Source organism: Quercus robur, chromosome 5, assembly GCF_932294415.1.
Source record: "Quercus robur chromosome 5, dhQueRobu3.1, whole genome shotgun sequence".
NCBI classification, from domain to species: domain Eukaryota; kingdom Viridiplantae; phylum Streptophyta; class Magnoliopsida; order Fagales; family Fagaceae; genus Quercus; species Quercus robur.
The window spans coordinates 48,290,977-48,363,065 of NC_065538.1; the positions used below are offsets into that span (position 1 = coordinate 48,290,977).

The 72,089-nt window shown below is 33.8% G+C and overlaps 4 protein-coding genes across 7 annotated transcripts; 1 reads left to right on the forward strand and 3 right to left on the reverse strand.

The window, feature by feature from the left end:
* Positions 1 to 15,787: 15,787 nt before the first annotated feature.
* LOC126728286 (uncharacterized mitochondrial protein AtMg00810-like) lies at positions 15,788 to 19,643 on the forward strand. Its single transcript, XM_050434137.1, has 2 exons — positions 15,788 to 16,214; positions 19,546 to 19,643. The coding sequence occupies exons 1-2, from the start codon at positions 15,788 to 15,790 to the stop codon at positions 19,641 to 19,643; spliced, it is 525 nt and encodes a 174-aa protein (XP_050290094.1).
* A 478-nt stretch (positions 19,644 to 20,121) lies between these two features.
* Positions 20,122 to 21,777, reverse strand: LOC126726172 (senescence-specific cysteine protease SAG39-like). Its single transcript, XM_050431303.1, has 2 exons — positions 21,241 to 21,777; positions 20,122 to 20,887 (listed from the first exon to the last, which is right to left on the reverse strand). Exons 1-2 carry the CDS (start codon positions 21,674 to 21,676, stop codon positions 20,295 to 20,297), a joined length of 1,029 nt encoding a protein of 342 aa, XP_050287260.1. The 5' UTR covers positions 21,677 to 21,777; the 3' UTR covers positions 20,122 to 20,294.
* Positions 21,778 to 27,636: 5,859 nt separating this feature from the next.
* On the reverse strand, positions 27,637 to 45,524 carry LOC126726173 (uncharacterized protein YNL011C). The gene is made up of 14 exons (XM_050431305.1): positions 45,254 to 45,524; positions 45,053 to 45,169; positions 44,837 to 44,969; positions 43,765 to 43,861; positions 43,217 to 43,260; positions 36,535 to 36,691; positions 35,115 to 35,186; positions 34,283 to 34,366; positions 30,991 to 31,092; positions 30,619 to 30,666; positions 30,213 to 30,338; positions 28,807 to 28,899; positions 28,059 to 28,266; positions 27,637 to 27,926 (listed from the first exon to the last, which is right to left on the reverse strand). Exons 1-13 carry the CDS (start codon positions 45,468 to 45,470, stop codon positions 28,144 to 28,146), a joined length of 1,413 nt encoding a protein of 470 aa, XP_050287262.1. The 5' UTR covers positions 45,471 to 45,524; the 3' UTR covers positions 27,637 to 27,926; positions 28,059 to 28,143.
* An 18,561-nt stretch (positions 45,525 to 64,085) lies between these two features.
* Positions 64,086 to 68,943, reverse strand: LOC126726177 (uncharacterized). Of its 4 annotated transcripts, none has more exons than XM_050431311.1 (5): positions 68,744 to 68,943; positions 67,148 to 68,169; positions 66,309 to 66,942; positions 65,652 to 65,827; positions 64,086 to 64,548 (listed from the first exon to the last, which is right to left on the reverse strand). In XM_050431311.1, exons 2-5 carry the CDS (start codon positions 67,262 to 67,264, stop codon positions 64,345 to 64,347), a joined length of 1,131 nt encoding a protein of 376 aa, XP_050287268.1. In that variant the 5' UTR covers positions 67,265 to 68,169; positions 68,744 to 68,943; the 3' UTR covers positions 64,086 to 64,344. The 4 variants fall into 4 exon arrangements, with proteins under 4 accessions (XP_050287268.1, XP_050287270.1, XP_050287269.1 ...); XM_050431313.1 differs by having other exon boundaries at positions 67,148 to 67,350; positions 68,744 to 68,942; XM_050431312.1 differs by having other exon boundaries at positions 67,148 to 67,356; positions 68,744 to 68,942.
* Between the last annotated feature and the right edge of the window lie 3,146 nt (positions 68,944 to 72,089).

Genomic DNA, 72,089 nt, shown 5'->3' on the forward strand with positions numbered 1-72,089 from the left:
TTCATTAAACTGCGATAGATGCTAGTATTGAGACTAGTGTCGAGGCTTGCTAAAACTATTTTTCTTCACTTGTTTTCTGGATCAATCTTCATGTCTTTAATGATAACACTTAAAATGGAGACTTTACATACTTCTTGATACATTAAACCCAACTTAGAATTACCTAATTACAAGTAAAGTGCAATTGGTCAAAGGATAAGCCAATACATAAAAAAATATGACCCTAACAAATATGGTAGAAGAATATTACATTGCTTTGATCCTAAATACAATCTAAGTAAAAAGATACAAAGCTATAGTCCTAATACAATCTACCAAAAAAAAACGATGAAACACTACTCTACAAACCAAAACCGATGGTTCAAGGACTAGGTTATAGAATGGGAAGGTGTTAGGCACCCATTAGGCCCGAACAAAGTACAGTTTTCTAGACTCTAAATGATCATTAAGCACCCATATGCAAAATGTTAGTGAGATGCAAAAATGTCATGTCAATTTCTAGATCTAGGGTTAAAATGCTATTTGAGAATCCTAGATCTTCAATCTTATTTTGTATAAAAAAGGTTTGATGAAATTTTTTATTAAAAATTTAGATCTGACTTTTCCAGATGAGAAAGAACGAATTCTGAATAGAAAAAATAAATTTTGAATATAAATTCAGATCTACATTTTATATATATATATATATATATATATGAAAGAATAGATTTCTTATGAAAATGCAGATCTGGTTTTTGTATGTAGAATACATATTAGGTTTTTGTATGAAAATGCAAATGAGATTTTTGTTATGAAAATACAAATCAGATTTTTTATGAAAATACAGATTTGGTTTTTGTATGAAAAATACAGATCAGATTTTTGTATGAAAATACAAATAAGATTTTTTGTATGAAAATACAGATAAGATTTTTATGAAAAATGCAGAACTAGTTTTTGTATGAAAAATATAGGTCATTTTTTTTTTTTATGAAAAATACATATTTGGTTTTTGTATGAAAAATGCAGGTCAAATATATATAAATATATATATATATATATATATATATATATATATATTTATGAAAATACATATTAGATTTTTATGAAAAATACAGATTTGGTTTTTGTATGAAAAATATAGGTCAAAATTTTTTGAAAAATACAGCTCATATTTTTATGAAAAACACAGATCGGGTTTTTGTACGAAAATTATAGATCTGGTTTTTGTTTTAAAAATGAAGGAACACTTATACACATAAAATTTCAGATCCATTTTTATTAAAAACAATGAAAAGATCATTTTCATAATGAAACTTCTTGCCTAAGATCTTAAACAAAGGTTTAACCCTAGATCTATGCATGTTAATTGATCAACAAATTAAAACCTAAACTAATCATGTGAACATAAGAAAAGCATGCAATAAACACATCATGAACATGGTTATATAAACGAACAGAAGAAAGAAAGACAGATTTTTGAGAAAGACAGAAGAAATAAATGCATGTTTATGAAAAAAAAAAAAAAAAAAAAAAAAAAAAAATACTTGCATGAACGAATTCTACAAGAAGGGATTACTTTAGAGGTCAGAGAGAATGGATCTCTCTGAGATCTAAAGTATGGTCGCTTAACAGAAAAGAAAATCCTAAAACAAAGCTTCTAGAATTTCTTTAACATTAAGGGAAAGAGGGGTGCTGAATGGTAGGAGGTCTCCTCTATAAAGGTTGTTCGAAAAATAAGAGCCCATTTGGATAGGCGGTTCACAAATCCTTAATGCGCGTTTTAGACAAAATGTGATTTTATAAACCGTTTGGCTTCACAAAAATCAGCACGTTTGCATTTTCAAAATCCAGATTTTTCATGTTTTCAAAACATTGCAAAGCTCTGCTTTTTTAGAAATGCAGATTGGGTTACCTCTATTTTTTTCTTCAAAAAATCAAAATAGCGCCAAAACATTAAATGGTTTTATCGAAATACCAGCTTTATCCCTTCCCCATGTATATCTCTTCCTCTATTTTTTTTTAGTCAAGCTATACTCCTCCATTTGTATTTGCTACCCTGTTCTCTCAGTCTCCACAGGTTCTCTTCTGCTTTGTTTATGGTCTTCGTTCTTCATCTAGCTTGCTAGGTAACAATTCTCCGTTCCTCTTTTGCTGAATTTATGTTATAGATTTGGGCTTTTTGCATGGTGGGTTACACATTGTTAGAAATCTAAATGTTAGAACTTATTTTGACTGAAGGATTTGTTGCTACTATTGTTTTTGTTTCTGGGTTGTGGATTTATTTGGGTTTTTAGTTGCTTTTGATACATGCCCATTTTTGTTTTGGTTAAAACTGCTTTATATTTGTAGACACAGATGTCATTGAAATCAGAATTTCATTTTTTTTTTTTTTTTTGTGTGATTGAGAATAAATGGATAAAGGAGTTTTCTTTATTCTGTTTCTCATTCAAGAATCAAGATTGTGTTTATGGGCATTTAATAAAAATTCAATATTTAACTTTCTTTTGTGATAAAAAGCTTAATGGGTATTCCTTGCTATGTGTGTTGTTGGATGGCCATATAGGAATAAGAAAAAGGTGAAATAAGAGGATATTCACCATAGTTAGTATGTGAAATTTCCCAATAAAGCATGGCTTATGTTGATTCAAGGAGATATAAAAGCCTATATGGAGGTAAGTATGATACCAAATCCATATCCTAGTTGGTGGTTAAGGCAATTATTGATGGTATTAGGAACACGGTGACCAAGTGCAAAGCACCCTCCTTTAGTTGGGTTCCTAGAGAGATGAATAGAGCTGCCCATGAACTAACTAGGTGGGCAATATGCTCAAAACTTGATATATATATATATATATGTAAGGACTGAAATCAGATCGGACCCAAAATAGGATTGGATTCTAGCCCAAGCGGCCCAAACAATAAATTTGTAAAGCGTGGATGAAAGAACTAGATCTATTCCAGAAGAAAAACGATAAAATTTGGTAATTTAAGAAGTACGATGAGAAAATCTGTCCTCGAAGTAACTCGAGGAGTTTATATTATATTGTCTTGTTCAACAATAAAATTATACAAGAGTTTGCCGTTTTGTTCAAAATTACTTGATTTTTCCTGATCCCCTTTTTTAGTACATCTTCCCATGTTATATACTACAATCTTGGTATCATCCCTACTACACACGTGTAGGTTAGATTCGGGGAACTCCTTCCTGTCCCATCCGGCACCTTCCAGAACCATCAACCAGTAGTTGTAAGACTGCTTGATCACTGTTCAGGCATCATTTCCACATTAATGCAGCCAGAGAGTTGGTTGAGAGGCATTTAATACAGAGGTAGCAGCTTTTGGAGATATTTGTTTGCCCTTTTCTTTTCTTACCCCTTGTCCAATGTCCAACCCTTAGTTGTGATATAACTTTGAAGAAAGTCCATGATGATATGGCACTCTTACTGACCTCAGACACTTGTTACCAAGATGGCTTTTCTCCTCGGACATTCATTGGACTTATCTCTTATTATCTCTACTCTTTTCTTTATTCTGTTCCCCTTATAATTTCATCAGAACATCCTCGGATGGTCCAATGTCCTCGGATTGGGTCATAGGCCCAATTAGTATAGCCTTAACAGTACCTCCTAATTAAATGGCCCCCACAATATATATATGTATATATGCTTTTTTTTTTTTAGTTTGTAGGGAATTTGTTTATGCTAAAATTATATTACCACTAAAAAGAGAATAGTTTTGATTCACTCCAGACTATAACAAATTTGCAGTTCCTATCATGTCTAGAATTCCTTAGCAAGACAGAATTTGAGTAATGTTGATAATACCAACCGGTCCTGAATTAGGAATTATAATTGTAACTAAGGCCATAGAAATAAAAGCTCCATCATGTTAGGAAAACTCTCTGCATAACTTATTAACAAAGAGTCAAAATTTTAAATGAACATGTACATGAATAAATATATAGGTACGTATTGATTCTTTTAGTTTTGATTCACTACATTACCAAGTTCATTCACTCACTATTTAAAATTTTGACTTTTTGTTAACATTACCAAGTTCATGTAATGTCCATGTCCACTCCGAAATGTCCACTGGTGTTTTAGTTTTGATTCTTTTGATGGCAAAAGTCAGCAAGTTTAATAGTGAGTGAATCATTAGTCATAAAGTAGTTGAGAAGCTTGGGAAATCTAAAACAAATGCTTACTACTTGGTAATAAGATATTAATTGAGAATGCAATTATAATAATTTAAGATTTGAGAACTAAAGGGATTTGTGTACAATTAGGCAGCCACTCCAAAAATCAGGGAGAGCTTGACATTGCATCATGAAAGTTGTCCTAAGGATTGAGGTTACTCAAATACATGTGTCCAATAAAAACTGACAGTAATTGTCAAAATGCAAGTATAAATAGAGATTATATGAGCAGGAGGGACAAAATTCATGTTAAGGTCTTAGATGGATTGGTTTGATTAATGGTGGAAATTGTTGTGATTGTTTAAATGGGATGAGCATAACTTGGACAAACCAGAAAGCAATAGTAGTGAAAAAGGTAGTAGTAGTCAGGCAAACATTGAGAATATGAATGATAAGGAGATGAAGGTTATTTGTGACAAGATTGCTAGGTCCATTTGTGGGTTGTAACCGATGTATTTTCATTATTTCTATTTTGGACAAATTTTTATGTTTCGGTCAGTATCATGCATTAATTGATCAGTATCATGCTCTGTATAATGAAAGCTTGCTTATTTTGTTGACTCATGATTGAGTTTTGTTATCTTATTTGATACCTTATGTAATCATCATGATTAATTTAAGTTAACTGATGGTACTAAAATAAAATTTTGGTTGGATATTTGGTGTGGCTGCTGTTTCTTTACTGGTTGTGAAGTTTTTTAAAAACAATTCAGCATTTTGTAAGCCTGCTCTGTTTTGTTTTTAGCATTTTGTGAGCCTGTTCCGTTTTGTTTTTCTTACTTGCAGATTATCTTACTCAGATTTAGATATATATGAGATATGACTAGGTGCTCTACGGATGTAGCTTTGTGCAGCCTTCCAAGGCTTTAAATTCACTGGCAATAGCTCTGTAGCCATACAAGCCAATAAGCTTTGGATCCATATGTCATAATTTAACTTTGATGATAATTATGCTTGAATTTTACTTTGATAATTGTGGTAGCGTTTATTGATCATTAAGAAAAAGATTGCGATGACACTTTGTGGGGCATGCAAAATTTAGACGCTTTACTTCTCTTGCCTGTGCTTGTAGCCCCCCATCTTCTAAAGCAAAGTTCGGTTACTTATTAACAGGTTCCAGAAAATTTTCTCAGTTTAAAATTACAAATTTGCACATAGGTTTTAAAAGTATTACAAATCAAAAATAATTATAGTATTTAGAACTGAGTTTCAGATTAGTAGGACTAGGAACCAAAGTTAATTCTTCTGGAGTCCAAGTAGTTCATAAGCTTCTAATACATTTTTTTTGAAATGATTGAATGATGATGAAATGGATGTGATCTGATTGCTATTGAACTATGATCTCATTAATCTAAAGATATATTGCTGAAGTGGGGTTGGATTGCTGATAGGCAAGCTGCACTTCCACAGTGGATCCAATCCTGTCTCACGAGAGGACAAAACACAGAGAGATTGATTGACATGTTGTGTGAGATAAAATAATTAGATTGCTGCACATCAAGACCAAGTCACAGATAGGGGATAAGTTAACCAAGAAAAGCCTAGGTAACATTCATTCCCCTGCTCATCTTAAGGGGGAGCATCTGAGAATAGAAGACAACAAGTTTAAAAGAAAGCTCAATCCTGGTCTAGAAGAGAGAAAAGAGGAAGAAAGAAAGCAAGTCAAGCTAGTTTGAATTTCTTGTAGAACAACAGTAGTTTGCTTGTATAAATCAAAGCTAAAGGTCGTTTAGTATTAGAGAGTTAGTTCAATTATATATACTTTCCATGTACACATTGTTAAATATAGCAATATATATACAGTTTTCATACCCTTAGGAGTATAATAGTTACTGGGCATCCGACCAGCTGAGATGTTGTCCAGGACTACGATGGGTAGTGGAATCTTAGCTGCTGCTCTTTTTTATTTTTCCCAGGAATTAATTTTCAAAGATGAAGGCAATCCCAATTCCCCTCTCTACCACCTTTGTTGATACACTGCACCGCTGAGCATCATCCTCATATCTGAGTGTGTAAATTCAGATATGCAGAGAGAGTTTGGGCAGGAGGTCTTTATAATGAGGTGTGTTGAACTATGTTATTTGCCAAAATTTTGACCTGGGATATATGTTCTTCATATCTTGTTTGTTGAGGTTGTGTAACTAGGCTTAACGTAATTGTTTGTGGGCATTAGAGTTATTTATGAAGACTTAATTCTGTGGAAAAACATGCAACACAATAAAGGAAACATAGCAGTGATTGGCAATGAACTAAAGTTTTGTTTTCATTATATTTTGTCACTCTTGATCAACGTCAAAATTCAAAAATTAAAAACAAAAATCATATATTTCAACCATGGTATAGAATAGTCTAGTTAAGAGGTGGGTGAGTTTTGAGTTCAACTACAGTGCTCATTCTGTTTTTGCACATGCACTTTTACTAATATTGGGTTAGCTTCATTTTTTGGGAAAACTATAGGAAATTTTGTGATGTTTTAATAGCAGAAGCAATGGCTCTGACTGCTGCTAGCATGGTCTATCGAGTTTGTATAACAACATGTTTCCCGTTCTCAGTTGGATTGCTATATGAGCTCAACAAGCTTTCTGGGGTGATACAATTGAAAAGTGATTCTAAAACGAAGAGGCTCTGAGTGGGGCAATAAACTTATTATGAGCTGCCATTTGAGCTTCGTTGTTACTCTTCGTTTTTAAGTATCATATAGACATTGCCCAAAATGACAAAATGAGTATTATTTAGAGTTGTATCAGATATTTGTCAACAATGATCGTTATTGGCTCATTGCTACTAAGAGATTTTGGGACAAAACTTTACCATTGGTGGTAGAAGTATAGATCCTTTGATGAGGTTGATAAAAAAAATGACAACCTTGAATACTCACTTTTTTGAAACTATATGGATGGCTTAATAACAACCCCAAGGCAGCAGCATAATCGATTGGGGGGCCTTTGACTCATGAAGTGGAGGTCACTATTGTTCCTCTTCCTTGGGGCCAAAACTTGTTTATCTTAAAAAAAAAATGAATGACTTAATGACAACATTATCTATCTCCACTTTCAAGTTTCAACTCTTTGTCAATGACTTTGATGAGCTCTACTTATTTCATGATCTTAAATTTACTTTAATACTTGTTTTATTCCCTTGAGTTATACCAATTAGCCCTGCTTATTTTTTTTTAGTAATTATTTTAATATAATTATTTTCCTAATCATTTTAATATCTTCCTCTTGACGGGGTTTTTTTTTCTTTTCTTTTTCAATTTTAAATTATATAAATTTCTCTCCATGAATTCCAACAACAACAATATCATTATTTTTATTATTATTAATGTAATTGTCAGGCTTAATTAAATATTTTCAATAATAATTTAAAAAAAAAAAAAAAAAAAAACATTGATTAAAGGAAAAATGACAAAATAACTTTAACAAAATAGTTAACTCTTTTTTTGGAATTTACACTCAAAACAACCATTTTTAAAACAACTTATCCAAACGTTTAATGTAGCTTTAAAAATAAAAAATGCATATTTTTACATTTTAACCAAACGCTTATCAGTGGTTTTTAAAATGATGTTTTCAAAACGCACATTTTAAAAATGCTCGTGTTTAAAACGCACTTTTGTGAAAAGCCTATCCAAATAGGCCCTAAGTCATATTAGCTTAAAAAATAAGCAAAAAATGTAGGGAAAAAAATCCTAAATGAAAGAGTTTTGAATAAGAGTTAAGCTAAATTTTCAAATTTGAACAAGTGTGTAGGTTCTTTTTTTTTTTTTTTTTTTTTTTTTAAAATAGCACACAGGCCCAAGTTAAAGAACAAGGATCCTGGGCCTGATGCTTTATGCTTTAAGGGACTGAGCTTAGTTCACCGCAACTAAATTGGGCTAATTTTGAACCAAGTGGTGCACAAAGTGTGGATCCTACAACACATACATATAAGCAAATACGTATTGAACAACAAGGAACAGTAAAGAATGATATATGAGCAAGCAAAGTAAAATAAAATGTTAGGGATCCTTAGGATGATATGGAATGTCTCATTATTTTCTTAAGTTTTGTGATACATCATGCTCACTAGGACGTGTTACAAGGTCCAAATAAGTTCAAAAATCACAGACTTAGATTGTTGCTCTTTAGGCCTCTAAGACTTGCGAAATTTGAATCCCTTTGAATCCAAGTGTGTTCTCTAGTGGCTGTTTGAGGATCCCAGACGCTGTTTTCCCTCTCTTTTCTCCCCTTTTGAATTCTGACAAAGTTTTCTCAAGCATTTTTACTTCAATTGACTATGTCTGAATGTCTTTCACTGTTGTCTGCTTACCATTTTATAGTGTCATCCTAGGGTTTCTAGGGTACCATTGATTCCCTCCATTTGCTCCTTTGGGTACCAGAACCAATGTTGTGTCAGCAACATTGGTGGCTAGTCCCTTCCTCATTCTTCATTATTTTCTTCTTTTGAGGTTCCTTCTTCAAAAGCCTCTAGCTGACTTTCCTGTTCTGGAGGGGTCCTAGAAGGCTGACCTTTGTTCTTTCCTTCTTCAAGGCTTCTAGATTCCACTTTTTCATACCCACCTTTTGGCTACTTTCCCTTTTATCATTTTTCCCAAGTGAGCTGATTCCTTTCTGCATCATTGGGTGGCTGATAGGGACATATCTGTTCTGGTTCCTTGTGTTTCTTGGCATGCTCCCTTAAACTGTCTTAATCCCAACTTGGCTTTGTTGTATGTCTCGGGGATCCCAAGCTCCTGGGAATCCCCAGGTATCCTGGTTCAGTTCTTTTCCTAGGCTCCCCAACGATTTTTCTGACCTTTGAGGGTTGGGCTAAGCTTTTTCTTTCCTTTGTTTCATGAGGTCCAAAACTGCCCATTCATGGATTTAGGTCCCCTCTTATGGACTCTTAATGGGTTTGGACCTCTCTTCCTTTTTTCTTTATTGGAAGCCCAAATGCTTTACTTTCCTGGACTTCAATCCTTTGCGTTGTTTTGGGCCTTGGTTCAACATTGTGATTTTTTTGGATCTCAACAACAAGTTTCAGTATTTTGACCGTATCTCTCTGGTCCAAATTCGGATTAGGGCTATCCACGAGTCAGTCCGGGTCAGGTTTGTGCCCAACCCAGAACCGACCCGACCAAATTGGGTGGGCAAACTTTCAACCCACCACCGACCGTCGGAGAAGTCAGTTCGGACAGGTTGGAACATCAACGAGTGGCGGTCGGGTTCGGTCGGAGTCGAGATCTGGAAAATAAAGAAAATCCGACTAGAAAATGATGAAAATCGGCCAAATCCTTTGAGTTTTCGCTGAAAATAGCCAAGATCTCGACCAGATCCGACGAAATCTCGCCGGATCTAACCAAGAACTCAACTAGATCTAGCGAAATCTCGTCGGATCTAGTCAAGATCTAGCCAAAATACATCTCAAAACTCACCGAAATTTTCAAATAACACCGAAATCTGGGTTTTGCTCGCGCGGAATCTAGGTTTTGCTTGCCGGAATCTGGATTTCTCACCGGATTACGGGTTTTCGCTGGTCGGTTTGGGTTTTTCAGATTTGGGGGGGGGGGGGGGGAAATCCGCTAATCGACCCGCCGGTTACGGGTTCTGGAGGCGGAGACCCGCCACCGACCGTCACCAGCGTCGGGTCAACCGGTACTCAGGCCGAATCGGATGGTTTTTGCAGGTGGGTCAGGTACCGGTTTTCTGTGGACAACCCTAATTCGGATTAAGCTGAAATTTTGATAGCAGAAGGAACATTCAATTCCCTACAACTTTTCCAAAAATAGCCTATTCTGAATTTCAATGTTTACTATACGAAAAGTTCCTTAGAACGTGAATCTCAAAACTACTACTTGATTAGCATGTTTCTAAAGTATTTTCCAAGTCTAAAACTGTATTTGAACGAATTTTAGAGTTATTTTCATGATAAAATTTATCCTAGAGTGATAATTAGGGTTTTTCAAATAATTATTTTGAAGATAATTATCCCAAAAAACTAATTATCTATGGTCTTTAACTATTATCAACTTATTTATTTTAATCCCAAGCAACAAATCTCACTTTAATAAAAATACTTAACCAATCACAAAAATTCATTTAATTAATTTAATTATTAACCAATCAAAATAAATTTAATTAATCCACCCAAATGAATGCATGCAGACAGTTAAAACTTGATCTTGCAATATCTTTTGATCTAACCATCCGATTTGGAAACCGAACGTATCATGGTGATCATTAGAATCTCAAGATCATTTCCATAATATGTGATGAATGAGTTAATGAATGAAATGCAACCATGATATTTGGGTACCTAGAATGATTATTTGGTCATCTCCCAATGTTAAATTATAGGTGCAAAATTGAGTGTTTACAAGTTTATCTTTTTTAATATATTTACCTCCATAGCCCATGTGCTTGTTTCTATTCTTTCGTAAAATCCATGGGCTCTTTCTATTCATCTCCTTTTTAAAATTATTTTTAAATTGTAAAACCCATTGAATTTTTAATCTGTTTCCTTTTCAGGAACCTTCCAAAAACAAAAAATCCATTGAATTTTTAATCCTTTTTTTGGGAGTTATAAATTAAAAATTAACAAAAAATTAAATTGTCAGTCTTCTCCCTTTCTAGGGATTCTTTTCCAATCTAAAAACTCATCGGATTTTTATTCTTTCCCTTCTAGGAGATATTTTAAAAGATTAAAAAAATTAAAAACCTATGGGATTTTAATCCTTTCTTTTTATGATTTTCTCAAAGACCTATGAGTTTTCACCCAAAACAAAAAAAACCTTTAAGGAATTTATTTTGAGTGTTTTAAAATATGATGTTTTGCTCATGGCTTAAATCCATTAAATGCATGGGCAACCTAAAAGCCAAACATAACCCCTTCCCCCAAAACTAACGTCTTAATTTGTTATTTTTGCATGAAATAAATATGATAACTAATATGGTTTAGTTTAATTTAAACGCGTGAGGTATACTCTTTATCTCTTATTTAAATGAATGGTACACTATTTATCTCTTATTTAAATGAATGAAACTCTTTATCTATTATTTAAATTATTCATGCTATATATGCCATTCATATGTCATCATAGTTTAGATTGCAAATGTCATTTTCGGATAGCTTACATTTTATTTTAGGATAGATTGTATGTCATCTTTACGTGTCATTTTAGAATAGATTACATGTCATTTCCACATATGTCATACTAGATAGATCATGTTGGGTTTTGTGGAACTTAGTTGTGTTTGATCCAGATTATGACTCGACTCAAAATAATATTGTTACAATTGTTAATGGGAGATTTTATGAGACTTAGTCCATGGAGTGGAGAAAACTATACTACGCATCCTGTATTTTTTTTTTCTCTAAGAATAATGAAATCCCTGCAACTTCGTAGACATAAGCAAGTTACCAAACCATGTAAATATTGTCATGTATGATTGTTTTCTTTAGCGTATATTTTTCTCAATTTTTGCATCTCATATCTGGGAATTTCATGGATATTCCCTTCAGATCATATGTCATCTTCACACATGTCATCTTAGGATAGGATTTATCTCTACTTTATTTCACATATACATGCATATCATTCTTTTTATTTTTTAAAAACCAAATTCTAAATATTTTCAATTATTCTTTAAATGGTGATATTTAAGATTAAATTCGAAACAATGTACTATTATTTTGGATAAGCATTATGAGGTGCCTAACACTTTCCCCACCCATAACCGAACTTCTAAATCTTTGATTTTTGGTTCAAGGCATTTTTTTATTTTCTAGTTTAGCTTAGAAGCCCTAGGGTTTTCTTAGTTAATTTAGGAAATAAAATTAATAGATTTAGAGGCCAATCACACCTTAGAATCTCAATATTTGGTGGTTACTCCTTAAAATGAATATAGGTATAAATATTCATCCCACACATAGCCCACAATAATACTGCATACGTGTCTTACACACATGTTAGCTTTATGCAAACACACACACGCATGTCGCCGAGTAAAGTATACCAAAGCCATTGGAATGTATCTCAAAACGCGGTGAGAATTAGGGTACGACAATCCCTTATAGTTTCAAAATTGGATTCAAACCCATGATGTTATTTGCATATAACACCTTCCATCCATGAACTGTGATGAGGTGTCCATTAAATATATGCCAACTTAACCCAAAATGATGTGGTTTTATGGATCTAAATTTTGACACTTTAGTGGGCAAAATATATATTATCACAATGCTCTATTTGTTTCGCAGTAAAAATTTTTCATATTTTAGAGCATTTTCATTTAAAACATTTTCAAGTGTTTGGTTGACATGAAATATTTCAAGCATAAATCACCATAACTGAAGCCTCTCAGCCACCATCAGCAACTCCAGCCACTGAAGCCCAACCATTAGTGTTTTTTTTTTTTTTTTTTGGGGGGGGGGGGGGGGGGGGTGTTGAGAACCACTATTTGTGTTTATATAATGTTTTATCATTTTTTTTTTTGTAAAAACATCATTTTACAAAATTTTACAATGAATTTTATGGTCAACAGAAAACATTTTTAGGTTTGACTAAATTTTACAAAGAAGCAAACACCGTAAAATGCAAAAATATCTTCAAAAAGATTTACAACGAAACAAAAGGAGCTCAAATTTTAAGGGAATTTAAATTAGTAAAGCAACATTAATGGTTTAAATTACAATTTAGTTTTTAACAAACACCTTATCACGATGCATTAAGAAGGCCTTTAATCCAAACGATATAGAACAATAAGTGTACATATCAAAATTTTGAAAGTTTAAGAGGGAAGAGACAGGTTAGTCTATTTCTGATTTTTAATCTCAGACTTCTACTATGTGGGAACAACTCTCTGTTGTAGATCCTCCACTAGTGTGTTCTAAGGACATTGAGTTTTTTGTCAAATATCAAGATCGCCGTAAATTTATGCACTTCATGATGGGTTTACATGAGGATTTTGAGCCTACTAGGGCTTCTTTGCTTAGCCGATCTCCTACTCCTTCTCTTGATGCTGCAATCAAGGAGCTCATTTCTGAGGAGAACCATTGGCCTACTCATCACATGTCATCATCTGATCATGTATTGGCTACTTCATCTCCATAACCTCCCATTGCTACATTCACTGCTCCTTCACGAATAAACATTGGGCGTCCTACCTCTCAACCTTCCAAAGGTACTCGCTGTGAGTTTTGCCATGCCAAAGGCCATGGCATCTCAGTTTGTCGTAAACTGCAAAAATTTATACAAGAGCAGAATAAATCTTCTCTTCCTCGGGCAGCTGTTGTATGTCCTTCAGATTCATCGGTTCCTATAGGTCCATCTTTGGCTTCCTCACTTATTACAGCTGATATTGAGGCAGTAGTTCAACAGGTTTTATACCGCACTTCCACTGCCCTTTTTGTCGCCTCAGGTAAACAACCTTGGTTTTTTGATACTGCATGTTGTAACCATATAACTCCTAATGAATCCCAATTTTCTGATAAGTCACCCTTAGAACATCCAATCACCATCTACACTGCTGATGGAACAACTATGCCTGTTAGTCATAAAGGAACAATCATTCTCCTTGTTTATCCTTTAATGACACTTTTCATATCCCAAAGTTATCCCTCAATTTGCTTTTTGTTGGTCAACTTTGTGAATTATGCATAGATCTTCTATTTACTAATCATGGTGTTGATGTGCAGGATCCCCGGACGGGTCAAGTGCTTGGAACAGGCTGTAAGATTGGTCACATGTTTGAGGTTCATGACTTGAAGATTCCTTCACAAGTTGTTTCTGTAGTTGCTACCACTGCCACCCCTTCACCTAATCTTTGGCATGCTCGTCTTGGTCATCCATCTTTATCTCGTCTTCAGTTGTTAGCTTCTCAAGGTCATTTAGGTTTAATCCAGTTTCAAAATTTTGATTGTACTTCCTGTCATTTTGGCAAACAAACAAAATTGCCCTTTAATAATAGTGACTCATTTTCTTCTGCACCTTTTGATCTTATACATTCTGATATTTGGGGTCTAACACCTATTCCCACTAATAGGGGATCTAAATATTTTGTCATATTTGTGAATGATTTTTCTCGATATACTTAGATTTATCTACTTCACCATAGGTATGAACTTGTATCTATTTACTAAACATTTCATAAAATGATTGAAACACAGTTCAATTACACCGTCAAAGTCTTTTGATTAGATAATGCTCAAGAATATAATGATGAATCTTTCCTATCCTTTTTAGATAGTCATGGTACCCTTCCTCAGTGGTCTTTTCCTTACACCTCTCAACAAAATGGTCATGCAAAACAAAAACATCGTCACATTCTTGATGTTTTCCGCACCTTTCTTATTTCTGCCTCTATTCCTGAGCGCTTTTAGGGTGAGGTCGCACTCACTACTGTATACACCGTTAATCGTATTCCTTCACCAACTACACACAACAAATCTCCATTCGAGCTTCTCGATGGTCAAACTCCTGACTACTCCTCTCTTCGGGTTTTTTATTGTGCTTGTTTTGTCTCTCTTCCTCTTCATGAACGAACAAAACTCTAGCCTCATGCTCGTCTCTGTTGTTTCCTTGGTTATGGTGTATCTCAAAAGGGTTTTCACTACTATGATCCCATTTCTTATCGCCTTCGTGTCTCCCGTCATGTTGAGTTTTGGGAACATTGTCCTTCCACGAGTCTTTAACAGTTTCCTATGTCCTCTTCCACAAAGTCTCCCAATTTTACTGATCTTTTCCTCCCTCTCTATCCTGAACTTGTGGAGGATTCTTCAACATCGACTGCCTCTCTAGAAAACTCATCTCTGGTTCTGTCCCCAACATATGACCTGCCTGTCTTGGATCCTGTGGCACCACCCTCTCCTGAGCCTCCTATTGGTCCTGAACTTCGTCGTTCCACTCGAGTAAGCATTCCTCCCCCTTATCTCTCTGATTATCACTGCTCTTTTGCTCTTGCCACCCTCTATGAACCTCACACCTATCGTGAGGCCCATACTGACCTGCTTTGGCAGCAAGCTATGAACAAAGAACTAGATGCCCTTCATAAGAATCACACTTGGGATATGGTTGATTTGCCTCCTAGTCCGTCTGTAGTAAGTTGTAGGTGGGTTTACAAGATCAAGACCAAGGCTGATGGATTTGTTAAACGGTAAAAGGCTCGCCTAGTTGCCAAGGGTTTTACTCAAGAGTATGGCATTGACTATGAGGAAACATTTGCTCCTATTACCCGCCTTAAATCTGTCAGATGTCTCATTGTTGTGGCTGCTATTCGCCGTTGGCCTTTTTATCAAATAGATGTGAAGAATGCTTTCCTTAATAAAGACCTCCAAGAAGAAGTGTACATGCAGCCACCCCCTGGCTATCCACACTCAGGCAGTCAAGTTTGTTGCCTTCACAGAGCTCTTTATGGCCTCAAGCAGGCTCCTCGAGCTTGGTTTGAAAAGTTTAGCTCAGTTGTTGCTCAGCAGGATTTCACTTCAAGTCCTCATGACACTGCTCTCTTTGTTCGAAGATCCTCTACTAGTATCAATCTTATTCTTCTTTATGTTGATGATGTGATTATTACTGAAGATGATTCTGCAGGTATCCGCTCTCTTTAGCACTTCCTTAGTCAACATTTTGAGATGAAAGATCTGAGCACTCTCAACTATTTTCTTGGGCTTGAGGTTACCTCATCCTCTGATAGCTACTATCTTTCCCAAGCTAAATATGCTTCTGATCTTCTCTCCAAAGCCAATATCACTGACAACAAGATTGTTTCCACTCCCTTGGAATATAATGCAAAGCTCACACCCTTGAATGGTGAACCTATATCTGATGTTACTCGCTATCGCCAGTTGGTTGGTAATCTGATCTATCTCACTACTACTCATTTAGATATTTCACATGCTGTGGGTATGGTCAGTAAATTCATGGATGCCCCTCGTTCTGTCCATTATGCTACCATTCTTCGGATTCTTCGATATGTCAAGGGCACACTTTATCATGGACTCCACTACTCCTCTCGGTCTTCTCTCGAGCTTCATACTTATTTAGATGTGGATTGGGCAGGTAATTTGACTGATCGATGCTCTATCACAGGTCTTTGTTTCCTGTTTCTCTTGTCTCGTGGCGTAGTAAGAAGCAGGATGTGGTTTCCCATTCCAGTACTGAGGCTAAGTATTGTGCCCTTGTCGACACCACCTGCGAGCTTGTCTGGCTTTGTTGGCTCTTGGCTGACATGGATGCTCCACAGCCCATTGCCACTCCTCTCTATTGTCACAATCATAGTGATATCTACATTGCTCATAATGATGTCTTCCATGAACACACCAAGCACATTGAGATCGACTACCACATCACTCACCAACATCTCAAGAAAGGCAATTTCAAGTTATTCTCCATCTCCTCTGCTGACCAGCCTGCTGATATCTTCACCAAGACTCACCCGCCTGGTCGTCTTCGAGATCTTATATCCAAACTCCAGTTGGCTTCCTCCTTGCCACCTCGAGTTTGAGGGGGGATGTTGGTGTATAGCTTAGATTAGATTAGCCCATTGGGATTGGCCCAGTATACTGTACTTTTAGTTTACTCATATTGTTTGTACTGCACACATACCTAGCCTATATAAGGCTCTCTATTGTACATTATTGTTTTACAAATAATATACAGACTATTCAGTCTTTCTTTCTCTCACTTTATATTGTTAACATACCCTAAATTTTAAGGGTGTAGATTACAACTGAATCTTTTAAGAATTAGGTCCTTGAAGTCGGTTCTCATAAGCCATAAGTGAGGTTTGAATTAATTGCACCCAGGAAAAAAAAAATACCAAAAAAATAAAAACAAAAACAAACAAACTCTTTCTAATAAAGTGAAATAAACATGGATATTGTAAATGCCAAACAATTAATTCTTAGTTATGCGACCAGAAATAACAACGAATTGACGAATTGAGCTCAATTAATCAAGTGTAAAAGAACAAATCAAGGATCCACTCTTTCCTCCCTTTCAATTAGATGCCATTTTGCTTGATTTTCGGCATAGAAATGTTGATGGACATACTATAACAATTTAGCCAAGAAGTCTTCTTGAGAGTGATTGACATGACTGGTTCTATACTTTGTGTACGTACACTGATTTGCCTAGCTTTGATCACTGATTTCTTAGTTCTAAGCAATTACTTGATTAAGGGATCACTTTGGCCAATCAAGTATCAACCTACAATTGTAAAATTGCTTCCCTGACCTAAGCAATGAGCAAGTGTGACCACATTTTGGACGAAAGTTGTTGCTTGCAGTGTTAGGATTAGTTCTCTTAAATTCTATTGTATGATGCTATGTATGATATTAAGTATGACATTATGTATGACTTAATATTGTGACTAATAAATTTGTTTTATTATTATCTGAAATAATGGTAACATGAATATTCGAACATTATCATATAGTCCATGAGATGCATAGTATGTGATTTATGTGAAAAGTCACAAAAGATATAAATCACAAGTTCTTTGTAAACTCATAATTATAGTTCGTAGCCGGTGATGAAATTGAGCATTTCATCTGCGAAGACTATAACATATCAACTAAGATGATTTGTCTTGATCATGGAAGTGGAGACTTCTAGTTGATATGTTGATATGTTTTAAGAGTTAAGACATATTGAACTGGACCGCTGTGAGATTCATTATTCTCTTAATGACTGTCAATTGAATAATAAATTTCAAGACTTCTATTTACATAAACTCTTAATCCTAAGAGAATAATGGACCTGATCATGAAGTGTAGGTTGCTTTGATATATCAGGAGTGAGATCTAAAGTAACGGTCAAAACCTCAGTATGTTGGGCAGCCACATTATTGATGGAACATATATTCTCAAGATGAAATTCATAATCTCTTAACGGAGATATAAAATATTCCCTTAAGATAAGTTTAATGGGTACGGTTATTCAGAGTGTTAGGCCTAACCATTTTAGTAAGAAATTACTAAAGTATATATTTATGGAATTGGATTTCATAAATATATGATGAATAACTTAAAATGATTAAACCGGGTACTCAAGGATTAAGATGTAGTAATCTACAAAGTGGCGGTCTTCATTTATAACTTTGTATTACTACGAATATTTTATGAAGGGGTTGCATGTACAATAAAGTCTTGGGATATAATTTAATAATAAAGCCTAGAGTGTAATTATATTTATATAGTGGTATTAAATATAATTAATGGTAACTTTGGACTTGTTAAGAGTTGACAGAAAAGCCCAAGGTCCATTGGAGCTAGTGTCTTATTTGTTCCCTTTTGGTCCCACTCCAAGCCACATACTAAAGCCCAATTGGAAAGGCCCAAAATGCCAACCCAATTAGATAATCAGTTGTAAGGGGAGAAACATACAAATTTTTTGAAACATACATGAAATGGTGTATGTGAGTGTTGAACACTCATTCATTCTCCTTTGAACAAACTCATAGAAACTGATTGAGAGACCACACTTCTTGGGTGTTAGTGGAATTGGAGTAAAGATTAAAGGTGTTCTCAAGAACTTCCAATCTTTGGTTTTGAATTTCACCACACCAAGGTACACTATCTTGTTCTTATATTCTGAAACTTACATAGCACATGTTATCATTGCGAATGAAGTAGATCCGTTAATTTTCCGCTGCGAACATGCATATTTCCATCATGCAGACCATTGTGAGATCTGCAAAAAGCTTTAACCTCTAAAATCTAAACCATAGCAGCCCATTTGTGCACTTATAGCTATAGTGCTAGTTCACTAAGCTTGACTTCTTCTATTAGATTGGACTTGGACTTCTAATTGGATTGGATATATAGATATATATATATATATATATATATACACACACACAAAACATGGGCAACCACCAACCCAACTAATGGTTCTCGAGTTCTATTATTATTTTTTTCTTTTTTCTTTTTTTTATTATTTTTTAAGAATCACTTATGGAACTTCATGCTTTTTTTTTTTTTTTTTGGTTACATTAAAGGTACAACTTTAAGCATAATTTATTTAAAATAGTGTGCTTTGCTAGGTTCTAAATATTTAGGATTAAATGTTTAGATTCTTAATTCGTGTATGTTGGCAAACCGAGAACAAAAATTGCTTAAGATTGTTCAAGTCAAGATTCAAAAACTGTCAAAGCTGCAAAAAGAAGTAAGCTACTGTGAAGTTCGACCAATCGAAATTAAGATAAGTTCGACCGATTGAAATTAGAAGCTCTTGGAAGTCTTGTGAGTTACTCATGTGAGATCTATGAGATTTCTGTAATCTTCTAACTCTACAAGCATATACTGGAACGAGATCTACTATCAAACAAGTTGCTACATAAAGATCTACTACTGATGGTGATCTGAAACCTTTGACTGGGATCTCAAAGTCACAAACATGGGAGTTTGTGTTCAGCAAATTCAAGATAGAAGAGTCTATGGAGTTGGAACAGCACATGATCGTGTTAATAAGTTCCACAAGAGGTAGCATTAGATTTAGGTTTAAATCTATTGTAAACTTTGATTCTATCATAGTGGATTTGTTTACCTTGTAAATAATTAGGTTAAATCCTCCTCATATTTTTTTACCTTGAAACTGTTGATTTCATTGGTTTTCCTAGATCATCATATTACTATCTTCTTTACTTTTCCATAGTAGGTAATATGATTGCACGAGTTTAATCTAGATCTGAAAAATTAACCTAAGTAACTACTTGGCTAATTCATTAGGTTAAACTAATCTTATTTAAAAGGGATCTAAATAGAACAAACATGCTTCATGGCATAAGCATTCCCGAAGAAAAAAAAAATTAAATAAATAAATAAAGAGCACAAACACGATGGGTAGCTATTGGAATTCACATTTTAATCAATGGGATTTTTTTTTTTTATTTTTTTTTTTGATTCAATCAATGACAAATTATTACACTACTTTAAGCATAATCTTAAAAAATTAATAGGAAACAGAAAGAAAAAGAATGGTATACCATTACTAGATTGCACTACTTAATTTTTCTACATACCAACAGCAATATTGGCATTTACCATCGGACTAAAACAAGTAGCACATGTCCCACTCAGATACGCATCGAGAACTAGTTAAATGCAAGAATAAGATTTATTCACCCTTCACTAATATTCAAGCAGTGGGATAGGAAGGGTCCTTGGCAATACCACATAGACCTTCCTTGGCACGAGTATCTCTTTCCATTCTTATATATCCATCTTCACCCCAACTGGTGCCCCATGAATTCTTTACTAACCAATACTTAGTCCCTTGGGCTGCGATCCCATAACCAACTGCAGTAACACCATGGTCCAACTCTGTTCCACAATCTCCTGTGAATATCCCACTTGAGTAAAACTGCATGGCTGCTCCACTGGCATCAATTGCTACAGAAATCGGTTGATGGGTCACTGCATTGAGCAGTGCCTTCTCATTGTTGACAGGCACATCTTCATAGCCTGTGATCCTGGCGGCAGGGAATTGTTCCTTGTTTCTGTTGCAACTTCCATCCACTTCCTTGTAGGGATAGTTTGCTTCACTTGTTAGGCCTTTGTTTTGCATTATAAATTTAAAGGCCTCATCCATTAGACCACCTTCACATCCATGGTCTTCACCTTTGGTGTCACAATCAACTAATTCTTGCTCTGAAAGAGAAACCAACTTCTTATGTGCAATTTGGTTAATCCCTTCCATGGCTGCAACCGCTGAAAATGCCCAGCAACATCCTAAATTCATGTCATAACAACACAAGGCTAGCTATATTAGAACATGGAATCCATGATATATATGTTCACTCATAAATTAGCACTCATCCTACAAGCTTAAATTATTAACAAATGGCAAAATTAAACATTTAACCATTATTCTAACACTTTATTTTTTAACCTTTTTCTAATAGTAGATAAAGCAAATAGAGTCTGAACTCAAACCACCTGCTCTTATACTACTACTTGTCCTAATAGAAAAGTTGAAAAAAAAAAAAAAAAAAAAAAAAAACCTTAATTTAATCATTTAATAACTATTCTAACATACATATTATCTAAATAAAGATATTAACGACATGATATGTTAGTGTTACCACATTCTCCTTGGTCCTTAATAGGTGTAACGGCTCCTTTCTTTCTCCAATCAATACTAGGTGGCACTGCAGTCACATTTTCATACTTAAATGGTGTCGTTGCACTTGCAGGCCAACGATTTTTGAAGGACTGTTTGTACCTATTGCGAGAGGCCCGGAATTCTTTGTTAGTTCGATCTGCAAATGCATTGATGCTCACCTTGTAAGAACGATTTCCAGCACTGTTGAAAGACTCTATGAACTCAACATTGTCCTTGAATATCTCGAAACGCCTTTCCTTCTCTGCATTGTCCTTATAAGTGCGTCCATACACAGCAATCCATTGCTCATGCCTCTCTATCATGAAAGCATCATGGAGCATGCGGGAAGTGGCTTGGCAAGCCCATATAAACACCAGTGATAGGAAGAACAATCCCTTTCCAGGTGTCAAAGCCATTCTTTACAGCATGAAAAAACTAGCTTAAATTTGTGTTGACAGTACTTATGGATGTGATTTTAGAAGACAAAAAGTGAACAAGCAGGTACAATCTAGCACAGCGAAAAGTGGGTACGTATATATAGAGGAAAATGTGATTTGTTGGTGGGTTGGATATATATGAACTCATTCACGGGTGTGCCTGAAATTTAGTGATGACTTAGACAACCAGGCTGAGCTCTCTTAAGGCCGCTCTGTTTGGTGTTTTGATCCGTGCAAAGATTGAGTCCAATACTGTTGTATGCTAGACTTATTGAGATATAAACACGTGATAAGTATTTGACCAATAACTCTCTCTTTTCTTTTCTTTTTCTTTTTCTTTTTTAAGGAAAAATATCCCAATAAATCAAGTGTACAGAGCACTTCACTTTAATAAATTTTAAATATATGAAAGTCATTCTTTTGATTATTCATGGGTTTGCTAGTGCAGCCATTGGGCTCCTAATTTAACTCCGATAGAGAACCAAATTTGCTTTTACTATATATTTTGACTTAATTAGTTGGATGATTTTCAGCTTCCTTCCAAAGAATGTGTCCACTATTCTAGTTTGACTTTCAGCTTGTGCAAATCTATTTCCAGCAAAATGAAATGTTAAATACTTAAAATTAAAGTTATAAATGAAATGCTAAATATAATTGATAACATCAACAATTAAAATATTAAATTAATAAATTTTTTACTTACATTTTTATTTATATTTAAAAGTTGGCATTTTAATTTGTAAAAGTTATGAGAAAAAATTTGTAGTATTCGCTTTTTTTTTTTTAATAATAATTTAGTATTCTTAATATCACTCGAATGTTTTACTCAAAAAAAAATATATATATATATATATATATATCACTCGAATGCAGTAGAAAAATTCAAAGAAGTTTAGATTATGAAGTCATTTTTGTCTTGGTTACTTAGTTACTATCCTTAATATCTCTTTGATAATTAACCATGTCATTTGGGGGAAAATGTCATTTAAAATGGTCCACGCTAGAGATTATTTCACTTTTTAATAAACGAAATCAATTTACAGTCAAAAATTATCGAGGAAAATAAGAAAACTGATAATTTCGGGGCCGAACCAAGCCCAATGTGGTTAGATTTTTTTTTTTTTTTTTTTTTTTTTTTTTTGAGAATTTGGTCGCCACTAATTTTTTTCTTATTTGACTCTAGTGGGGTTAAATTTAGCCAAGCAAATATCTACATGTTGTGCATTTTTGCGCCAATCATATGGTATATATGGCAAGCTTCTTGAAAAAAAATAGGAATATGTTAAAAATATAAACTATTTTACAATATTTTTTATAAATTGCTAATGTGGTGAGTAGTTACTAGTAAATGAAAAAGTGTTGTTAGTAGTAAACCCAGATGAAATCTAGTAAAATTATATTAACACAATTTGTAAAAAATTGCTGTAAAATAATTTATGACTATAGAGCATTAATAAATAATAATAAAAATTATTAGAGAGATATTTATAAGTACACGGCACAATTGATGTGGTAATAGATCCAAATGTACACGAAAATTACTCAACAAATATTTACTAACACTAAACCCTATATAACAGCGACATGGTCAAAAATGCTCCCAGGTCTTAAGGGCTAAGGCTACGTTGCAGCTTGCTGCATGCCATACAATACACAAGCGTGGATATTGGCTGTTGTCAGATCCATACCATTTGCTTTCTTTGTCTTTGAAAACGATTGCTGCCTCTCGATCCCTATTTTCGTGTATGTTCGTTTGCCAACGGTATATTAGTTTTTTTCTTTTTAAAGAAAAAAAAAATAGTTTAGGGTAAAATACTATTTTGATCTTTAAATTTTATCAAAATTTTATTTTTCATCCATGATTAAAAAAAAATTCCTAAACTGCTATTAAGAAGTTCATCTTTTATCCTTAAATTATTGAAAATATTTCACTTTTTGTCTTTGAACTTTAAAACAAATCTTCATTCATCTCTATTTTTGTCTCTAAACTATTAAAAAAAATTTCTTTATAAAATTTAAGGTCTAGGAACAAAAATATACTTTTAAAAAAATTTAAAACCAAAATAGTAGTTTACCCTTCAACTTATATAACTTTACAATCCTTAAAATAAAATAAAAAAGTTTATAACTTTATATAGTTATGCAAAGTTTTTTAGTCTTACAGCAATTTGAGTATAAGTGTGTATAATAATAATAATAATAACAATAATAATAATAATTTGATAGTTGGAGATGAGAGGATTTGAATACAGAATTTCTCCATTGAAAGTACTAAGACTAGAAAGTGCCAACAAGTTATACTATGAGACTATATATATATATATATATATATATATATATATATATATATATATATATATATATATATATATATAATGTTTGTTAAGGGGTGGTTTTACATGCAAATCAGTGTGCTAACTAAAACTAACTGGATCTGAATCTTCTAAAGTTTTTAAGGTACTCTACCACTATATATACCATATAGAGTTATTTTAATCTTAACCTTTTATTTTATAATAAATGGCTTAAATTATGAAATATCATTAATTCAATTTTTTTTTAATCCTTAAAATATGAGTGACACATTAGCTATTATGAAAAACAAATTCATGCATCAGATTTTAAATCATTAATTAATTTTAGATTTCCAAATATATATATATATATATATATATATATATATATAAAAACCCCAAATCTTTATCGTTGTCTCTCTCCTGTATAGTGTATTCTCACCGCGGTCACCATGGTATTTCACAATCTCGTATAAGGCAACGATTACATCTAGGTTTTCTATTACGGCATTAGAACGAATAGAGATTGCAAAGCAAAATTTGCAAACCCAAATGAAGATTGCAAAACAAAACTGCTTTGGGTACAATGGTAAAAGTACTGGGTCATTGAAAAGATGAAGTTTAAAGTAGACAACTAAAACATTATCAACCACAAAGCAACCAAGGACGTTGTGGGGAACCAAACTACGTTGCTACAATTTAGCTTTGAAAACCTTAGAGAGAAAAATTAGACTTTGAGAGAGTTTCTAGAGCTTCTGTCCTAAGTTGCACGGACACGACACGGAGATAAGGCAATTTTTGAAAAATAAGGACACGACACGGCGCTTAAATAATTAATTAAATTTTATATTTAGGCATATTTTTTAATATTTTTAGACAAAATACATTTATGTTTAGAATTTAAATTATGTAAGAACTACAAATAAGTAAACTAACACCCAAAGTACTACAATAATACACAAAATCTTCAAGCACTTTCAATATTCATTTTATAAAATCACCTACAATATTTAACTTTAATAAATAAATAAAACTATAGCAGGACACACAAAAAAAAATTTATAAGTTATAACTAATATTAAATATATATATATATATATATATTAAAAAAAAAAAAAAGGGACAGAGGGCACACAGGCCACAGCAGCAGTTAAAAAAAAAACACACAAAACAAAAACAAAACGTGTTATAATAAGTAACAGTACATTCAAGTTAATATCGAAAAGGAAAAAAAAAAAAAAAAAAAAAAAAAACAGAGAGAGAATAGAGAAGAGATCGGTCTGTGCCGAGAGAGAGAGAGATCCGAAGGGACAGAGGACAGAGGGCACGGCGTCGACGTCGGAGCTCGCTGATCGGCCCAATCTAACTCCGGCGAGGGACAGAGGGCAACGGCAGCAACAAAGGGAGGGTGGGTTGAGAAGAACTTGAGATGTGGTTTCAACTTTCAGTCTAAGAGACTCTAAACTTGCTATATTATTTTTGGGTTATCACAAAATCAATGGTATTGGTAAGTTCACGGGTCAAAATCTGTGATTTTTTTTTTCCACTGTTGGCGTGTCGGAGGCGTCGGAACTGCGTCGGCGCCATGTCGGAGCCACATTGGCGTTGTGTCGGCGCCATGTCAAAGAAGTGAAAAAAAAAAAAAGGGACACCGCCGGACACCGGAATCTGGCGCGTCGTCCCCGTTCCCGTGTCCGACACGTGTCAAACGCGGACACAACGCCAAAAATGGCGTGTCCGTGCAACCTAGCTTCCGTCATTAGAAATATGAAAGCTAGTTGATAACATAGTTGTCAAAATGTAAATCGTATCATGAATCAATTTTTTATTTTTCTGTAACGTATATCGTACACTTAATAAAATTTATAAAAAATCATAAATATACATATATAAAGGGTATATTCATTATAAATTTTGAATATATTCAACTAATGACTAATTTTTTCATCACTTATGTAATAATATTTAAAAAGCTAACTAAATAAATCAAACTAGCATGTGTTTCTAACATACACATCCAAATTACTTAAATTCAAAAGTGATAATATATTGCAAATAACCCAAAAATAATAATTTATTTTCATCATACTACCTAATCAACCTCATCTAAGTCAATTCTATCATCATGTTTATAATTTTGCAAACTTATTTCTTCATTAAAATTTTCTTCATCATCATTCGTCATTAACATTTACTATCTCTTCTTGTTCTTTTTATTTTATAAAATTTTTATAAAAAAATTTTTTGGCATTCTAGTTTCTTAGACTTATAAGAATAATAATAAAAATAAAAATTTATGTTGTCAATTAATATTTTATTCATAATATATAAAATAAATTTGTAAATATTAAAGTGAAGGGTAAGTGTATACTGTGTAATCCAATTGTAAGAGAGAGAAGAAAAAAAACTTATGAATATGTTATTTTAGTTGACTAAATTAAGTAAACTAATAATTTTATGTTAAAAACAAGTCTAACAACTTGTTAGATTCAAATAAAAGTACAAATTTTAACAAAAAGTCTCATTTTAAAGTATTTGTCTATGTATCGTACGATACATACGATTTTACAATATGATACGATATGATTCATACAATACAAATTTGTTTATGTATCATACAATTCATGAACACTTATGATATGCCAATACGATACGGAACTTTTTACACACAATACGATACTGACAACTATGGTTGATAATGAACAAAGATTGAAAGGTCTAGACCTGGTTTCTAGGTCTGTTTTTTTTTTTTTTTAAATAATAATAAAATTAAATTATAATTTAAAATATGATATGTCAATTTGTTTTTCCTTATAGGTGATGTGTCACTCATGCTTTAAGGATATTTTTAATAAATTAATGATGTGGCATCATCTATACCATTTATTATATATAAAATGAATGGTTGAAATTAAAAAAACTCAAATGTAGTAAAATACTCTAAAAACTCCAGAAAATCTAGATCCATGTTTAAGCCATTGCATTAACTCTTTTGGTGTACAATTGTACAAGCTTGTGGTTGTGATTCTAATAAAAAAAAAAAAAAAAAGCTTGTGATTGTGATAGTGACTTTGCAGGAACCGAAAGGAATTACATCATATAACAATAATGATCAATATCTTTTAGAATTTTTAGGGAACTCTTCCGTGTAGAGTTTATTAAATCATTGATTGCTCTGTTCCTCAAAAAAATTATTAAAAAAAAAAAAAAAAATCAGTGATTGCTCTTTTAGAATAAATGGTCCAAATAATGTTATGTCATTAATCCAAGAACAAAATTCCTAAAATAATGGTTTTTAAAAACTATAAATATACGTTCTTAATGTCTATAAGTATATATTATAATTGATAAGGGAGTTGCTATAAGTTCCTCTACAATTATCTTTGAAATTCCGCTTAAGCTTAATGTTGGTGACCTTTGATTTTCTTGAGTTGTTTTTAAAAACCAAAATTTTAAGGATTTTGTTAATGAATTGAAGACATTGTATAATCCGGACCATTTATTATAAACGAAATGACACGACAAAAGAAATCGTATGAGATAGTGAATTCCCTATGAGCTGTGAAGGATTCAGCAAAACCTACATAGAAGCACGCAGGCCAGAGGTTTAACAGCTTTCAACAGCTAGCCAGAATGAGAATGTGCTATAAGGAATTAATTTGTTTTGACATATTGAAAAGATAAATAAAAAGTTAGCAAGTGGAATATTCATACATACAGGAAATCAAACTACAGGAACACACATATATACTGAAAAATGTTACAGCATCTAGAAAATCTGCCTGCGAGGTATCAACCGTCAAAGATATTTTGATGAGTTTAAAGTTGCCACCTATAAATTAAATTGAGGTATCCATAATGTTACATAATATCCCATGAACATGTTTGAATTGAAGTTCATATAACAGCCAACACAAGAAGCGAGGCAAATTCACCTGCAACCACCAAAAAAAAAAACCTTCGACTTTATATCATATGAATGGTTACAGCAACACATTTGTGAGAATAAAAGAGTATATGATAAAGAGATGCACTAGCAAAAAAAATTGTATTTTTGTAACTTGTACCTCAGGAAGAATGATCCAACAATTAGAAGGCTTCAATAATCAAATCATAACCTATTACTCTTGCTCCTGAGAATCATTTGCATGGTCAATTAAGCTCTTTAACATTTGCGCTCATGTGGGTGGCTACCACATCAGCAAGAGATTGTATTAGTGACTTTGGGTCAAATATTACACCAACTTTTGGATCATGTATAGAATCAACATTTATCTGCAAAATAAATAAATAATTTGTTACAACCAATGTCCACAGATAATGCATATTGTCATCATCAAGTCAAGTACATTTATTCAAGAATCAAAATAATAGATCAATTTTGGCTTAGGATACTTGGAGTTTTTCTGAATACAGGGCACTAGAAAATAATGACATAATAGAGAATCCTTCCTGGCTGCTGCCAAGGTTCAAGCTGTCAAAAGTCTAGCCTCATCAACCTTTCTTGTAACAACAGCAATATTCAAAACTAGCACTTTGATTGGAGGTGCCAAATCAGCCCCCATTGGGAAACTTTAGCTACCCCGGGGTAGTTTAAAAGCTTTCAGAAGTATGCCCTCATCATAGTAATATCTGAATAAAACTTTAATATCTTACCCTAAAAAGCATATTGCCTTAATTTTATTTTCAAATGAATACTGCTCAATTTGGAAATGAAATGTGGAACATCATAAATGGTAGTTTCATATAAGCACATTTTTCTAGAGCTTTTTGTATGGTATACCACTCAAAAAAAGCAGTAACACGCACACATACCACATCAAAGATTCCTTGGGCAGCCAAGCATTGATCATCTACAGGAATTTCACCGTATTTGGGCACCAAAAGTGTATTGATATACTGACTTGGCTGCACAAACATATAAACTTGAATAAATTACATATTTTCTTCATTTGTCATCTTCAATTCTTTCTAGGTGACAAGCAAGATTTTTTCATACTACATAGTACAGGCCTTATCACGAAAGATAAATTTTGAAAACCCCATTCATGCTGCAAAGAATGAGAATACTTTTGCTATGAAAACATCACAATTCTCCCATTTCAAAAATATGAAGGGAATAGAAAAGGTGGGGAGGGAGAGATGGTGAGGAAGAAACCATTCAGCCATTTGCCACAAAGACCTATGGATCCACCAATTTGGGGGAACATGAATGGTCATCAATTTATGTCAAGGGTATGAAGGTTGTAAAACGGAGAAAAGAATGGTTAATGAGTGCACCTCAGTTTTTCAGACCCCACGAAAACCTAAAGAGTCACCTCTACACATGTAGTGTAGAGGGAAAGAGAAGATTATGGAGAAAGCAAGTGTGATGATGCCTAAAGAGGAAAGGATAAAAATGATGCTCCCAGACTTTGTTCAGGTGTAAAGGACTGGGTAGACGTAAGGCTTGGGGAGAGAGAGTTTAGAGTACAGAGACCACCTGATGCAGGGAGTGCCAAAATCATCCAAGAATTTATTTTTTAATTTGCAGATAATTTTTTTTTGAATTTGGTGTTAATGTTGAGGGTTTTAAGGGATTTAATTAGATGTTTTCCAAATTGGTGTCATCCCTAAATCTTATTTAACTAGTACTCCCTATAATCGTGAAAAGGCAGTATGATTTGCAATAAGAATTATTATGATGAGAATACGTCTCCTTTTTTTTTTTTGATAGGTAAAGAATATGTCTCCTCTTCTGTTCTCTTTGTTTGGTGGTGATGCCAAATGCCCTTAGGTGGTAATGCCTAGGGTTCAGGCAGATTCTAAGAGGTGAGGTCTAGAGTTTGTTCTGTTTATCTTTTGTTCTTTCCTTCATCCTTATTTTCCTACCCTTGTTCTGCATCACCACCCCAATCAGAGAGAAAAACAAGATAAGATAAATGAAGATCACCCCTGTTAACTAGCTGTTTGTGTTCTGTGTTTGAGGAAATCAAAAAGGGTAAGGAACCAAAGAAAATTTAATATTAGCACAGCATTTCCAATGACAACAATAACTTATCAGTCAGCTTCATCCTAAAGGAGGACACAGTTTTAAGTTAACTTATAAACAGTTCGACCCTAATCAAGGAAACATTATAAATTGCATGCCCAAAATCACTATTTATGGCATCCATTTGAATGAGGATCACCTAGTCACTTGGCAGTCAGAAAAACTATTTCACATAAAAGTATCTACTCACATGGTTTTTTAGACAATTCTGAGGATCCCCATATGTTCGATTTAGAGCATCTGTAATGGCAGTTACAAAGCAAGAAGCAGAGAAGCCACTCGTTTCTCGGTCATGTGTACTATTCAGCAGAAGCACCTAATATTGGATAAACCATTAAGTACAAAACATATATTAAAACATGCAAAATAAATAAAGTAGATGTCAGTGTCAAAAATCTGTAAAAATAAGCATATATATTCAGATGGACTTATAAAAAATAAAATAAAAAACAATCGTACATATACAGATGTACAAAGCAAGACATAGTAAATTCAAAAGACCTAGCCAAATGGATTCAAGAAACCATTTAAAACATTTACTCAATAATCGCATGTATCAATAACTACTTGCACTTGATAGTGTGATGGAAAGGTACCTTGCGGCAGGACCTTGAAGAAATGATCTCCCCAATGCCTAGTAATACCTAGAAGCGGTAAATGATCAATGAGAAATATAAAAGACAAGTTTCCCTTTTCTTTCTTTCTCTCTCACTTTTTTTTTTTTTTTTTTTTTTTTTTTGCTGAAAAGAAAAAATAATAATAATAATTGTTGCTAGTTAACAAATATCACAAATTGTAGAGTGCTTCTTACAAGATGGACTAGAAAGCTAAATTCCAGTGAGTGAGCTTCTCTTAGTTTTAAACCGGTATGCATATAATTCTTAACATCAAGTCAGTAAATTAGAACTTGACTCTGATAATTTCCATTTCACTCAAGCAGTTTGCTAGCTAACGGTCAAGAATTTTACCAATGATGGACAAATGGAAGTACCAAGGGATCCCATAGCATAAACAATGCAGTCCACTTTACTCAACTGGTCCAGGACAGCTGGATTTGCTGTGGGGAAGACCTAGTCAATATCAAAAGAGAAATGATCATGGGTTCTGGATATCAAGAATTAGTACACATATCTTAAATATATACTTTCCATACAGAATCAACATAGGCTGATGTGTTAGAACTACAGAAAGGCACATCTTGTATTTTCCCATAAGCCAAGGAGTCAATTTTTTTAATAACTCAAGTCCTCAAGAAAATATAACAAATTTGAAAAGCTCCCATTTTTACTGATGGCTAATGCTAAATCAGTTTAAAGAAAGGTTTTTATTTTAGCCTAGACTTTTTTCACATTGGTAAATTATGCACACCGTCAGTAGATCTTGAATCATGACTGTACTCTCCACCTTGTTTTCATGGGAAGAAGGTTCATTTTAAGCTAGAACTCATAGGCTTATATCTTGGCCTAGATTAATGCTTGTCAGACAACATTCTAATATTAAAGAGAAAATTACTGGAAACTTGTAGTAGAAAGAAATTAATATAACATACTAAAGCTAAAATTTATATATAATTTATCTCTATATAACTAGAGATATATGAAAAAAAAAAAAATATATATATATATATATATATATATATATATAAACAATCAAATATTGATGAAAACAGAAGTATTAGTTCCATAGGACTCGCATATCTCAGGAAGCACAAATTGGACTTCCTGACACCATAACATGCTGTTGAAGAATCAAAAATGTAAAACATGACTAACCCAACATCCCTATGACAGACATGTTTCACTCAATTAGCAAAAGGAATAGAATTATATTATGGCACCAATGCCAAAAAACTTTTTTTCTTTTTTCTGATGATAAGTAAAACTGATCCAGACCCACACACAGGAGTCAAGATGGGGCAGGGGCAGGATTTTTTTTTTTTTTGATAGATAATGAAAAATTTTATTAAGAAAAAAATAGCCAACCCGAGTACATTGGAGATATACTATGGGGGCAAAAATCAAGAACCAAAATTACAATGATCAAGTAACAGAGGAAGAGGAAAACAAGAAAAATGCGACAAGGCCACACTCCAAACAAGGAGAGTGTGTAAGAAAAGTGACTTAATCTCTAGCAAGGACCATTCACATCCCTCAAAACAGCGAGCATTTCTTTCCCTCCAAATACACCACATCAAACAATGCAGCACAAATCTCCAAAGATCTATATTGTGATGCCACCCAAATTTACCTTGCCAAGATTCAAACACCTCAATAACCTTAAGTGGCATAACCCAATTCAGCCCAAAAAACAAAACACCAACGACCACAACTCAGAAGCTAAAGGACAATGAAGCAAAAGATGATCCACCGACTCTCCACACCTGTTATACATGTAACACCAATCAAGGACAACAATACGCCATTTACGAAGCTTATCAATTGTAAGAATCTTACCGAAAGAAGCTGACCATGAAAAGAAAACCACCCTTGGAGGAACCTTTGATTGCCACACCGACCTCCAAGGGAAAGAGAGGGAAGGAGGGTAGAAAGAAAGATAAAAACTACTAACCTCAAACCCTCCACTCTTAGCTAGCTTCCAACAAACCTCATCAAGGCCAACCCCCCGCACTTCCAAAGAATAAACAATTTCCATGAACCGATCAAAAGATTCTTCCTCCCAATCTTGCGGAGATCGACGAAATTGAAAATTCCAATGTAGCTGCCCACCAAAGCAGCCCATAACCTCCGCCACTAAAGAATCCCTTGCCCTACTAAGAATGTGAAGTTCTAGAAAAGCCTCTTTGAGGGAACAATCCCCACACCACACGTGCTTCCAAAACTTCACTCTAGTACCATCACCCACATCATACCTTAACCGTTTAGAGAAGTTCAACCAGCCACTTCTAATAAACCTCCATAGACTAACACCATACGGACTAGTCACCTTTTTCATGCACCACCCACCTCAAACATTCCCATATTTTGCCTCTATGACCCTCCTCCATAGCGCATCTGTCTCTAAACCATACCTCCACAACCACTTGCCCAACAAAGTAGTGTTAAAACTTCTCAATCGTCTGATACCTAGCCCCCCAACCTGCATTGGCTTGCAAACCTTAGCCCATTTCATCAAGTGAAATTTAGAATCACCATTAATACCACTCCAAATAAAATTTCTTTGTAGTTTCCCCATACGATTAGCAACCTTCCCAGGTATAGGAAGAATGGAAAGGAAATAAGTAGGTAAGGAGGATAGGGTACTTTTAATAAGAGTGACCCTACCGCCCTTAGATAAATAAAGCCTCTTCCAACCTGCTAGTCTTCGTTCCATCTTCTCTAAAATAGGATTCCATAATGATACCTCCTTGAATTTGGCGCCCAAAGGAAGTCCCAAATATTTCAAAGGAAGAGAAGAGTGCCTACAACCCAACAACCCCACTAGCACATCCAAATTATGTACCTCTCCAAGTGGAACCAACTTTGATTTCCCCAAATCAATTTTTAACCCTGAAACCTCCTCAAATCTATTCAAAATCTCCCTTAAAGTAACTAACTAATTAGGACAGCATCACAAAAAATAAGTGTCATCCACAAAAAGGAGATGAGACACCATCATTGAAGCACTAGTAGTAGAACTTACAGAGAAGCCCGTAAATTGTCCAGCAGGTGCAACCATATCCAACATACGACTCAAATCCTCCATAACAATATCTAAAAGCAACAGATATAGAGGATCCCCTTGCCTAATCCCCCTAGAGCTTTCAAAAAAACGCGAAGGACTCCCATTAATTAGTATGGAAAATTTAGCAGTAGAAATGCAATACCAAAACCATTTTCTCCACTTATCAGAAAACCCACAGTGCCGCAACATGTGCATAAAGGATAAGTTTTTTTTATAATACAATAGTTATAGTGGTGTTGCGGGGATTTGAATCCTGTATGTCTCCATTGGAAACACCAAGAGGTACTAGTTGAACTACAAGGCTTTTCATTCCTTTTTTTATCCTTTTAAAATGAAATAAAAATATTTGCAGTATGACACGAATGAATAAACATTTTTTTGGCATGCAAATAAAACTCATGCACCAATTCAGGATTGAGGCCATGACCTCACCCTCCACCCCTTGGTTTATGGGTGAAAAGATATATTGTTTGATACAAAGACCATTGGCTTTATACATGACTGAATAATGAGATATACAATTGAGTTATCATGACAATATCCCTAATACTATATAAAAACATATAATGCAAAATTCACCTCATGCAGCAAATTACTGCCCTCACTTGACATGTAGAAAACCCGCTTTATTCTTGAAGGAAGCGCTGGAACTGAAGATCTTTCCTATCATAAATATCAGGCATTTGAATATAGAAGAAACTGTGTAAATAATTACCAGAAAATGAGAAACTTTGTCTACTATAAATGTATCAAAAAAGTACCAGCATAGTGCCAAAACTCATTTAACAAGTCAACATCATATTCATAGGAACTCTTCCTCTATACCAACACCCTTTTATTTCCTTCATAAATGAAACACTTTACAAAGACACCAGGGGGACACCATAGAATTAGTATACAAGAGAGGAGAACCAATAACAACACCCTAAGGACTATATCTGAGGACACTTTGAAGGAAAAAGGATTTGAAAAACACAATTGAAATCAAGTACCCATCCCCATTCTATTGTTTACTTTGACCTTTACTGGAAATTTGGCATTCACTATTAACAGTCCAGAATAATAATTTAGTCCAAATTAAGGGATTAAAAATAAATGATAAATGACAAGGCTTGTCACTTCCAAATTCAAATGAACAAAAAAAACCTCGTCATCTTCAGGATGCCATTGTGACCTCAACCACACTATTGTTGCCATGACCGCACAAATATTGCTACCAATCCACCATCACCAGTCCACCACTCTAGTGACCACCATTGCAACAATTCCCACCAACATAAGTTTTCAATTACTCACCAAATGCTTTCAATAATACTCATCTTGAAAACTCTCCAGATGGATGATGCTATTGACATTATTTGACAATAATTAGCATAATTAGGCTTCTTATCATGAAACAGTAGCAGCATACCTTATTAATAGGCTCCATGGAACCACAAGTTGGATGAGAAATTTCATTCTGACCTCTTATTATAGTCCCATCCTAAGGTTAAGTTGCACAGAAGAGAACCATCAGAAAAAATCATAACACAAAACTCCCCTATTGAATATCTAAAACTAGCATCATTTCTGCAGACTATGGTTGCATAATTAGTTAAGTTAAAAATGAGTTAATACAACATCACAGAAAAGGATTGAATCGTTTCAATAACACATTGATAGCCAAAATAAACATCTCCCAAAAGATAAGCATATAAAATTTCAGCAAAACAATGAAACTCAAATATAAAATGCAGCAGCAAGAGAAAACACAATATAAATGAACCATGGATTCAGATACATTCACAAGATTATGACAATTCATATCCCTTAATAGGAGCTTGATTTATCAATTCCAATAATTCCAAAGAGTCTAATCCTAAAATTAAGAAACTTTTATCAATTATTAGCTACCCAACTTAATACATCTTCATCCAAATTGATTATTTGCTATTTGGGTCCTCTTTAGATAAATCATTAGTGGACCACGTGCAAAATAGAACTAATAGAAAGCATAACAGATTAACATGCCATATATAAACTACATGTGCATCACAAACTAAGCATCAGATATTTACCATCCTAGACAGAGGACAAAACCCCTAGAAACTTTTGGAGTAAATTGGGAACTCAGAATGTAAAATCGCTCCTCAACAAGAGAGAATTTTCTTGGACAATGGAAAATAACTTGGCATGTGTATGTCTATTGCCATGCTCGTGCATCACTTATAAGTTGTGCTAAAACTCATCTTGCCCACAAATATTGTTTTCCATAGATGAACTGACATTAGAGTTGTCATATGCTATGCATGCCTTCTACGAAAAACTAAGATAGAGCTTAATGGACAATAAATCAAACCATCTCAGCTGATGTCAATTTTTACTCTTTTGGATCTCAGGGAAAAACAGTTTATTATGACAACTTTGGCAGACCAAGGTAATAGAAAAATACACAATGTCATTTTAGACTTTGAGCAGGATGGCTGGAAGTTTGGGCTTGACCAAAAAAGGTTGGAAGTCAGACCAATGGTCAGATGAAGGTGGTGGATCAAAAGCTAAAACTTTGACAATGCCAGGGCAAATGGAGGAATTGAAATCTTAATTACAATGTTCCTGTTGGGATGAAATTACCACATAGATAGGATCCAGCAAGATGCCATACCCTGCTTACCAATGATCAATATTGGGCATCACCACTATTAGTACAATTAATGAACTCTCAACTAAACTTTTCATGATAGGCATAAACTTAGCCTCCAAAATAAATGGTAAACTAAAATACAAAATGAAAAAAATATATGCCCACAAGCATACATGTACATATCAAAATATAGATCAAGTCATCATCATACCCATAATTCACATCCTAATGTAAGCCTGTCATTGGTCGAAATCACTGGGAGGACCAGACTTTCAGAAGGAATATGTGAAACACGTGAGAACAAAAATATTGCAGCATCTAAAGACTGAAAAAATATACGTGCTCCTGCAAAGAAGAAATTCCCAATGCTGCAAAAATTGTGAGTGTCAGTTAAGTAAATGGTAATATCAGAAAAGAAATTAATAAGAATAAGAATTAACTAAGATGTAATAATTATTTACTAGTAAAATTGGATTAACCACTAGTGATTGAGCAAAATAAATAAATAAATGAATTGTGTTTAAGGGCTTGAATGTTCACAATCACAACAACAAATGACAATTCAATACCCAAACAAAGTAATTTGTCTTATATTCATGATGGCCCATGGGAAAAAAAAGATGGGGTGTTTATCTTGTTGACAAATTCTATGTATGGTATGTGTGGAAAGCTATATATGGTATAATCTTGGGCGTGAAGGTGAAGGAAATATTCAGAGAAGGAAACTGAGTAATTAGAGATTATTTGATTTCCTATTTCTGTTATTGTATTCCTATTATAAGTTTTAGGGTTTCTCTATTTAATCAGAGTTGTACAGTGGAATAAGTAAGTAATAATGCAATTATTTTATTCCTCTCTTCTCTAGATACTAGTTTCTTTTGTTTCTTCATGGTATCAGAGCTTCTCTGGTCCTAAGGGAAGTATTTCTCGAGTTGTTGGGCACTAGTCCTCTTGGTCTTTTCTGGCGAAGGGGTTGTTTTCTGGCAGCCAGAGGCATCTGATTCCAGCAGGGTACTGTCCATGAAAAACAGTGATGTCATCCATCTGGTTTGTTTTCTGTTTCCTGCCCAGCTTTACCACATGTAATTATTCTTAAAATAAAAAAGGAAGAAAAAAAATCGTACTGTACAAGCTCTGTACATGTCTCTTTATTTGAATATTGCTCTATGATTTGATTCGTGCTACTCAGTTTTTTATCGTATTAAGCCCAGTTATGGAGCTATTTTATTTGGATGGCTGATTCGGAAAAGTCAGAAGTTAGTAAGACCTCCAAAACTCACACTAGAGGGGTAGAGAGTCAGGTGACCTCCCTGAGTGACAATCCAACTCTCCAGATTACAACTCAAAAGTTGGACGGGCTAAACTACCTAACATGGTCCCAATCTGCATTAATGTTTATTCGGAGTAAAGGGAAAATGGGCTATTTGAATGGGAAAATTACAGAGCCCTTAGAGATTGATCCCACATATGACAAATGGGAGGCAGAGAACTCTACAATCATGTCTTGGTTGGTGCATTCTATGAAACCAGAGATCAGTCAGGGATATTTATTTCTTCGTACTGCAAAGGAGATTTGGCATGCAGCAGCTCAAGCCTACTCCAAAATGGGAAATAAAGCACAAGTTTATGATTTGAAGCGTCGTATTCGAGCGACTTCTCAAAGTGATTGGTCTGTTGCAACTTACTAACATAACCTTCGTGCTTTGTGGCAAGAATTAGATCACTATCAAACTTTCAAAGCTAAATGTGCACAGGATGCGATAGACTTTCAGAAACTTGTTGAAGATGAACGTATTTATGAATTCTTGGGAGGACTACGAGCTGAATATGATCAAGTTCGAGTCCAAATCTTGGGAAAGGATCCTCTTCCCTCACTCAAATAGGTGTTCTCATATGTTCAGAATGAAGAAAGTCATCGGAGTGTTATGTTATATTCATCTACTCAAGAACAATCTGCATTGGCCACTACTTTTCAACGTGCTGCCAAAGGAGATTCTAAGAATTGGGACAAAGGTCATTGGAATGAGAATGCTCTAGATGACAAGGACAAATTATTTTGTGATCATTGTAATAGGCCACGCCATACTCGAGAGACATGTTGGAGGCTCCATGGCCGTCCTACAAGAGGACGAGGGCACCGTTCTGGTGGATTCTCTCATCCACATGCAAACCACACTACTTCCACAGAGGACATACCTCCAGCACCTACTTCAGCTCCTACTCATGAGAGGGCACTAAACACCGAGGAGTTGGCACAGCTATGTCAGTTTATGGCTCGATTGGAAACACCTACTAATGCATCCTCATCCTTTGCCCATTCAGGTAATTTAGCTACAGCCCTTAATGCATCGTCAACAGAGAATGATGATCCTTGGGTAATTGACCCTGGAACTACAAATCATATGACTAGTAAATCCTCTTCTCTTTCCTCCTATAACCTTTGTTCCAGCAAGGACAAAATTAGAGTAGCCAATGGTTCTTTATCACCTATCTGTGGTAAAGGTTCAATTGTTGTGACTCCATCCATGGCTTTATCTTCTGTGCTTCATGTTCCTAACCTAGCTACAAATTTATTATCTATTGCTCGTATAACCCTTGAGTTAAATTGTTGAGCCATTTTTTACTCATCCTACTGTTGTTTTCAAACCTAACCACGAGGCGGATGATTGGCAATGGTAGCCTTAAGGATGGTCTCTACTATCTCGACAAACAGCCCAAAGCACAAGGATGGCTCAAAAGGCTTATCATACAGTGCAATCAGATGACTCAGCAGCTCAGATTTGGTGATGGCATCAGAGACTAGGACATCCCTCTTTTACATTGTTACAAAAAGTGTTTCCTTCTTTATGTCAGCATAATAATGTCTCCATATTTCAATGTGAGACATATGAACTAGCTAAACACCATCGAGTGTCTTTTCCTCTTAGTAGTAATAGAAGTTCTGCACCTTTTTCACTTATTCATACTAATGTTTGGGGGCCCTCTAGGGTTGTTTCTCTAAATGGGTGTCGTTGGTTTATTTCCTTTATTGATGATTTTTCACGAACTACATGGATATATTTGTTAAAAGACAAAAGTGATGTGTTTACTGTCTTTCAACTGTTTCACAAAATGGTTCAAACGCAATTCAACACCTCAATAAAAACAATTTGTCCGGACAATGGGGTGGGGGGGGGGAATATATGTCTAGTACTCTTCAAAAATATTTTCATACACATGGTATTATTCATCAAACCACTTGTGCTTATACCCCTCTACAAAATGGGGTTGCTGAAAGAAAAAATCGACATCTCCTAGAAGTCACACGGGCTCTTCTCCTTACTGCCAGTGTTCCAAAGTCCTACTGGGGAGATGCCTTGCTCACTGCAACTTATCTCATCAATAGAATGCCATCTCGCGTCCTTGACTTCAAGAGACCACTTGAGGTACTTTTTTCATCTGTACCATCCTCTACTTTTATCATCCCTCCTCATGTCTTCGGCTGTATCTATTTTGTCCATCTTCATGGTCAATTTAGAAGTAAATTAGACCCTCGTGCCCTCAAATGTGTCTTTATAGGTTACTCTCCCACTCAAAAGGGATATAAATGTTATCACCCTCCTTCTCGAAAACACTTTGTGCCAATGGATGTAACCTTCTTTGAGATACAATTTTACTTCTCCTCACCTCAAACTCCTCCTCAGGGGGAGTATAATGGTGATGAGGAGTTTTCTGTGTCCTTACCTGTTCTTAGTACCTCCACTAATGTTGACTCAAAAACTGATTTCATTGATGTTGAAGTGCAAGAGGCTAATAATGAGCTGTCATCCACTGATGATAAGCTAGATGAGACACCTGTTAAAAAACTAAGGATCTATTCAAGGCGCCAGAAAAGTAAGACTACTCCTAAAGCTCCCGAGCAATCATCTGAACCCGACTCGGGTAATTCTACTCCTGTTCTCTCTATACCCACCATAAATGATATTGATCTTCCTATTGCACAACGCAAAGGAGTTAGATCATCCACTCATCATCCCATATCAAATTTTCTTTCATATCAACATATCTCACCAATATTTGACTCTTTCCTATCCAAGTTATCTTCTGTGTCTATCCCTCAAACCTTCCAGGAAGCATTAGTAGACCCAAAATGGAAAGAAGCAATGCAAGAAGAGATGAGAGCTCTTAAGAAAAATGATACATGGGATTTTGTTGACTTGCCGAATGGAAAAAGGGCAGTTGGATGCAAGTGGATGTTTACAATTAAGCATAAAGCAGATGGGTCACTGGAAAGATACAAAGCTAGATTGGTTGCAAAAGGTTTCACACAAACCTATGGGATTGATAATAAGGAGACATTCGCACCAGTAGCAAAGATGAACTCTATACGAGTTCTTATCTCATTGGCAGCAAATCAAGATTGGCCTCTACACCAATTAGATGTAAAGAATGCTTTCCTCCATGGAGATCTTGAAGAAGAAGTATACATGGAACTCCCCCTGGCCTTAAGCTACCAGCTTCTAATGGGAAATTGTGCAAACTAAAGAAAGTCTTGTATGGACTGAAATAATCTCCTAAAGCATGGTTTGAAAGGTTTTCCTGAGCTGTGCAAAAATTTGGCTACAATCAAAGTCAGGCTGATCATACATTATTCATTAAGCATTCACTACAAGGAAAAGTAACAGCTCTTATTGTCTATGTGGATGATATGGTGCTAACTGGAAATGATGAGCAAGAGATACAGAGACTAAAGCAATCCTTGGCACAAGAATTTCAAATAAAGTACTTGGGAAATCTAAAGTACTTTCTAGGCATTGAGGGGGCAAGATCAATGCAGGGAATATTTCTTTCTCAACAGAAATACATACTCGATCTTCTCAAAGAAACAGGAATGTTAGGGTGCAAAGCTATTGATAATCCAATAGAGCAAAATGTCAAGTTGGGAGAAGACCACAACAGCCCCCTAGTAGAAAAAGGGAGATACCAGCAACTAGTTGGCAGACTAATCTACTTATCACACACTAGATTAGATATCGCTCATGCAGTAAGTGTGGTAAGTCAGTTTATGCATTCGCCACGAGAAACACGTATGAAAGCTATTCATAGAATTCTCCGTTACTTGAAATCCTCACCAGGTAAAGGAGTAACATATGCTCGACATGATCACTTGAAGATAGAAGCATATACAGACGCTGATTGGGCAGGTTCAATCATAGACCGACGCTCCACCTCTAGATATTGTCTATTTGTTGGAGGTAACTTGGTTACTTGGCAGAGTAAGAAACAATCAGTGGTTGCAAGATCCAATGTAGAGGTTGAGTTTAGAGCAATGGCTCATGGGATATGTGAGATATTATGGATGAAGATATTATTGAGGGAGCTTGGATATGACAGTAAGGATCCCATCAATCTGTTTTGTGACAATAAAGCAGCAATTAATATTGCTCATAATCCAATTCAACGCGATCAAACGAAACATATTGAAATTGATAAAACTTTATCAAGGAGAAACTGCGTAAAGGCATCATTTGTACTCCATATGTAAGAACTGGAGATCAACTCACAAACATCTTGACAAAGGGGGCAGCAACTAATCACTTCCATAGAATTCTGGACAAGCTAGGCATGAGAGATATCTACGCCTCAGCTTGAGAGGGAGTGTTGACAAATTCTATGTATGGTATGTGTGGAAAGCTATATATGGTATAACCTTGGGCGTGAAAGTGAAGGAAATATTCAGAGAAGGAAACTGAGTAATGAGAGATTATTTGATTTCCTATTTCTGTTATTGTATTCCTATTATAAGTTTTAAGGTTTCTCTATTTAATCAGAGTTGTACACAGTGGAATAAGTAAGTAATAATACAATTATTTTATTCCTCTCTTCTCTAGTTACTAGTTTCTTTTGTTTCTTCATATCTAATGGTTGAAAAGTTTTAACCTCATAATTCTAATGTATAAAATGTGTGAATACGGTAAGAAAATGAGTTGAAGCCAAATTAATTTGAAAAGATTGCTTAAAAGCTAAAGTTATTTAGGGACAACCTTTAAAGATTGATCAATGCCATTTCTGGAATCTTCTTGTAATAGTGAACCAAATGCAAATGTGTTCACAGGTTACATCCCCTACAAGTTGGACTAATATAGAGATTAACATCTGAGTTTCTGTGTTGGAGTACATTGACGTTGCAAATTGGCCTTCTCCTACACTGTTAATTTCTATAAGCCTAATCCTTAAGGAAGAGGTTTAAAACTCTTGTAAATTTATTCCACACCAAGATTTCACCAGTCATTGCTTATGTCCAGAACTTAGAAACTTGCTTTTAGCAAGTACTTCAAGACCAAAATCTCTTAATCCGTGTTTAACAATAGTTATATGATTTAATTCACCATTTCCCAACAGCTTAAGCTTTTGGAACTAGTGGTAATCTATCATGGTATCAAAGCAAGTGATCATGAGTTCGAACCTTGTCTCCACTCTACCTTCCCATTTACCATTGTTATGGGGGAATCTAGCCCCATGCGTGGGGGGAAGTGTTAGAATAATATTTAAATTATTAATTCATTCTTTCCTAATAGCTTAAGCTTTTGGAATTAGTGGTAATTTATCAATCCAAAACCTCCAAAAAGGAAATCATAAACTCCAAGATTATACAGCAATTGAGAGACACTACATGAAACAAAAAGCTTTAATAGATAAGCATAAACTACTTGTAATGGTTATTAGGAAGCCTACAATTACAAGGTTCACTCAAATATGATATTCAAATCCCTGAAATAGAGCACCATACTTGTGGACCATCAAAATTTTCACCATCACAACTCAAAACAATAGTCATCAAAATTTTAGAAGGCATTACTATGACACAAAAAATAAGAAACAACAGTAAGATCTAACTCAAATGACCAAAGTACCTGCCATTGCTAAAACAAAATGATTCATCAGACCGCCGGAGAATCTGTATTCAAAATTCATAAAAGTTATATAAATTTTCATGCCAAGCATCAAGATCAAGCAGTTCAAACTTCAAAAGATCAATCAAAATTAGGAAGGAATAAAATTGACATATGAAATCATAGAAGCAGTGATGAGGGGATTAAAAAAAAATGAAATTGTCCAAGCAATATTAAGAAAGCAAATAATAAAAAATATTTATGTGAAGATAAGAATAATTTCAATACATCCTTCACAGAGTTTATCATATTAAGTATTCAATCTTTGATTGCCACACATATTATCTAAAAAATTTAGCTATACCGCATAACGTGATATAATAAACAATATGGAAAGAATATACTGTTGAAGAGTACAATAAAAAAATTAAATTAATTGGAAGCTAAAGTAAAAGTCTATGAAAAACATTTAGGGCCAGAAAAGGAAAGAAAAAAGCTGGCATATGTCTCTTCGACAAGAACACTTAAGTTTATTTACAGACAATCAAGCACTGAAGCCAGATATTCACCTGGTTCTGAAAATAAGCCAGGAAAGCTCGAATTGTTTCCCTGTAGGGCTTTGATACACCATTCCACAGAAGATGTTGTCCTTCCACAATATCGTACCTGTCAAATTCTCAACTCAGCATACCATTACTCAATACCCCCATCACAGTAACACCTAGCAAGTAAATGAGATAAACTCAGAATACATAAATATTAACAAGACAGCACAAGTTTTTTTTTTTTTTTTTTTTGGTTACTAAATAACTAGACAGCAAAAGTCAAAAGTAGGGTATAGGTTAATGCTACCTGAAGAAGAAATAGTAGCAATACGACTTGTACACAATCAAAATAACCTTTTTTCATAAATAATATACAATTATTAAGAACTGAAAGGCATTTCCAACTATGAGAACATATGAAGTACATATACTTGTAAATTTATATGTTCATATGACCCTTTTTGCAGGATCAGGATCCTCACCATTAGCTTTTGAAACTGAGAGTGTCCATTAAAAATAAAATAAAAATAGTACATTCACGAATTTAAAGATGGATATGGTGCCACGTTATTCATAATCAGTTAGCATTCTTTATTTGCTGAAATGAGGTTTTGAACAACATAGCAACATGTACACTATTAGATTTATGAAAAAGTAAATCTCCACCCTCTCCATTTCAAAACAAATGAAAGGGAATCATTTTCCTGGTGTACATAATGCCTAATTACCCAAATTAAAAAAAGAGCTAGCCACATCAACACCCCCTCCTCCCTAAAAGAATAGGGAGCTTTTACAAATCTTTAGAGTTTAGAAAGAAGTTTTAATTGTTCTTCAAAGATTATCTTGAAAATGTATGTTGAAAATTTGGACTAGCAGAAGCTTATTCACACAAAAATTCTTAATCAGCAGAATGATTGCAGAACTCACGATTCTATTATAGAGTTCCATCACCCATGACTCACTTCAATTTTCTGTCTAATTCTTTGTAATTGTTTAAGATTATTTGTGTTCATCGGTCGCGTACATGAAGTAATCTTTTTCTTCAATCAAATTTCATTACTTATAAGAAAATATAATATAAAAATAAAAACATAACCATTCTGATTTGGCCAACGGGGCATCAAGTGGTAAACGATGACCAAGCAATCTTCGGACAGCAAGAGCCTCAGCACTGCTTTGATCCGACAACCTCAAACACCTCGACCTTATGTCTCCAACAGCCGGACCACCTAATACCATAACATAGAATTGTTGAGCAAAAACCAAAAATTCATTCATTAAAATAATTTTTTTTTTTTTAAAAAGAATTTACCGAGGACACGAACAATCTCAGCGGTGCTTCCTCCATCATCGGAAACAGGAAGAACATGGGCGACACGTGTCGTGAAATTCTTAAGCTCTTCCACCAAACCGTTAAACGCAGTCCCACCTGTACAAAATCCAAAATTGTTGTTGTTGTTGTTGTAAATAAAAACATAGAGAGAGAGAGAGAGAGATTGAGAGAAGGTAAAACCAGAAAAGACGAGCAAAGAAGGCTGGTTAGGGTTTGAGTTAGAGGAGCAACGGCAATGGTTGAGTGAGGAAGAACGAAGAGTAGCCATTGGAGAAAGAGATCCGAAAGGAAAATGGGAGAGAGAGAGAGGGGAGGTCTTAGCCGTAGTAGTAGTAGTACTACTACTACACAAATGGAAAGAGGGAGAGGTAGAGGGACCCAACCAACAGTCCGCCATATTCCCGCGTCTTTCCTTCCCCACCCACCCTCTAAAATTCTTTGGGCGAAGCTTCCCCCCTAATCCACTCCACCACTCAACACTTTTTTTCCAAATTCCCTATAATAAATTAATAAAATTCAAAACAGGACAAACAAACATGAAACATGTAATGGAACAAAATTCCACATCACCACTAGCATTTTCTTTTTCTTTTTAAGAAACAAACTCAAAACAGCACTAGCATTTTATTTTATTTTATTTTATTTTTTTGTGTCTTGGTTTGATTATAACTCTTTATTATCAAACTAAGATACCAATCAGTTTTTGGTATAGACGGAGATTAAACCAGATCTCTTATTTAACCATCAAAGATTTTACCAATTGAGCTAGCTGGAATCCACAATAGTACTAGCACTAACACTTGATTTTAGGGTTTCATATTGTTTTTGACTATTACAAATTTTACTTTATATATATATATATATATATGATGAATACTTATATTTAATAATTGGATGTGACATCAAATAAATGTCTAATTTTTTTTTTTTTAATCAATACAACATAGCATTTGAATTAGCTACTTCTTTTGTCATAATTAGAGGCGTGCATCAAACTTATCAACCGAGCAAAACCAACCCAGCTCAACATCTTGACTTTCAAGTTGGTTTTTATGGATTGGTAGGTTCGGTTAGGGTGGAAATTTTATTTTTAGACTTGGGTTGGATCGGGTTGAGTTCAAGTTGATAATTTGATCGACCCATTTAACCCAACCTAATCTACCATGTATATAAGTTTATTCAATTGCCTTTTAATTTAACTAGCATATAACTCATGCAAATACATGGATGCATTTAAAATGACACACAATTTTTATTATAAAAATATAAATAATTAGTCAAATTATTAAAAAAAAATAGCACATAACACATCCATATGTATGAATACATTTAAGATTAAACACAATTTTTATCATAAAAATATAAATAATTAGTCAATTTATTTAGTTGAAAAAGTAGACATAATTAGTCACATATTAAAATTCTTACTTAAACTTAATACTACCTATGGTCTTCTTTTTTTTAATAAGATAGAACGTGTGGTGATCTTTGTTGTGTGGTAATTTTTATTGAGCACATGTGATTGGATTTTTTTTTATATAAATTTTATAGTTCATTAATATTAGATATAAATTAATATTAAAAGCCCAATTGATCTCTCATTTCAAAATAGATTGTAGAGGGTCAATTGGTCTTTTAATATTACGTTTTGTTAGACTTAACAGAGAAAGTAATGAAATGAGGTAAAGTATTAGACATGATTTAGTTTATGGAGACAATTGTGCATTCTTGTAGTTTAAGGGGGGTTAGTGTAAAATAGAATATAATCTAGGGTGGAAAAAAAAAGTGATTTTCCCTTCTTCTTTTTTATATTAAATGATCATATTTATGAGTTAGGCTTCACTTAGATACCGTCCAAAGTTTTTTATGAATTAATAAATGTCTTAATTACTTCTTCTTCTTTTGTTTGTAATTGATAACACACCAATTTGTAAAGCTTATATAGTAAAATTTACCTTATCTTTCTAATTCATTGTCTCTTTTTGTCACACTTGTTTATTTTTAGGTACACAAAAGATCAAATCTTATATTTTGTTTTATAAATATATATATTAATTATTTTCTTTTTAAATTTTTTTGTTTATGTCCACAACAAACTAATTAACTTTAGTATATTAATTATTGTTTAGGAAGTTGATAAGTTTATCAAATCAAGATACTAATTACCTTTTGGTGTAGGTGGAGATCGTATCCCAAATATTTCATTCAATGATAATAAGGCGGAGCTAGGCAGGGGCTGGGTGGCCATGACTTTTTACAATTCCCATTAGATTTTTCAAAAACCAAAAACATTCAATTACAACTTACAACTTGCCCCCTGAAATTTTTAGAATTTGACATCTTAAAAACTATAATTTATAATTTATTTTTAATAGTAAATATATGGAGTAGAGTTTAGTCCTTCAACATTTATAATTGATTCTCAAATATTCAAATTAGTAAAATAAAAAGTACAGAAAACCCAAAACATTTTAGAAAAAGAAAAACCCAAAAAAAAAAAAAAATATATATATATATATATATATTGTCTTGGCCCATTAATTAGGGCATGGCCCATTGAATACTTACAAAACTCCCAAATCCAAATCAACAATTTCTCAAAAAAAAAAAAAAAAAGAAGAAGAAGAAGAAGAAGAAGAAGAAGAAGGCAAATCAACAAAGAAAAGAGTACAAATAAAAAATAAAACTTAAAATAGTTTTGTTTCTTATTGGTTAAACAATTGTTTAATTGTTTGGGTTTGGCAAATCAACAAAGAAAAGAGTACAAATAAAAAATAAAACTTAAAATAGTTTTGTTTCTTATTGGTAAAACAATTGTTTAATTGTTTGGGTTTGTCCACTTCGTTTTTTTTTTTTTTTAATTAGTTATATAACTAGTTTATAAAATTCAAATACTTACCTGTGAAGGCCAGATAATCAGGAGGTACTGTTAAAGCTGTACTAACTAGGCCTATGGCCCAATCCGAGAACGTTAGTCAATCCAAGGATGTCCAGATAAGATTATAAGAGGAACGGAGTAAAGAGAAAAGTAGCGATAATATGAGATAAGTCCTACAAATGTCCGAGGAGAAAAGCCACCTCGGCAAAAAGGGTCCGAGATCAATAAGAGTGTCATATCATCATGGACTTATTTCGAAGTTACTTCACAACTAAGAGTTGGACATTGGACGAGGGGTAAGAAAGGAGAAGGGTAACAAATATCTTCAAAAAACTACTACCTCAGCATTGAATACCTCCCAACCAACTCTCTGGCCGCATTAATGTGGAGGTGATGCCTAAACAATGGTCAAGCAGCCTTACAACTACTAGTCGATGGTTCTGGGAGACGTTGGATGGGACAGGAAAGAGTTCCCAGAATCTAACCCACACGTGTATGGTAGGGATGATACCAAGATTGTAGTATATAACATGGGAAAATGCACTAACAAAAAGGGAGAAAATCACGCAATTTTTAGGATAAGACTGTGAACTCTTGTAACTCTGTTGATAAACAAGACAATATAATATCGTCTCCTTAGGCCACTCCGAGGACAAACTTTCTCATCCTACTTGTGTTTAATAGCCTTAAATCAATAAATTTTATCGTCTTTCTTCTGAAATAGATCTAGTTCTTTCATCTACGCTCTAAAAATTTATTGTTTGGGCTTCTTGGACTAAAACCCAATTCTATATTAGGTCCAATCCAATTTCAGTCCTTACATTACCTTTTAAAGTGTGAGTAATTTATGGACAAACCATCTATTATATGCATATTTTAAGAGAAAAAATTTTCAAAGTTCAGAAGCTTTTACTTAATCATTGGTGCCAAAATATGAAACTTTAGGTGTTGAACTCCCTACGAGAGTTCAAAAATATGGTCCTAAGCAAATAGATGTTACTTTTATGAGTACATGATCGATCCTTGATTAATTCATAATCAAATTCAAATGATTTTAGTACATCGAAAGAACATAGTTACATAGGGCATAATATTGTCGAGTTAAAGTTAATATATGGAACTAAGTATTTATTTTGACTTAATTTTTATTTATTTATGACTTTTGTTATAATTACTTAGCCCCACTAGATATATTTTTTGGCTTTGCCGCTAGACAATAAGAAATTTTACCAGTTGTGCTAATTAGAACCTATATTCTACAAATTAAGGTTTAGATTTTTTTAGACATTCATATTTTTGTGATGATGATATAATGGATTGAGTAGCTTTTTTTTAAGCTATTTTATTTTAGTTGTTAATGGAATGTGATTTTTGTTTGTTGAATGATTAATCTATAATTGAAAATCAAATTATTCATGCATAAATTAAGTGACATACCTCATTCATTAACTAAAGTACTAAACTTGAGTTTGGTTTGATTTTTTTTTTTTTTTTTGGGGGGGGGGGGGGGGGTGGGGAGAGAAAGAGCATATGGTTTGAACTTGATGGCCAAGTAAACAAACCAAAGAGATTACGTCTTAGTGCATGATATGTGGCTCACTTCAACTTATTAACATTCCTAAATATTGCCGGCCTCTTTTACTCCAAAAATATACGTAATAAAAACACACACAAAGATCAGTTAACTATTCCCAGGCCTTTTAGAAGTAAAGTGACCATCACACACTTTTGATGTGATGATCAATCTATAAGTATAAGTGCTTGTGAGGTGGAGAGGATAAGGGTCGGGATTTAAATTTTCAAGAGGGAACTTTACACACATATATACTTAAATTAGATTAGAGTAAAATTTCAATCTTATATAAAATAATAATAATAATAATAATAAAAAGTGAAGTGGATTTTTTTTTTTTTTTAAAGGCAAGCAATAACATCAAATGGCTCCGTTATAAAAATAAAAATAAAAATAATAATTAAAAATAAATAAAAAAATGTTAAAAATTATGATAAGTATAATCCCATCTACAGATGGTGGAGACTGGAGAAATCTAAGAGTTATCCTAATTCATTGATATCGTTTTTTTATCTTTTATGACCCCTTCATAATTTGCGTTCGATGCTAATTGTTCATCTTTTTTTTTTTTTTTTTTTTTTTTTGTTAAATGTTCGCTCACATTAATATTCTTAACATTTTACTGTAAAAGGAAAATTTTATTTTGCAAATATGGTTCAACATGTTAGTCCAATGGTACTAGCATCCTTTGTGGTGCAATGTGACAATTCTAGGGTTCGCAAACCCATGATCTTGACCTTCCCTTATGGCATGTTTAGATGTTTAAAAAAGGAGGGGAAGTAGAGTAGAGGGAGGGAGGGTAATTCAATTACCTTGTTTGGAAGTTTTTTAAGAAAAGAGGGAGAAAGGTTTGGAGGGGTTTCAACTACCTCTAACCCCTCATTTTTAATTCCCCCAAATGGGAGAGATTTGGAGGGAGAGAAGAGTGCATAAATTATTGACCAAGTAAATTACCTAATTTACCCTTATTATATAAACAAAATTACAACTGCTTCTGCCTCTTCAATTGACAGTTCGCCCCCAATAGTCCTCACATAGCTTTGTAACTCAGAAGGAGATATTTTACATCTCCATCCTCGTCAAAGTAATTGAACACCCTTCGGAGCTCACTACTGTAGTTTCTGCTTGCATTGGAACCAGTTAGGGAAAGAGAACGATTATCTGCTTTTTTGCTTGGTGACAATTTGAGACGTAATCTTCCCAAAGCTGATTTTTTTGGTGAACTTGAACTAGGCTTTTCTCCCAATATTGTAATTGGAGAAGAGGAGGATGAAGAAGAAGAAGAAGAAGCTATATCGTGTGTGGTCTTCATGATGAAACCTGGATTAATTGAAACCAGTTTGCTAAATCAAAGAACTTTGAACTGGGTATATACCTGAACTAGAAACTAGTTTGAATGAATATATATGTAACAAGAAGCTAGCTGTTATAATAATTTCAGGTTAATATAGACAATTTCATCATCTAAAACAATTTTATCCTTGTGCACATTGAAAACTTTTCTGTATTTATCAAGCTAAACAACAGTGGAAGAATGAAAGTGAAAGAACAGAAGGAAGAAAGGTAGAGAATTCTGAGTAAAACTTGTATTTCAGCTCCTAGTTTAATCTTGTTTTGTAAATGATTAGGCTCTATTTTTTGGCCTGGTCTGGACCACTTGAATCTTGATATTTTTTATTGAAAGTTTTAGACCTTGTTCTATTAAAAAAAAAAAAAAAACACTCAAAATTCAATATTTTGTTGATTTTTTCAGTAAACAAACAAAACAAACAATTTTTTCTTATTTTAATTATTATCAATTAAGGATGGTTTTTTTTAGTATAATAAAAAAGCAAAAAAAATATTTAATCATAGACCAATGTTGATTATTTAATTCAGATTAAAAAAAATTATCAAAAAAAATATTGCATGCTATAGTCATAATTATTTAATCTAACAAATTAATTATAGACCAATGTTGTAAGTCCATTTTCAAATAGGGGTAAATTTGTCTATTTAAATCATTTCCTCTCATTTCCACCCAATTTTTAAAACATCCAAATAAGAAGAAGGGCTAATTACTCTCTTTCCCCTTATTAATTTTAAAAACAACCAAACAAAGTGGAGGATAATCATTCCCCTCTACTCCCCCTCTAAACTTCCAAACAGGCCATTAGAGTATTAGCATTCGAGATGTCAAAAAATTTCTATTTTATACCCTAAAAACCTACTTTACCATCTCGTTTTACAATTCACCAAACATTTCTATTTTTATATACAACTCAATAAAATAATATAAATTACACAATTAAATAATATTATAATATAAACATCACACTTCTCTCTTTTCCTCTCTCTCCATCAAACCCACGGCCATTAACCACCACCAACTCACCAAAGCCAGCAACCTCCTACCACAACTCAGCCCAGCAATTTCAACCCACCGAAGCAAGCAATCACAAACCCACTACCACTGCAACCCACCAAAGCCAGCAAAGCCAACGAACCATAGAGAAACCACAAACCAAGAAACGACCAACAAACAACCACCAAGAAACCCAAAAATTTCAACAAAATTTACATACCCACCGAACCACAAGCTTAGAAACGACCAAGAAACCACAACCCAAGACCAGAAACGACTAATCTTTGGTTGAAAGAGATGAGAATAGTAGTGGCAGCATCAATTCACCCACCCACAACCACCTAAATGGATAAATCCCACCCACGGCGATCTGAACCCACTTGAATCCCACCCACGGTGATCTACCATGCCGATCTGAAGCCTAAAAGCTTATCTGCCACCACCAAACCTGGCCACCAATTCACTCCACCATCGAAACGCCACCACTAAACCCAGCACAAACCGATTCGGAGGCGGGGAGATCGAGAAAGGGAAAACAGAAGAGAGAAATAGAGAGAGAAGAGTGGAAAATGGAGAAGAGAGAAATAGAAAGAGAAGAGATAGAGATAGAGAAGTGAGGCGAAGAGTTAGAGGAAAGAGAAAATGGAGTTAATAAAATAAGAGCACCCACAGTAGATGTGGGATATGTGCCAAATGCTAAATATTTGGCACATATCCCACATATCCCGCACCAAACCTAATTTGAGCCCATTTAGCAGATGTGGGATATGGTATATTTTTTGCAACATTGAACAGTACCGTGACAATTTTGCCATGGTACGGAATGCGTGTGGCATATTATTTATTCTTTGTTTATTCATTTTTCTCTCTCATATCTCTTTCATCTTCTCCTTCAACAATTCCTCACTGCCTCCATCTCCACTCTCTCACATATCTCTTTGTTCTTCTCCTTCAACCCGATCTACATATGTGCCTCCATCTCCACTCTCCCACACTCTTTCTTCTTCCCTTTCTCCTTTTGCTCTATTCTCTTCCCATTCATGAATATGAGCCACCACCGATTTCCTCTCTACCATCACTGATCTAATTTGTTCCTTCACCGTTTTTTTTTCCCCCTTTTGTTCGCTCTCTCTCTAGGTTGTGGGTTTGGGTTGTGGGTCTCTAGGTTGTGGGTATCTCCTCTCTATTCTATCTTGAGTCGCCGATTCGCTGTTCGCTATTCTCAGAGCGCCGATTCGCTGTTCTATCTCTAAAGGTTTCATTGACTCACCGTGAGCCAAGTTGGTTTCATCGATTCGTTCTACATCTACTGCATACAGGTAAGTTCTCCATCAAGGTTTTATTTTTTTGCTTGCTTTTTTTTGTTATTGAATTTGAAAGCTTGAACCTTTACCACTAATTGGCTTAGTATTTTTTAAATTAAATATTATATTTGATCTGGGTTTTAATTAATTTGTGGGTTTGAGTGCTGCAATTGCTTGCTAAAGCTCTATTTGCCTTTATAGGAAAATACCCAGAAAAGTTTTCAATGAAAAACATGGTTTAATCAAGCTGTTTAAGGAAGAATATAGTAATTGATGATTTAGAGAAGCATTTTTGTTTGAAAGAAGTAAGAAATAAAGGAAAGGAAAGTGCTTTTAGGATTTGCTCAATAAAAACCCAGTCTTGAATTCTTTACTATTTTCCTTGTTATTTGGGAAATTAATCTTTATGTTTTTGGACACAGAAGACAGAATTCAAAAGCGAGAGCTAAAATTTAGAGAAATTGGGTGTTTGCTACAAATTAAATGGAAGTTAGGCTTTTTGTTTAATTATTGATCTTTGCATATGGAACTTGGCTTTAATTACAATGAAGAAAGTAGTATTGTTCATTCATTTTTTTAGTTGTAATTGTTCTTACTTTTTGCTTTGGTTAGGGAAAGTGAATAATTTTAGGTAAATTAAATGGAAGTTAGGCTTTTCTTTACTTGTTAATCCTTTTTGCTTTTGTATATATTGGAAGGAGCCTCAGCTTTACACTCCAATTCAAACTCTATCTTTTGAAGTAAGGGTAGTGTACAACGAAGAGAGCATTGACTTTAATGGCCTTAACCATTTGTTTGTCTTTTTTGTAATTTCTATCTGTTCAACTATGTATTAAGGGTCATGCAAATATGAGTCTTGTCAATTCAAGGTCTAAACTGGCCAAAATATGACAGTTGAATTAAGAGGATTGTTTGAAAATGTTACAGTTAGAATTGATGAGATTTGAAAATAGGACTGTTGTAGGAACAAATATAAAGAAAGAATAATAGTTTTTTTTAATATACAACATGTGAACAATGAGGTTGCATATTTGCAACCTCACTGTAGCAGGGTGGGAAAATAATTTGGGTTTAGCAATTGGGATGAAACTTGTTTTTAAAAAATTAGGTTGTAAAATAGGAACTGCGGGTGTTTACACCCCAATGCTAGTGCTCTTACCCATATTTACCCCCTTTTTTTTAATGAATAGGAATGAGAAAGCCATGAATCTTTTAGTATATTATTATTCCCTTCTTTGTCTTCTATCATTGAACATGACCTACTACTTATCTAAAATAAAAATGTTCAAATACCACCTATTAAATTAGGTTCCACACACTGATGTGATTGGTGGCCAAGTAGCTAAGGCCTTAGGCCAACAAGACTTCTATATGCAAAGTATCTTGAGATTGAGTCGCCCATTTCCCACTAGTACATGTTAGTGCTCCTTATACTTCTTCAGGATGAGGTCTTAACATGGGAGCCGTTAGGGACAACTATGGTTATGCTCGGATAGGAATGTCACACTAATCACCCTCCCTTAACCATTTTTTTCTTAAAAAAAAGAAAGGGCTCCTCTTTACCTTCTTTTCTATTTATTAATCCATATGGATACTAGCTAGTTAGGATAGTTTCCTTCAGGTTGTATAACTATAAAAAATAGTTCATTAACCTTTTAAATGGTTACAAAAAATGTCTATGCCGTCAATTGATAAATGAGAAAGTATAATATGGAAAACAGAAAATACTAAAATCAATGCATTGCTGGCTGACATGAAGTGTCCTTACCATCAACAGCCGCCACCTGGGCTCCATGTTAGCATATGGGCTTGATCTTAGTATTTTTGTTTGCTACATCATATTTTTCCAATCATGGTCAATTTCCATTCACCAATTGACAATCAGTGGTGGCTCTAGGAATTTTGTTTAGGGGGTCATTAAGAAACTTGAACTAAACAAAATTTAATAAAAAAAAAGATTTTGAATATATTGAGTTATCAAAAAAAAAAAAAAAACTCAAATATATGAATTTTTACAATTTTCTTCTGAGATTTCATATTTTAAAATCATTACAATATAGTATAATATCAATTGTCATTATTTATTGTAAATGTTGGTAAGTGTGACCATTTTATTTTATTAAGTTTGTATAACATTTTTAATTTTTATGAAGTTGTCATTATCTATTTGTCATTATTTTTATAAAAAATATTTCAAATTAAATAACAAAACTCAACCCATTGTCACTGTATTTTTTTTTTTTTTTTTAATGATGAAAAGCTCTTAAATTTCTTTCAACAACTAGGACAAAGAGTCCATAGACACATCATACATAAGTTGGTCAGCAATAGATGGGGGAGAGTATTCCACCCAGATTACACTTTCTAGAATTGGTTTGGCTTCTTTAGCCATTACATGTGCAGTTGTATTGCTGCTTCTCCTTGTGTGCGAGATCTTCCAGTTATCAAACTTCTTAAGCCACCAGGAGATGCCTTCAGATACCTTTTGGATAGAAATGGCAGGGGTGGCTATGCCATTAAGGGCTTGTGCCACTGCCAGTGAATCCCCTTCTACAACAACATTCTTTAGACCCAGATCCCATGCCAACAAAATACCTTCTTCAACAACCTTTGCTTCAGCCTCAATTGCTCCCAATGGCAGACATATTTTCTTACTCATTTCTCCCATAACCTCTTCTTTAGCATTTCTAATAACCACCCCCACACCTATACTACCCTACTCCTTGAAGACCGCCCCGTCCACATTGACCTTATACCAATTGGGTGGTGGCGGAGACCATCTCTTAAGGGGATGCTTGAATTTTGGGGGGTCACTAGGCATGTGAGCTCGGAATTCCTTAGCGTACCTCCGTGCATCCAATGCTATCTCTCTCCCCTATTTTCCTGTCCTCTGTGTCTAATAACATTCCTGTTGTTCCAAAGATTCCATCCCGCAGCAATAAAGACCTCCTAGTCATTAACACCAGAGTGCTCTCGCAGCCACGAAAGCACATCAATGAAGTCCTCCAGGGGTGGGATCCGAATGGCATGCCTCACTTTCAGTTCTTCCCAAGTATCCTTTGTTGTATTACAGCTCCATAGAATGAGTCCTATGGTCTCTCTTTTGTCGCAAATGTCACACTTATTGTTTGTATTAAATTGGCCCACAGAGCCACATTCATCCATACATAAATAATACACTAAGTATCTACATAACTAATAAAATGCTTAAACAATTACTAATTTTATTATTTTGGTTCTTGAATCATTGACTTTATAACAAAAAGTTATTATAACATGATAATAATATACATACATGTAACAAACCCTCCGTATTTTCTAATTATTAAATTATATAAAGTTACATTATATTTGTAGTACACAACACACATTCACATACATCACAACTCACACATAACATAATAAGAAATAAAAAATAACACTCACAATCAGTATTAGACACACACTCACACACATATAATATAAATTTATAATAAAAAGAGACACTTATGACTTACAAACATTCTCTTTTTACTCTTAGAGAGACATGTGATCTAGGTTGTTTGATTTTGGGTTGGGCTGATATGTGGTTAAGGTATGCAAGGTTCAAGCTAGAGTGTATAAACATATCTTCAGGCATAAATTATACTAATTAAAAAATTATATAAATTAAAAAAAAAAAAAAAGGTTCAATTGAACATTTGAACCCCTTGAACCCCCTCAGCATAAAGTAATGCCACCCACGTTGACAGTGATGACCTTTTTTGTCCCACATATATATATATATTGAAAATATAATGTAATCAAAGTAAAACTAGCCAAGAAGGCGGTAGCAACAATTTGAAAATAAAATAATTAAAATAGAACCAGCCAAGAAGGCAGTAGCATCAAGTATATTAAACACAAAGCTGAAAGTAGTTATTATTGAAAATAGACAACAGTACTTACAACAGTAATAATTACAGGATTTCAATAGTTTAATAGTACAAGGCTTGAAACTAGTTCTAGTTACAAGATTTGTAGGGAAGTAGTGGAGGAAATTCTAGAGGAAAGTCCTAAGGAATTCTCTCAAGAAAAACTCTACTATAGAAAATTCTGTAAGAAAAATTTGAGTCTTAACATAAGGGACATCCCCCCTTATATAGGCAGAAAAAGTGTGATGAACAGTAAAAGTGTGATGAACAGTAATAGTGAGCAGTAACTTTTCACTTTTCAACTCAAGAAAGCAAGAGTAAAGTCCGGAACTTCAGTTCAAAGAGCCAGTCTTCACCATTTTGGCATTTTGTGCTGAAAGTAACAAAGCGACCATAATCATTAGGAATCTTCTTTATCAAAAGCGCATCTTTTGAGGGGGGCAAGTAGCACAATAATTGGGACTTCACCAAGGAAAATATTGTAGCATTTTGGCCGTTATGCAGACCAGACAAATAGGAGTGTCTTCTTCTGCTAAATTAGGAGTGTCTTCTTCATCATGACCAAACAGTTCTTGATTGTAGGGGTAATATGGGTTATTTGCAACAGATGCTTTAAAGGACAGTTCATCTTCTGAATCATGATTATTAGTAGAGGGCTTAATAGTTTTAGCAAATGTAGAAGCAAGTGAATTGGCTAGTTCAGCTATTTGCACTGAGATGACTTAATCAGTGTCAGGAGCATTAGATGGGTAACCATTATAAGGGTCTCATAGAGGATCATTATTACATTCATGCTCATGGTAAACAGCATACTACTTGCAAAATCCACAATATAGAAGCGGCTCATACTCCGGAGTTCTTCTTAGGATGATGAAGCTTCTTGGATTACTATGTTTTGCAAAATGTATACGAGAAACGGCAGTAGCATAAGGTTTGGGACCAAAAACAAAAATTCTTTTTGTGCTTCTTATGAAATGATAATCTTTCCATAGATTCTGAACAACATCAATAATTTGATTATTAAAATAATTTCTCCAGCATTCTGTAAGAGCATAAGGATCTCTGAAGGATAGATGAGAGTCTCCTTCATGCCATTGTCCTTGGTAAGTGTATCCATTAATGAGAATGAGATGTTTTGAGGGCTGGACATTCATCCGGTTATCTTTTTCCCATTTTGGCAAGGTGCTCCAGCATCTGATGGAAACAAAGGGGCTGTCAAATTTTTTAATAACCATCTGAATGATTTGCAGGAGCTGACTAGCTTGGTCATGACTCGTTAATTTTATGAGTCTGATAAAGCCATACTCAAACATTTGGGACAACCAATTAGGATCCCTATCAGCAACATCCGAACCATCTTCATAGCTGACCAAAAGACCAGGAAAAGGATGCTTCTTTTCATACACTTTGAGACTACTCTCAAAGTGTTCTTCCCAATAGGCTTGCTCTAGGATGTCACTAAGATCATCCGAATTAGCAAGATCAGGAGCAGCAGTTGTAATAGGTATCTTGAAATATTTGAACCAAAGGTCAAAAGATCTAAACATAGCCTTGCTTTCTAAAATACACAATTGTATTTCAGTTGGCAAGTTGTCAATAGCACTTCTCAACAGAGATTGGGTCTTAAGACTTAATCTAACATAATCAGTGCCCATTATAGTCTTTTTATCCTTTGAATGAATATTCTCTTTGCCAAAGAGTTGACATACATAGGCTTCATTTATGGCAGTAGTATTGACTAGGTGAATTTCCAATGCTTGGAGGGTTTTTTGGAAAAGGGTGTGGTGTTTTAGGGTAAAAGCAGCTAGGAGGTTGTCAAGGATAAATTTAATAGAATTTGGTAGTTCTATGTAGGTTCCATTATGGAATTGCAAACTTCTGGACAAAACTTCCTGCAAAGCAATAACCATGTCACCACTGGAATATGTCACCTCTGCCGTGACAAATTCCTGAAGGGATTTTGATCCATCCAGGTTAACCCTGGAGGATGTGCCTTCATGCATTACAAAAGGAAGTCCAGCTAAACCCCTTTTGTCTTGAGAATAGCCCTGTGCAGGTGCTTTTCCCTTGTTCTTCCTCTATGCCAAGGAATTCATACTATTCCACCTACTGGTGTTATAAATATCTATAATCCACTTACTAGTGGTTTTTATATTGGCTCCTTTTCCTGCCAAAAAGCATTTGGCATATCAGAGCAAACATCATCAATCATAATTTTCTGAAAATTATCAATTTTTGATTGCAACAATTTATTAGAAAGCTGTTCAGCAATTTTCTTGTATCTAACTTCTTACTTAAGGAAGTTTAAATGTTTGGTTGTGGCATGAATTAGATTTAAAGCATTATCAATGTCAATTTCAAACTTTGAAGCAAATTTGAATTTTACTTTATGTCCAAAATGATCAGTAGTAATTCCATCATGCTCAACAAGAAAAGGATAATTCCAAGAATTACTTTATCAGTCATGTTTTTAACAAGAATAGAGGGAATCTTGAAACAGACATTATCATGACAAACATGTGCATTATTCAATTCATATTTAATCTTCATTTGAGTACCATTAGCAGAAACCAATCTTTCAGTTGATTTTTCAAAATATTTGGAAGGGATTAATCCTTCTTGGATACAGTTCATATCCGTACCAGAATCAATCATAGCAATAACATTGAAATGATAATCATGGGAAACAACAATCTTAACTTTTGTAAACCATTTTGGAGGAAGCATTTTGTTAACAAGATTAAGGTGAGAATCATCAGCAATACCTTTATTAGAAAGAAGAGCCTGTTGACTGGATTCATCTCTATCTTTGTGCTCATCTTGTTCATTATTAGATCGGTGTTTATCAAGGTTTTTATCAATTTTCAACAATAACAATTCTTGTTTAAGATTATTTTTATCACTTTTAATGCTTTTAAATTCGTTTTTTAATTCAATTATTTCTTGTTTAACAACATTAATTTCATGTTGAAGATCATTAACAGTCAAATCTTTGAATTTTGTTTTATTAAATCTTTCCAAAGTTTCTTCAAAACTTATTGTTGATTTTATTTTTTTAACATTTTCATCTTTTATTAAATTTTTCTTAAGCTTATTGAGATACTCTTGTTTTAATTCAGGGTTCTCAATTTGGCTTATCAAAGTAATTAACAAACTTTCATTTTCTTCACTTTTGGTGAGAACATTAACAGTTTTAATAACATTGCAACAGGAATCTCTACAACCAATTTTAAAATTAGGTGAACCAGAAGATTCATGAGTAAATTGATAGCAAGAATCAGATGAGGAAGAAAAATCGTCTTCCAAAGAATCAGACGAATTGTTTAATTCAAGGAATCGGAATAAATCTTCTTGGTGTTTATCATCATTATTTTACATGTTAAACTTATTTTTTAACTTACTAGGTTTTTGTTTGCAGTCTTTATTGTAGTGCCCAGGTTTACCACAATTAAAACATTTGCCTTTACCTGATTTCTATTTATCCTATTTTTTAGAAACATTTTTCTTTTAAGAATAAAAATCATTGGGTTTAACAAAATTGGTTCTATATATATTTTTTTTTTTTTTATGGTTATAATTTTTGTAACTTTTATCATGTTTTTTCCCTTTTTGCCTGGAATGAGCAATAGGGGGCAAACCATATTGTTCACAGAAATTACCCATTTTATATTTAGTTTTTCTTTTATTCTTTAATTAGTATTTTAACAGTTTTTCATCATTGCACATATTAATACCAAGTTTTTTAATAGTGCTTAAAATATCACCATAAGTTAAACTATCAAAATCAATGGAATCATTTTTACTAATTTACTCTTGTTTTACCTTATGAGCAAATATAGGAGGCAGACTATCAATAAACTTTTCTTTCCAATAAGGCTTCAATTTTTCTGAAGCATAACTCTGGAAATGAAAATATCTTGATACCATCTGTAATCAGACATAGTAAGACATCTCAAATTGTTCAGATAATCAAAAATTCGAGACGAAATATTAAATGGAGTACCAACAAAGTGTTTAAAAACAGTATAGATTAAGGTATTGACACCATTAGAAATACCTCGACCAATACTTTCATAAAAAATGGGCAAACCTTCATCATTCTTTTTAACAGCTGTTTTAATAGATTCTCTAGAATCTTCTGTGAGATATGAATCCCACCATCCATGAAAAGTGCCAGAAAAGCCAGTAACAAGAAGACCAACAATTTCAGGGTGGTCAAGATTATGGCTATTCATATAAGCAATTCCAACCATAGACATATGATCCATTTTATTAATGATTTCTTGTTCAGAAAAACCATCAATATTCCATTTATAAAGTTTATCAGCAAAAACAGAAAATTGGGTTTCAAAAGATCTTTCTTTAAACAGCATATCAAGAGAAGTAGGTTTTGAATACCAATTTTTTGTAAAAGACATGGGATTGGATTTTCCAACAAATCTTTTAATTTCTAGCAAATCATCATCAAAAGTCTTTTTAACAGAAACAAAAGATAATGAGTCAGAATCTGTGTTTTCTTCAAAAACAGTTTCTTTTTCATTTCTTGAAATAGTTTGTGCAGCACTTGTAGAAGTACCCTCAGTTTTAACTTTTAAATTAGAAAGCATTTTCTCAACAATCTCAAGGGTTTTAGCCTGAGAGGTTTTAAAATTCAATTTTTCCCTTTGATTGGGTAAATCAATCAAAGGTTTCTTAAGTTTTGAAGCAGCAATTTTTTCAACAATTTTTTCTTCAATACGGTCAAGCTGTTGACCAATAACATTCAATGATTCATTAGTAAAAATTTTTTGTTCAATAATACTAGGAACATGGGTTCTATCATCAGCTATTTTGAAAGGAAAGGCCTTCACTTCAGTCCCTTTACAGTTTACAAGAACTGTCTCAAGGGGCGAGTGGCTAGACCTAACAATGGTTTTATCTTCTTTAACAAAATTTGATTTCTTTATTACATTCAAATAATTTTTTGAAACTTCATCCTTTGAAACATAATAGTTTTCAAGAAAATCAAAAAACAGAATGTGTTTTTTCAATTGATTCATTTTTTTTCTTTCCATTTTCTTTTAACACAGTCTTTTTCAAACTGAGCAAAAGTACTTTGGTAATTGTTCCTTTTATCTCTGTTTTTTGTAGAAACAAATTCATTAAACAAAGCAACCATATCAATTTCAAAGTTCTCATTCAGAACATTTAAAACTCTTAATTGACTTTGAAAAATAGGGGTTTCAATAGGAGGAAAATCGGAAGCAAATGAGACATAGATCTAGTAGATCTAGTCTCTTCTTCTTCTTCTATAATAGTTCTGCTATAAGGAGAGGAAGGTTCTGCTTTAGTAGAGTAAAAAGCAGTGCTAACTTGGGAGTTATCACTTGAAACTCCTTTTAGCTTCAGACCATTAGATTTTTCAAGACTCTTTTGTAAAAATCATTGATATCTTGGTTGTTTTTTGAAATGCTTTCAAATCCAGCAAAGGAATGTCTTCCTTTGTTGATCCTTAAGGGTTGGTTATCATGAAAACTTATTTTAACAATGCCATCAAGATATTGTTGAATATGGGTGAGGTTTAACTCATCAAAAACAGGTTTAGCAGGGGGAGATTCTTGTTCCGACAACCATTCTTTGGGAAGATTAACATCTTCCCATTGAATCATTTTTGGAACTTGGATTCTAGCATCAGATGTTGAACATTGGATTAACATGGTCTTACCAGCAGGTTCTCTCTTTATCCTAGCACAAGGATTCAATTGAGTACCCAAAATTCTATAATAAATACAATAAATCAAAGCAAAGGCTTGCTGCCTTCTTCCATGTTATAACAAGATGTCAAAATATTCAATGTCAAAGCTTTAACAATATTAGGATCATCCAAAGCAAGAGAAATATTAGGATAACAATCAAAATAAACAGGACCATCATACAAAGATGCAATGATCATACCAATTATGTTATCAGAAAAGTTCTTGAATTTAGCATCTCTTAAACACATAAGAACAGAAGCATTAATACCCTTTCGGGTTAGTGGTTTAACAGCAACTTGAACAAGACCAATATGCAAATAACTAAATTTTTTGGCAAGAAAATCATTAATATTTCTTTTAGAAAACAAGCAACATTTTTCATGAGTTTTTGAAATGGAATATGTTTGTTCAACAGTTCTAACTTTGTATTGAGAATAAAAAGTATTTTCAACCCAACTAGTTTTGTAGATGGACTTAGTATCAACGTTAGGGATATTCCATTTTTTGAAATCTGGAAACTCATTTTCTTCAACAATGTGATCTTCTTCATTTACAATATTAGGAGGACAACCAATCCTGGAGCTGACAGAGGAGTTGGATCTCCACAACCTATCCATACTATCCTAGGTTTAACACTCAATTATCATGTTTTGCTTAACACCGTTGCATTTCGTAACACATACCCTAGTCAACCCTATACCTCTCATGCCCTACACGCTCTCTCTAGCTTAAACGGGCCTTACTGTTCGGTTTTGGGAATTCACTTTCCAACAAGGGTGGCACCAATGATGGTAAAAAGGGAACACAACAAAGGAGTATCAAAGTTTCGGGTAGACACAGACAGACAATAGAGACACAACAACACTATCATTGGCTAGAAAAAAAATGGCTCTGATACCACAAAGGGGGTGGAACACAGCGCTGAAGATGGCTATTAAAAAATTTGACAACCCCTTTGTTTCCATCAGATACTGGAGCACCTTGCCAAAATGGGAAAAAGATAATTGGATGAATGTCCAACCCTCAAAACATCTCATTCTCATTAATGGATACACTTACCAAGGACAATGGCATGAAGGAGACTCTCGTCTATCCTTCAAAGATCCTTATGCTCTTGCAGAATACTGGAGAAGATTGGGAAGCCCTCAATATTTTTAATTTTTCCTTCTATGGAAATATGAAATCTCTAGTAAGCAAATTAAAAATAAAAATGGATTAAACTTCAAGGAAGTGGAGAAAATTGATGATTTGAATGGGAGAGGATCTTTTTCTAAAGAAATATGTATATCCGAACCAAAAATCCACCTGTGAATAAATGGATATCTTCCGCCTTAAGAAGGACTCACTGTATCTAACAGTGTAAATTTGATTGAAGATATCAAATAATTTAAAGCATTTGTAAAAATTAAAAAATAAATAATAAATAATAAATAATAAATAAATAAAAAGAGGAAACTTTTGTTAATCCGCATTTTCATCAGCATAATCAAGGCCACCAAACCAGTTGAACTACCCACTCATCTGTAGACATAATGGTAATTGATCTAAACAATCTCCCAGTCAGATTCAGAGGATTCTTGGTCTGGTGTATCAGGGTTTTCAGCAAGATATGATTTGGAACCTTTTCCTCTTTGTTGATCCAATTCTGCATTAAAATCATCATAACAGGTTGCATTTTGCTCATCTTCCTTCTTCTTCTTCTTCTTCTTCAACCCCAGTTTTGAAGCAAAGGCTTCATTAGAGTCTTTCTGAAAGAACCAGGAAAACAAGAGAAATACACAAGTTATTATCCATATTGCGATATTGCATTAATTAGTTTCCAACTATAACACTACACAGCTAAAATGCTAGCTGGAGGTTATTTCCAACTCAAATATTGTTAACTTGTATATTACTATTACTTGGAATGTTCGTTTCAAAGTATCTGTTAGAATCATATATATATATATGACATGTGACGCATTTTTTGAAGTTCTCTTTATTTAGGGTTCTAAATAAACAAAGTTTGTATTTATATCAAAGTATTAGTTTATTAATATTAATTATCTATAGTTGAGTATTAATTATTTATATCAAATGAATTTTTTTATATGATTATTTTTATAAACTCTGTATAAGATAATTTTTAGTTGGAATAATAAAAAAAAAATTAGAATATGACATTCTTACTCATGTTTAGTTGCTTTGACAACAATTGACGCAACAACTTAAATATATATATATATATATGTGTGTGTGTGTGTGTGTGTGTAATAGAATAAATATATTTATTTTGTTATAGTATAATGAAATTTAATGTAATTTTTCTAAAATTTATGAGGTTTTTTTTTTTTTTTTTTTTTTTTTTTTTTTTTTTTTAATGTGAGAAACAATTGAAACCCTATATTATGCAACAATTGAAGCAATGTCCAACAGAAAGGGAAAAAATTAGTAACACATAATTAAGAATGTAAAAAATAATAATTGAAGGATATATACATTTTTTAGTAGGCATGAAACATGCATATTTATATTAAAAACTATATCATGTAATTTTCAATTTGTGAACACACACACATATAGTGATTTCTATTTTGTCTATAAAATAACTAAATATTATAATTTCTTACAAGGAAATTTATTTAATTTTTTTTATACATCGATAGTTGGAGGATCTGAATCATGAATGTCTCTATTGGAAATTGAGGTGCCAACCAATTAAGATATAAGATTCTTGATAAACTTATTGAAATATTGGAAAAAAAAAACTAATAATAAGTTGCATCGCACATTGCTAGTTATGGTTAAATGATTAGATTTATTGTTTCCTAATGGCTTAAGCATTAGGAAAGAGAAAGGAAGAAAGTCGTACCTTGAAAGAACTGTCTTTTGATTCTTCACAAGAGACGGTATAAAGTTCACTGCAATATGGTACCATAACAGAATTTTCATCAAGCTGCACTTTATCAGATGGTTGAACAGTTTGTGTGCCTTGCTTGGTAACATCATCCTCTCTAGACCCTTCATCAACGGATCCACAATATCTCTCTGAAATAATGCAGAAAACAAAACATATGGTAACATTCCTCTACAATTATTGTGTTAATTCATAGTGAGCACCTGATTGCAACAAGGGAGAAAGAGCACAAAAAAAAAAATGAGAACTTTTTTATTTAGCCTTTAATTAAAAACTTCTGTAGGGAAGCATAGTACACTGTACAACTGTGCATAACACACATAAATGAACTATACATTTATAAGCTTCACATCTAAAATCTTATAACTGCAATAAACAATATGTACTACTAATAAAGAAAGAATTATTTTTTGGGATAAGCACTACTAAAAAAGAATATCCATATAATCCTCAACCCAAATGCATGGGCAAGAGAATGGAGGAAAATCAATAATATCTCCAAGCAAATAAATGCCATACGAAATGCTATATGAAGAGAAAGATAAAATGACTACCATTTTCTGCACAAATCAGAGCCTCTGATTCATAAAAATAATATAAAATAATACTTACCAATTGATTGTGTTGAGGTATCACCACAGCGAAGTTCAACTTCCATGACTTTACTCTCACTGGACTCAACCAAACTAACAGAGTCAGGGGATAGTATGTCATCACAAGCATCAGCATCTATCTCTTCTGCTATTTTCTTGAAAGAGTTAGACCCTTTGACATCATCTAGAAATGGCAGCAACATTTCCCCTCTACTATCTAATGTTATCTCATTATCAGCTTGGAATTGATGGGATAACCGTCTCATGCTTGAATTCTTCTTTCTAGAGGTTTGTTTCTCCTTAGTAGGATTTTTGTTGATACTAAATTCAACCTTTACATTTGTACCAGTATTGACATTTTCCTCAAAAGATAAACCAATATCCATGCTCTTTACAGGTTCCACAAAAGATGAATCTAGCAAATGATCTCCTTTGGAAGGTCCCTCTTTAAAATGTTTTTCACCAATACATTCTCCAGACTTTTCATGGGTGGTTCCATCAGTGTTTCCTGCCAGAGACAAGTCGTCAGAATCTTTTTCTTTCTCTATGTCCACAGAAGATGGAGGGAGCATATCTTGCATGACTTCTGAGCTACATTCTCTAACATTCCCACTCTCCATCTCCAACTGGCTTTCATCATTTTGAACCTCATACTGTTCAAGAATTCAATCAAGTATAAGAGAAACCAAAGCAACATAACACACATCCAAATTAGTACTACATCCATGAGGTTGTCAAGATATAGATGCTGATAAGGCACAATCAACATAACATTTACATTCAATAGAATGCCAAAATTCAACCACCACATAAAACAAAAACAGCATAAAAAGGTCAAAAGGAAATTTAAAAGGATACCTGCTTCACGATCTCATCCATTTCCAAACACATATCTTCAAACTTCTGGAATATGTACCCAGCCCATGGAATGACTTTAGATATGTCCTCCATATTGACTTTAAACATGTCCTCCATATTGAACACAAACAACTAAGCTATAATCCACCTTTCAGATGCAGGCCAAAATCACAATTTCTTCACCTCCCACTCACGGGATTATACTGCAACTATTCTGATTAATGAGAATTCAACATGCTCAAAAGACATATTAGCAATATATATGAGACTGCTGGACTACTAGCAAAGAAACAGGGCAAATGATAAACATAAAAGCAAAACAATCGAATCCAGTGAATGCAACATCTAATTGTCGATTTTTGAAGAATATTGCCCTATATGGTCTACCAGCTAAAATCAAGCCTGACATTTACACATAAACACGGGCATAGCTGACATACAGCCGTGTAAAGCAATCAAGTATGACAAGCATTGACAATAAATTTGCTCAGGTATTGCTAAAGAAGACAAGACACCTATCGGTGTTCATTCATTAAAATTCGGGTTTGGAGCACAGGATTTACAACAGAACATGTTGGAACTCAACCTATATCATAGTTATTTTTTTTAATAATCCTAATAGTTAAAAATCTGCACATGAACAAACTGATCTTGGGTTCATGCTGCAAACTCTCTCGTTGAAACAAAAGATTCATATCACATTTTGAAATTGTAATTCATGAAACTTTTAAGGAGAGTGGGGCCAAAAATCAACAGTTACTTCTTGCAATATCTAAAGCCAAAACTCTTCATTTAGAAGAGCATCCAAACACCCCTATGCTAGTGCTATATACATACATTACCAAAACAAACTGAACTTGACTAATCATCACATTGCCACTGTGGACCCTAAAAGTATCAATCATGGTTGCTCTAACTTTCCATAATCAAAAACAATCCCAACATCATAATCTTATTCATGCTAACCCCGATAATTATTCAGACACAGATGCTTTCGCCAAAGCTGAGGTTTTATTGCCAAACTGAAAAAAAAAAAAAAAAAAAAAAAAAATGAGACATAAAATCCAGCTTTAACATAACTTTAATTGTCAGATTTGGAGTCCGTTCAATTTATCCGAGCTTAATGAGACAACTCATTCAATAACTGGAAACCAAAACAACATTAGATATAGAGAAATCAAAATAACTTAGAATTTAGGACTCAAATTGTTTTTCTTTTGCGTCACTTTGTCATGCAAGAGCACCGTACAAACACCATGAATCCCCTCTTATTTTTCTTTGTACTTTGGCTCTGACGTACAACTTTGTTGTGGTCTAGTGGTCAAGAATTTCAAGGCAATTGAACGAGAATGAGGGGTTGGAGAGTAGCAAACACTGACATTGAAAAAGAACCTAATACCGCAGATGATCAAAAGCCATAAACTACCGCAATGTAACATTAGTAAACCACAAAGATCAACATGCAAAAGCGTTTTAAAGTCACGGTACCATTAAAGCTTGTAAAAGTTAAACGAAAAGCAAGAGAGCTACATCGAGTACGTAAAATTTTTATTAAAAATAGAGCATCAAAGTATGATGAGTTTGTCCACCACTTACAGGTACTAATAGTCGAACACCCAGAAGCAAAATCCTTGAAAATTCTGAGATTCTATGGAAACCCAATTCACCAAAGCTCAATAGAACAGAGAAAGAAAAAAAAAAAATAGAAGATAAAGGAGAGAAGCTTTGAAGAGTTATAAAAGAAGCAGAGGTCTAGCAAGTAGCAAATAGCAATAAAAGAATCCTATTATTAACAAAAAAGTGAAAGGATAGAGTAGGAAAAAAAGGAACGAAGTTGGTAAAACTTCATTGGCTCCATACTTCTACTTCTTTAAGGAAAAGGTGTTCTTCTTTACTTCCTATTACTAATCATCACACGCACAAGCCTTCGTGACACTGACTCCGTTCCTAACTAAAATAGAACTTCCTCTAGTTGACTTTTTCTAATTGTTTTTTTTTTTTTTTTTTGGTTCTGATATAGGGAACTTCAATTTGAAAGTGTAATGTAAGTCAAGTTCAATACTTTTCAAAACTTATGTTAATCTTTAATTAGTAATTATATTGAAAAAGGTGATTATTAAGTAAGGGTTTAAAAGTTAAGTTTGATTTAGGGACCAAGTTAATCAGTTTTGAAAAAAATTTCACTTGATGGTATTAACCCAAATCTCAAAAATGTTAAATATTAACGGTATTTTGCCCCTAAAAAAAAAAAAAAAATCCACCACACTTTTTTTAAAGAAACCATTATTATTTAATTACAATGAGGAGAGAAAAGATTCATAACATCGAGGATATGTATGTTATGCAAGCTTATATCAAGTCCCATGATAGCATATCATTAGCCTCAATTCTAACTTGATTAGTCTTTTTTGGATTTAGTGCAAATATGATTAATACTTTCCTGTGGTCAATTAGTCCAAAATTTGGAGTGTCCTGATAGAGTTCTACATCCAATTGGAATTAGAGGAACCAAATTAATTCGTATTATTTCCCAGACGGAACCAAATCAATCTCTTGATCTTTTGATAGGCTTCTCACGTTTCTTGAGAAAAAAAAAAAGTTTACGTTTTCAAAAGGCTGAAGTTACCTATCTAATCCAAAATGTTTCAATTTTTGTTTATTTTGTAGTGTACTACTCTATAATATATATACAATATTTTTCAAAATATTTTGAAATTCTTGTTTTTTTATTATTATAAGATTTTGAAATTCTTTTGATATGATATGTTGTTTTTTGATTCAATGTCAATTCCATTTGCTTTAATCTTTTATCACCAAGGATTGTTTTTTGATTCAATGTGCACTTCCATTTGCTTTTATCACCAAGGATAAATTCATGTTAGTACTTAATAGCTGTTTAATAAATTTTTTATATCCCTGAAATTATTGTTTCCTAAAAATCATTTAGGATTTTAAAGTATTCTTCAGTATGTAATTTAAAATTTTCTTTTAAAATAAGTAAAACTTCACAATATATCGTACAAACTTTTAAAAATCTTAAATCCTCCCAAACTATACCGTAAGGGGGTCAATTTTCTCGACTTGTTCACATATTAGTAATTTGGTTTAAGCTGGGCCAAAATAACAAAGGAACTTATTTACTTTCTCCTATTTGGAGCTAGGCTGCTTTTATAAAAGTATGGTGGGCTAAAATTGATCATGGACTCAACTTCAAAATCAAAGTGGCCCCCTTAGTTGGGCTACAATAAAGAGCTAATTTTATTTCAGTGTTAAATTTCGAATTTTTGTTGTGATCGACTCTGGACTTTGGAGTCTGGCCATATCCAAAACCAAGGGGGAAAAAAAAAAGTCTAGGTTGACGTCTTTTTTTTATTATTTTAATTTTAATTTTAGAAAATAGTAAAACTATGATAGTGATACACAGATTTATTCTCTACCTGAAGAAAGAATGTGTACAATTATGGTTTTTTTTTTTTTTTTTTTTTTTTGAGAAGAAATAACACTTTTATTAAGAAAAACCGGCTATATCATCCTAAAGTACAAATTAAAAAGACTTGTTGTGAAACATCCTTCATTCACACAACACATTTTGGGACATTAATCGAATATTTAGCTAGATTATGAGCAAGATTATTATCTTCCGTCCTAGAATGAGAGTAAAGTAATTGAGTAAAAAATCTAGAAACAAAAAAAATCAGCATCTTAAATGAGAGGAGAAAAATAAGTGAGAGACTGCCCACCCTCCTTCAAATTAAGCCTTCATGATGAGGATTGAATCTCCTTCTAACACATCACAAGCAATACTTATATAAAAACCAAGCTTAAGTGCATGAATAGCAACTAGAGCTTCAATCTCCTTAACTTGGAAAGCTTGAGGGAATTGCTGAGATAAAGAGGCAATGATGAGGCCCTAGTTGTTGTGAATAACCACTCCAATGTCGGATTTATTCTCATGGCTAAAAATTACTCCATCAAAATTAATCTTAAACAAATCAGGAGGTGGGGGCTGCCATAAGTTACAAGGCTTGGGAACTCGGTGTTGCTTGGGAGGTTGAATTAAGGAAAATTCTTCAAACCGATCTTTGGCATTGCAACTGGGTTTATTCATTCTAACTTGATTTCGCTGAGTCCAAATCAACCAAGCAATCATAGCAAACAGCTCTAGGCTTTGGTGCTTTTGCAAAATCCAAGACATAAGCTCTTTAAAATCCAAAAGTAAGTAGTAAGGCAGAAATCCCAGGCATCATATGTAGACCATACTAGACCTAGCTAAGGGCATACCCACTGTGGGCGTAACGGGGGGGAGTACGCCTCAGTCGAGTGGACCAAGGCGGAGAAGGAAAAATGGAGTCATCATGTAGATTAGGTGTAGGAACCATAAATATAGCGTCCTTTGTGGAAGGATTGATTTACTACCAGAGCATGTATTTGGAGTTTAGGTATGGGGATGGGAAGGTGTTAGACACCTAACCCCACTCGACCTATGAGTCGGCTTTCATTCATCGTATCTTATGTCTTAATCTTATTAAAAGCATATTCAAAACTTGTATTCTAAACTCACACACACACACACACACTAACATACATCTAAGCAATATGAAATTTTCATCACAAACCCTAGCATACATCTATCATGAATCTCATTATATCATATCTAAGGTAGAAATATAGACATGACAGCAATCAAACATGGGTTATAGGCATCTAAACATCAAGAACTCATCATTCAACCAAGCATGTTCACATTTATCATCGAAAGCATATTCCAAACAAATGCATGTTCACATGAATGCATGACTTACCTTACTTACCTTAATACATCACAACACCTATGCATCGATACATGATCATGTTACATGCATGTTCATGGCAAAACAACAAAATTGGAAGATAAAACCCTAATCTAGCATGTAAAGAACATCCAAGGCAAACAAACATGGAA

Bases quoted from the DNA above. Each gene is read 5' to 3' on its own strand.
- LOC126728286 (XM_050434137.1), top strand. From the start codon at position 15,788: ATGAAAGATCTGAGCACTCTCAACTATTTTCTTGGGCTTGAGGTTACC. The intron at 16,215-19,545 runs GTAATTTGACTG...GGGATCTCAAAG, and splicing joins TTTAGATGTGGATTGGGCAG to TCACAAACATGGGAGTTTGT.
- LOC126726173 (XM_050431305.1), bottom strand. From the start codon at position 45,470: ATGGCGGACTGTTGGTTGGGTCCCTCTACCTCTCCCTCTTTCCATTTG. The intron at 45,170-45,253 runs GTTTTACCTTCT...GATTTTGTACAG, and splicing joins TTCTTTGCTCGTCTTTTCTG to GTGGGACTGCGTTTAACGGT. The intron at 35,187-36,534 runs GTATGATGATGA...ACTTAACCTTAG, and splicing joins CATTAGGATGTGAATTATGG to GATGGGACTATAATAAGAGG.
- LOC126726172 (XM_050431303.1), bottom strand. From the start codon at position 21,676: ATGGCTTTGACACCTGGAAAGGGATTGTTCTTCCTATCACTGGTGTTT. The intron at 20,888-21,240 runs GTAACACTAACA...ACATGAATTTAG, and splicing joins TAAGGACCAAGGAGAATGTG to GATGTTGCTGGGCATTTTCA.
- LOC126726177 (XM_050431311.1), bottom strand. From the start codon at position 67,264: ATGGAGGACATGTTTAAAGTCAATATGGAGGACATATCTAAAGTCATT. The intron at 66,943-67,147 runs GTATCCTTTTAA...ATTCTTGAACAG, and splicing joins TGGATGAGATCGTGAAGCAG to TATGAGGTTCAAAATGATGA. The intron at 64,549-65,651 runs GTACGACTTTCT...TGGTTCTTTCAG, and splicing joins CAAAAGACAGTTCTTTCAAG to AAAGACTCTAATGAAGCCTT.